At 37.9% G+C, this 71,833-nt stretch overlaps 3 protein-coding genes, 2 long non-coding RNA genes and 2 pseudogenes across 5 annotated transcripts; 3 read left to right on the top strand and 4 right to left on the bottom strand.

Moving 5' to 3' along the window:
• Positions 1–1,179: 1,179 nt before the first annotated feature.
• Positions 1,180–3,926, top strand: LOC126733157 (uncharacterized). Its single transcript, XR_007659640.1, has 2 exons — positions 1,180–1,289; positions 1,399–3,926. It is a non-coding gene; the product is annotated as an uncharacterized LOC126733157 (long non-coding RNA).
• Positions 3,927–8,480: 4,554 nt separating this feature from the next.
• Positions 8,481–11,371, top strand: LOC126689964 (uncharacterized). The gene is made up of 3 exons (XM_050385111.1): positions 8,481–9,083; positions 9,291–10,615; positions 11,077–11,371. The coding sequence occupies exons 1-3, from the start codon at positions 8,481–8,483 to the stop codon at positions 11,369–11,371; spliced, it is 2,223 nt and encodes a 740-aa protein (XP_050241068.1).
• An 8,288-nt stretch (positions 11,372–19,659) lies between these two features.
• On the bottom strand, positions 19,660–22,871 carry LOC126689962 (ethylene-responsive transcription factor 3-like; annotated as a pseudogene).
• Positions 22,872–25,681: 2,810 nt separating this feature from the next.
• On the bottom strand, positions 25,682–35,075 carry LOC126733156 (uncharacterized). The gene is made up of 4 exons (XR_007659639.1): positions 34,873–35,075; positions 31,673–31,855; positions 26,390–26,466; positions 25,682–26,205 (listed from the first exon to the last, which is right to left on the bottom strand). It is a non-coding gene; the product is annotated as an uncharacterized LOC126733156 (long non-coding RNA).
• On the bottom strand, positions 32,117–34,879 carry LOC126733155 (pentatricopeptide repeat-containing protein At1g79540-like; annotated as a pseudogene).
• Positions 35,076–51,771: 16,696 nt separating the features above from the next.
• LOC126689961 (uncharacterized) lies at positions 51,772–58,565 on the top strand. Its single transcript, XM_050385110.1, has 4 exons — positions 51,772–52,228; positions 54,270–54,375; positions 54,700–54,790; positions 54,987–58,565. Exons 1-4 carry the CDS (start codon positions 51,772–51,774, stop codon positions 58,563–58,565), a joined length of 4,233 nt encoding a protein of 1,410 aa, XP_050241067.1.
• An 8,254-nt stretch (positions 58,566–66,819) lies between these two features.
• Positions 66,820–68,482, bottom strand: LOC126733154 (GATA transcription factor 5-like). Its single transcript, XM_050436346.1, has 3 exons — positions 68,264–68,482; positions 67,843–68,157; positions 66,820–67,740 (listed from the first exon to the last, which is right to left on the bottom strand). The coding sequence occupies exons 1-3, from the start codon at positions 68,402–68,404 to the stop codon at positions 67,066–67,068; spliced, it is 1,131 nt and encodes a 376-aa protein (XP_050292303.1). The 5' UTR covers positions 68,405–68,482; the 3' UTR covers positions 66,820–67,065.
• Positions 68,483–71,833: the final 3,351 nt, after the last annotated feature.

Genomic DNA, 71,833 nt, shown 5'->3' with positions numbered 1-71,833 from the left:
GCTCCTATTGTTACCCACCCACATCATAAGACAATTCCTTTTTTGTTTTTAATTTTTAATTTTTTTGGAAGAAGATTGAGTTTTCAGTCTAATTAAATATCTATCCCAAGTCCCAACAACTGGTTTTTCAACTTCATAACCAATCCAGTTTTCCAGCTTCTTTTCTTAGTAAATACATCTTTGATACAAACTTGCACGGAAAAATATTACAAAAAAGAAGATATTAGTTTTAACCACTTTTGAGCTTACTCATGCCGGTGAGTATAGGCTATCGTGTTTGACTTTCTCTGATCAAACTATTAGCGGTTTTTGACTACTCCATCTCCATAACTAGAGACATCAAGCTCTTTTTTTAGGGTCTAGCAGGAAGCATTACGATCACACAGTGCATGCAACATCCATCACTTGATTCATGTAACTAGCCACTTTCCAATCCATTTAGTCCCTCTAGAATTAATTTTTTGTACAAGTAAAGAAAAAAATTGGTTAGCCGTTGACATCATTGATGACTTAATTCAATTTTATAAGCCTAATTTTGCCACGAGACAGTGGCACTGTCACTTGTATATCAATATCTGACTGGTATGTAATGACAACGACACCGTCCAATTAGATTTTTTTATTACCGACATTAAAACAGACTAACCCGGTGACCAAGAATTATCAGGGAAAAGTTAATTAACGCCTTGAATTAGTCATAAAATATTAAAGTCCAATTAAAAATCTAGAAGAAGCTCGTATATATATATATATATATATATAACAGCCAAAGCTTCTTACTTCATGTATTGTCACTCTGACCTCACCATGAATATTTCGCATAAGCGGATGTCAACCGTAGCTAGCTTATTAAATAATTGCATAATGCTCTCATCATCATTGATGGTTCCATTAGCTCGTGTTGGTGCTAAAAGTGGATTCGTTTGAATTTTCTATGCCTTTTCACTTTCAGTGATGGAGGTTGTGCACTAATGGTGGGACGAATATGTCACACCGGATAATGTTGTTGAAAGATTTCTCTTTGTACCTTACAAATTACCAATTCCCATCTTTGTCTAGAGCTCACTATATCATCTAAAAGACTTTTTTTTTTTTTTTTTTTAATAAATTTAATAGTTGGGCAAATGAGATTTGAATTATAAATACCTCTGTTAGAAACATTGGAAACTGTCAAGTGAACAAAAAAATCATTTACTAAAATTTATTGGAGAAATGAATTCTCGTTTCACATTGGAGTTTCAAAAAAGAGGGAGTTGAAGAAGTTTATTGTCGTCACTGGAAATGGAAAGGTATGAAAAAAGGCTAGAATTTGCAAGCGTTAGAGGTCTAAGTCTAACTGTTAGCTCATAATTGTAAATTGTCAACTTTATTCTAGCTTTAAAGTCTTTGGATGGACAGGTTTCAGAAGATAAGAGCAGCACCGACCCGTTTATTAATCCAAGATCATGCCACATTGTCATGTGCCTGCAGACATGTGCATAACGTGGAATTGAATGGTTTCACGCACCATAAGTCGACTCATTGGGCCACTAACACATTAGGCAGTTTCACCAAAGTAAAGAGTAGACTAGACTTCCATAATAGGGTATGTCTTCTCCTCTCTAGACACAATATTCATGAATATTAGTGGCGGTGACAAGCATTAACAAGTTAAGGTCCACCACCATAATTCCAAATTTCCCATTTGAAATGGTCTTGGGTACTTCATATACCTTCAACTAGATCCAAATCCAGTTTGTTGTATGTCTTCCAATCCTACTTTTAAGTCTTTAACCACCCATCATACACCAAGAAAAATCTATAAGTACAGAAAATTTGATACACAAATTGTTAGTAATAAATAAAAGGATAATGTTAATGGTTAGTCCAAATGAGAATTAGTATAAGTTTCCTAACTCAATTGATGTCAAAAATATTTCAATTGTTTAGTGTATCTTACTCTTATAGACCATAATCAAAAAATCACATTACAAAAATTGAAAAGATAAGAAAACAAAACAACAACATTTGTATTTTTTTCCTTCTTTTTTTTTTTTTGTTTTTTTTTTTTTTTTTTGGTAAGGGAGGAAGGGGCTTGGGAAAATTAAGAACAATATCCCGTAGCAATCTGATGATCTACTCAATTGTTGACTTTGAGGATTCTAAGGACTAATGCGTTCTCGTAGCGTTGCCGTTGGTATACGTAATTACTAAACACCAAAGACTTGAACTGGATTTGGAAATTATTGCTCAAAAAAAGAAAAGTATTGCTCAAAGCCACATGAATATTCGTCATCTTCTTGGTGTTGGAGCAAATAGACTTATACGTATTTGGTCATAGAAGGCTGTGCAGTGTGGCAATGGTACAGTTGGGTTCAGTTTCCCCTCTGGTCCGGTGGCTCTATTTTTTGTGGAGCAATTAGAGAAAGAGAGAGTGAGAGACAAAGAAAAAGATAAAAGGGAAACAGAAAGCAATATAATGAAATTTATTAAAAACAAATGGTAAATTCATACATACTTAATTGAGTTTTGAAAGATTTTTTAAAGTATTTGCTTGTTATTGGGAATATAAAGTAAGTGGAACTTTTTTATAAAAAAAAATTTGAGAAGGAAGTTAGTGAAAACTTGGGGAGTAAATAATTAGATATGTTCAAGTTTGTTCAAGAGAACAAATATTAAAAAAAACAAAACAAAAAGTAACTTTCTTTAATAGAAAAACCATTTGTTAGTAAATAGCTTTTTAAATTTATCTAATATTTAAGAGTTTTAAAATTAATAATTTTATATGTCTAATCCTATTATTTTGTGTTTGGGCTTCCTTGTATATTACAACATGAGAGAACTCATCTAAGATTTTTTTTTTTTTGGTATAGGACTGGTCTATAATATTTTGAGCATTTATATTGGTGGAGGCAAATAAGTAAAATACTAAATTTAGCAGCTAAATATAACAAAAGTGGAACAAAAGGCTAATGCATCAATGGAGCAAAAGCCATACTTTTTTGGCTGTTGAGCTATAGTGCACAACCAAAGATGGCTATGCATTGTTGCTAAAATGGTAAAAAAATATATTATTTTATTGTATTGGTAGTGGTGGTGGTGATTATTGTTTATTGTAGTAGATATATTATCTTATTATGTTGTTTATATTATTTTATTATGTTAAATGCTAAAATAAAATTACTTATGATGGGTGTATGTTTTGAAAAGTGGGGTAATAAAATAGATAAAATAAGATGCTAAATTGTTAAAGTTTTAGCACCATCGATGCTAACGCTCTTAGAGTGTCTGAGATACAGACAAGCCAAGCCTGTTCAACAATTGTACATTTTCACACGCTCTATACACCAATACTAGTATATACTGTTTTCCCGAATCCGTTAGCAATGATACAACAGCTGAGACAGAAAGGCTGCAACATGAAAATGCAGCTTATTACCATTTTCAAAAATGCAAAGCCTAACATTCTGGACTTTTCGTTCCCAAACACAGGGCCCAATGGGTTTGTAGATTGTAAAATAAAAAGGCCCTAATGACATGGGAGGATTTTTAAATCCAGGCCTTCCAAGTCGGCTTATTTGGATATTTAGGTTGACAACTCTTATTGGAAAAAATTGTTATGTCTACATCGGTGGAATTGGTGGAGATACTTGCTGCTAGGAGGGCTGTCCAGTTACAGTAGAACTCGGCTATCAGCAAGCCATATTCGAAGGGGACTCGGGACTGGTCTTCAAAGCTCTTTCAGAGGGGGTCCAATCTCTCTTGCCTCTTGGACATCTTGTTGACTTCATGTCTATTGCAGGCTTATTAAGAGCCTATTTCTTCTCTCACACTAGGAGGCAGGGCAATTGTGTTGCTCATGTCAATTTTGTTCATAATTGACACATTAGTTTGTTAGTTTTTTTGGGTAAGATTAATAATATCTTTAACATTTCCAACTTAATAAAGATTGGTGGGCTGATCAAACAAAACTAAAAATATGAGTTTTTGTGTTTGAGACTTTTCTTAGTGTTGAGTTAAGATAGTTTCACCCCGGTTAATTAATTCAATTACCCAAATTGATTAATTAGGTTCAATTGCATGCAAAATGTGAAGGCACTAACAAATCACCAAGAATAATAAGTGTAGCGGAAAATAAATTGAACACGGTGATTTGTTGACAAATAAGGAAAACCTCACAAGGCAAAAACCTCACCGAGTGATTTTAAGGTCACAACTCCTAAGAATCCACTAATCAACAATTAAGCAGTTACAAGTATAAAGAATCTTACTAACTACTCTGGCCTATCCCGAAATACTAATTTACAGTTGAACCTTTGCTCCAATACCCAATTGGACTTGATATTATAGTAGCCTTCTTTTCTTTGATGCACAAACCTCCAATTTGTAACTAACCCTTTGCATAGATCCCAGTACGTGACTAACTCCAGCAACTTGAACAAATGTTGTTGGCTGCAAAGTTCTTCACTTCATCAACAATGAAAATCAGGAAGCACTCGGTTACAAAACCTTATGAAGTATGTTGAGGTCCAAAAAATCACAACACTCAAGCCCAAAGAAATAAGCACAAGGAGCTATGGAAAATGAAAAGAAATGGTAAGCCCAAAAGGCTTGAAGCCCAAAAACATAAAGAAAAAAGACAAGCCCGGAAGTTTATGAGAAAAGAAGAAAGAAAAAGAAAAGAAGCCCAGATCATAAGATTGAAGAATTACCAGCTGAGTCGGGATCCTCAGAGGCTGCCAAAAGGCTCGGGATTCCCGAGGCGTGTAGCACAGTCAAGAAAGGATTAAGACAGCTCAAAGGAAAAAGACAAAAGAACACAAGAAACAGAGGATGGGCACGTCCTTCTCAGGTACTAGAGATCCAATAAGAAAAGAAGAAAACCTGGAGTGAATTCTCATAGCGCAAGTGGACGGTACCCCGGGGAACCAGAATGAAGGGGTATAAAAAAGGGAGTAGCGGCAAAGGACTTTCGAACCGGCAAAGTAGGATTCTGCCCATTTGAGAAAAAAGATAAAGAAGAAGGATGGCCAAAAGCTGAACCGTGAAGAACGTGACCTCAGCGCACTCCGAAATAGGTAGTCAGCCATGGACTTTCGAAGAAACAACACTAAAAGGAAGAAAAGAATGAAGAACAGAGAAAACTGAACCTTTTGGGTAATGGGCATAACACAGGCTCTGGTACCCAGGGGGCAAAACAGGGGAATCAATAGTTTCCCGGGACTCCAGAATAACACTATAAAAAGGGGGGAAAGATTGCGAAGAAGGTATAGAAAAAAATTTACAACAGAATCATTGAGAAAGTTCTGTCGAGAAGAAAACTCAGAGAAATTAGTAAATTATCTCCCAGTATCCCAGAAATAGCCACAATAGCATATACTCGGATTCAAAAAGAATCAAACTTTGCAAGTCTTAGAGGCTTGAATAGCCATCTAAGACTGTAATTTTTGAGCTTACTTGAACCTTGTATTATGTCTTAGTGAGCACACTGTAATCATAATAAAGAAAATTCAATGAAGCATTACTTATTGATTTGATGATCCCTAACCATTACTTTGTACATTTACTGTTTGTTTTTACATTATTTTTGCTGTTTTGATTGTTGTTCAATACAAATATCCTCGTTTGCTAGTTTATGTGTATTGTAGGAAGTATGCCCTGTGCACCACTTGATTCTTAAACAGCCCTTTAGCTGCGGTGAATTAAAGCCCAGTCCACCAAACTACAACTATTTGGCCCAGGATCCTTGGGCTTGAATGCTAGAGAAAAAGCACTCTCACATTTTGGCAACTTCACTGGGGACTGGGTAAAGAAGAGGGAAGAAGCAATCCCTTCGCAGAGCATGCCTCCAAGACAAAGGAACAGCAAAGGTACTAATACGCCACCTGCAGCCTCCAAGCCCGTGGGAGAAAACGAGGTAGCTTCTAGACAAAGAGGCGAGGTACCTTTGGTAGAGCAGGAGGTCGTGTCAGGACAAAGGCACGCAAGACAGAAACTAGACCCCATGGCTCGAATGACAGCGATGTTGAAGGATCTTGAGCAAGAAGTTCGCCTTCTCAAAGAAGGCAGGCCATAGGAAATCAGAGACAATGTTCCCCCTGTTGGTAACCAAGACAGAACTCAACCAAAAGGAGGGTCAGCAGTGGGAGGGAGAACCAACCCCTAGTACTTAACACTGGCAGATGTCAGTGCCCTCCTGGAGTAAGAAAGGGACAAGCTTTTGAGGATCCCCAAGCAATTCTCTTGGGATCCCCCTTTCCTTCCAAAACTTCTTGGCAAGCCATACCCCAAGGGGTATGAACCCCCAAAGTTCCATCTTTTTGACGAAAGAAATGGAAGCGCTATGGAACACGTGAGTAGGTTCATTCACATTATAGGCCCCTACGCATGAGATAGAGAACTATGTCTAAGAGAATTTGCTAAATCCTTAGTGGATAGGGCATACACTTGGTACACCACGCTGAGACCTGGGTCCATTAAAACCTGGGATGAAATGATGGAGAGATTCTATTCTAAGTATTACCCCGGTGAGGACAAGATGACTTTCCAAAACCTCTAGATGGTAAGGCAGAGGCCTGGGGAGGATTCCGTCCAGTTTATTAAAAGGTTTGAAGATGTGTCCCTCGATTGCTATGGGGATCATGAAGAAAAAGAACTTGTAGAAACTTGTATATCCAATATGCTTTTCGATTACAAACTTAATCTCAAAAATCTATGCATCGCACAGTTTGCTGACTTGTTACAGAGAACTAGAAGGACAGCACAAACTATGAGGACAAAAAGGATGCCAGTATCCCAAGCCATGACAGCATCAGTGGGAGAGAAAAGGAAGAGGCCTGACTGTAGGTGTTCGAGGAACCACCAGTGATCCCATGTACAGCTGAGAAGTTAAACCATGTCCGGGACAAATGGATTGGAGATGGAGTTTTTAGGCCATTTACTGTGTCCAGGTCGCCAACTGAAGAAGAAAGAAAGAACCCTTTGTTTTGCAGTATCCATAATTATGTCAAGCATTCCACCAAGGATTGCTGGACCTTCCATAGACTCTTCTACAAAAAGTTAAGAGAAGGAACCCTGTAGCCCACTCAAAAGGAGCCAGAAGTGCAGAAGAACCCCTTGCCTAATCACAAAGGGAAAGGGATGGTAGCGATAGTGATCCATGGGAACCCGGTAGAAGTAGGAGAATCTGAAGGATCCTTCCACCCAAGCACAGTTAGGACCCTCTAGAAGAATCCCAAGTTCAGGTCATTATTCAACCAATTGGGATTTGGACCAGAAGCAAGAAGGGTGACCACAGAGTCTCTCATGAGTATAGCAGCAGATTTGGGAATGGAATGTTTCACAGCAGAGTCACATGCTAGTCGAGCTTTCCTGGAGACAACCAATGCAATAACTTTCACCGATGAGGACATGGAGGTTGAGCATCCAGACCACTATAGGCCTCTTTATCTAATGGCCACCATAAATGGTGTCCAAATCAAAAGAGCATTGGTGGACACAAGGGCATCACTTAACCTCATAGCCTTGAGTACCCTGGAAGCTGTGGGCCTGGTCGACAGAAGGATCCTGGGGGCTCCCATGGAGATAACAGGATTTGGAGAATCGGTGGAATCAACTGAAGGGTATGTGCAGTTGGCCTTGAGAGTAGAACCAATAGTGGCCCTGACAAGGTTTCATGTAATTAATGCAGAGGTATCCTACCATGTATTGTTGGGATGCCCATGGCTCCATAAACACCGCCTTATTCCGTCTACGTACCATCAGTGCATTAAAGGGAGATTGAACGGGAGGCCCGTGAGGATCCCTACTAACCGTAACCCTTTCAGCCAGGGAGAAATGAACTTTGCATAAACAATGTTTTACGATTAGTTAAAGCCAGATGATGAGAGCCCCATGCCAGGTACTCTAGGGGCACCTATCTTGGAAGAAGAAGAAGAAGGAGGAAAGGGCACTCGTGACCTGAGAAACCTTCTGGAAAGAAAAAGGCAAAAGAAGGAGCTCAGCTCTTCAGGATCCCGAGAATGTGTGGTGATGCGAGAACCTGGAGGAAGGTTAATTTATCGTCTGTGAAGGTGCGCGGAACCTGAATGCATCACGTATAAAGGTCCTGGACCACCAAGTTGCATGATGGCCTAAGAAAAAATCCCAGAGGAACCAGTCAAGGAAGCCCAGATTCAGCCTAACGAAGAATTAAAGGAAATAAATTTGGGATACAAGCTGGGACCCCTAAAGCCTGCCTTTATTAGCAGTCAGCTGATGGCACAAGAAAGCGAACAATTGGTGACCTTACTCCAGAAGTACAGAGGTGTGTTTGCATGGACCTGTGATGAAATACCTGGTTTAGACCCGGGATTGGTAGTTCATTCTCTTAACGTGGACCCAGGAATATGACCAGTAGTCCAGCCGGCTAGGGTCTTTCACACTAAGGTAGAAGCTCAGATAATTCAAGAAGTCAAAAAGCTGCTAACAGCTGGTTTTATCAAACTTATCCAACACCCCAAATGGCTTTCCAACATAGTACCTGTGAAAAAAAAAATGGTCAAATCCGTTATTGTGTGGACTTTCGCAACCTGAATAAGGCATGCCCAAAAGATGAGTTCCCCTTGCCCAATATCAACCTCCTTGTAGATTCAACTGCAGGAAGCTCTATGTTCTCGTTTATGGATGGGTACAGTGAGTACAATCAAATTTGCATGACTGCTAAAGATGCAGAGAAAACAGCTTTCACAACTCCAATCGGAAACTTTTATTACACTGTAATGCCTTTTGGCCTAAAAAATGCGGGGGCTACGTACCAGCGAACCATGACAGCTATCTTTCATGACATGATGCATGAGGAGATGGAGGATTACGTAGATGATATTGTGGTCAAATCAAAAACTAGAACAAGACACCTTCGGGTACTTGAACAAGTTTTTGAAAGATGCAGGAAGTACAAACTACGCACGAACCCTATGAAATGTGCCTTCAGGGTGTTTACTGGAAAGTTCCTTGGGTTTCTAGTACATCACAAAGGCATAAGTGTAGATCCAGCCAAAGCCACAACCATCGCCACAATGAAAAGACCGACAACGGCGAGGGAGCTCAAAAGCTTCCTGGGAAGGGTCTCCTATATTTGGAGATTTATGCTTGGGTTAGCTTCAGTAACGACAGGTTTATCCAAACTGTTGAAAAAAAAAACTGAGTTCACCCGGGGAACGGAACAACAGGAGGCCTTCTAAAGGATTCAGCAGATCATGAATCATTTACCTACCCTCCAAGCGCCAGTGCGTGGGCGACCTCTGTTACTGTACTTAGCATCAAACTTCCAGGCAATAGGAGCCTTGCTAACACAGGAAGATGACTATGGGAACGAGCAACCTATTTATTACGTAAGCAGGACACTTAAAGACGCCGAGACCAGGTACCCCAGAATAGAGAAAGCCTGCCTAGTAATTATCTACGCATCCCAAAGGCTAAAAAGGTATTTCTCAGCTCACCAGATCCTTTTGGTGACTAAGTCCCACCCCATAAAGGCACTCTTACACCAGCCCCTTCTCACGGGATGGATAACACAATGGCTAGTCCTACTCTCTCAATATGACATAAGCATCAGAACCCCCAAGGCTGTCAAAAGCCAAGCCATAGTAGATCTGCTGGCTCAGTTCCCAAGAAAGGAAGAAAGCCCACTGAGTGAAGAAATCCTGGGTGAGGTGGCAGTGACAGAGATCCCAAGAAAGAAATGGACAATGAGATTCTATGGGTCAGCTACAACAACTTCAAATAGGGTAGGAGTCGTACTAAGCTATGAGAATGGGGACACCATACCCTTGTCTTTCAAGCTTGGGTTCTCATGCTCTAATAACACAACTGAATATGAGGCGTACTTGACCGAGCTGACTCTAGCGCTCAGTATAGGAGTAAAGCATATGAGAGTATTGGGAGACTTCAATCTTGTAGTTTCCCAGGTGAAAGGTAACTTTGCGCCAAGAGAACAAAGTTTAGCAGCCTACAGGACTTGGGTGCAAAGGCTGGAGCTGGAATTCCAGACCTTTAGCATAGAGTACACTCAAAGAAGTGAAAATAGGTTTACTGATGCGCTCGCCACCTTGGGATCCCAAATACCATTCAAAGGAAGGGACACGCTGGTAAGGATAGGGAAGCAAGAACATTCTATCATAAGGATCCTCCAAGAGATGTACCCTGAAGAGTCCAAGCAGTGGGACTGGAGGAGCGAAGTCAAAGAAAAAATGAAAAACGCAGGATCTAGAGGGAACATCAAAGAACTGAAGGATTACACTCTAATAGAAGGGGAATTGTACAGAAGGCTGCTTGGAGGAATCTTATCCAGGTGTATCAATAAGATGGAAGGAAATTTGAAGCTAGAAGAACTACATACCCAAGCCTGTGGGATCACAGAAAAGATTAGCCTATATAGAAGAATGCAACGTTTGGGATACTACTGGCCGAATATGAACAAAGAGGCAGCAACCATACAGGAAAAATGTCAAGAGTGTCGGCTTGCGATAGATAAGGAAGAAAGCTATGCTGTGTTTGTTGCAGAAGATTGGAGAATTTCCTTCATAGAATACTTGGCTCAAGGGATCCTACCAACTGATAGGACACTAGCCCACCAGCTCAAGAAACTTGCAGACAGGTACTTCTTACAAAACGGGATCCTATTCAAAAGGGGATACAGTGGGGATCCCTTAAGATGCTTGCGGCCAAGAGAAGTTAGAGAAGTAGTCAGGGAAGTCCATTTCGGTGATTGTGGGAGTCACCCGAGAAAAAGAAGGCTCTATAAACAGTTATTACTGTTGGGATATTGTTGGTCAACGATGAAAAGGACTCCGAGGAGTTAGTCAAAACCTACCACGCCTGTCAAGTCCTTGGAGATGCGATCCATACTCACCCAAATATGTTGTAGGATATGACAACACCATGGCCTTTTCACACTTGGGGGCTCAATCTCATAGGGCCTATAAACCCTCCATCCAATGCTTACATATGGATCTTAGTAGCCACAAAGTACTTTACAAAGTGGGTAGAAGCCATCCCTTTGAAAAAAGCCACTAGATCAGCCGTAGCAAACTTCATTTGAGAACATATCATTACAAGGTTCGGGATCCCCAAGAGATTGATCAATGACAACGAGACCCCGTTCATAAATAAAGACATGAAGGGGTTGACTGAGGCATATTACATCAAGCATAGAAGGTCTACCCCATACTACTCACAAGGAAACGGCCAAGCTGAGGCCACTAATAAGGTGATATTGAAGATCCTTAAAAAGATGAAGCACGAGTATGGAGGGAAATGGAGTGACTATTTGGCATATGTACTTTGGGCATGCAAGAGCTCTGTAAAAACAACCACGGGATTTTCGCCATTTTCTCTAGTCTATGGAATATAAGCTATCAGCCTTGTGGAATTAGTTGTTCCTACACCAAGAGTGGTCCTTGAAGAAAGCCAAGAAGAAACCGAGGACGCAAACAATGGAAGGAGATTGGCAAATCTAGAAGGGGTAGAAGAAGAAAGAGAGCTAGCCAAAAGGAGAAGCCAGAGGTACCAGTAAAGAATGGCTAAAGCATATGCACAAGTAGTATGCCCAAGAACTTTCACTGAAGGGCAGTTGGTACTAAGGATGGCAGAACACGTAAGGAGGAACCTTCTGGGACCCTCCAAATTCGCCCCAAAATGGGAAGGACCCTACATCATCAGGACAACTCATGAAAGTGGGCATTACTACCTTACAAAAGAAGATGGGACAGTCTTGACAGAACCCATAAATGGGAAATGGCTGAAACAGTACTATACATAAGAAAGAAGGGGTCTCAGCATGCTAGGATCCTTTTGCCAACTTCACAACTCGCTAAGTGTTTTTCTTTTATCATTTCTTCGCTTTTGTTATGAATTCTTGTCTAAATGATTTTGTTCAGGAACCTATGATAGAATGACACTCTGTGGTCCGTACTATCTTTAATGACTTTTCCTATGTTCCTTAAATAATGACCATATTTTAATGAAGTTTTCTTTTTTCCTTCAGCCTTTGAGTCTTAAATATTGCAAAGTCCAAGTTTGGACAGAATTGAGGAAGGATATCTGGGTCAAGACAAAAAAAATATAAATACATTTTGACACATGACCCAGGATCCACCTCACAGATGATTTCAAATACCCCACAAATAGTTTCAAGTGCATGGTCTAGGATCACGGGCGAAAGTAAGTGCCCAGGATACCTAGCCCAGCACTTGACAAAAAGGGAACCTGTCAAGTTCATGAACTGTGACCATATCTAATATATATATATATATATATATATACAAAAAAAAATGGGATACCCAGTGTACTCAGTTCAGTACTTGCGCAACAAAGTAACCATCGGGTACCTGATCCAGGACCTACAGTAAGGCTTGTAGGAACCATGGCCCAGGACTCAGTAAGAAAAAGAGAAAAGAGGGGAAAGAAAAGCAATGTATCAAAAGGAAACAAGCAAATCCACATGCTATTAAGAGAAATTAGAAGCAGTCTTGAAACACAAACACTGAGAAACAGTTTTAAAATGCAAAGAAGTAGCCTCGAAACACAAACACAAATCTATTCAAAAAAAAAAAAAAAAATAGAAACTTATACAACCCCAAATTGTTTATACGCATCTAAAAAGGGAGAGGGGAAAAGCTAGGAAATGAGGCCGGCCAACAGGGAGCCATCTGGAGAAATAGCAGGCACAGCTGAAGAAGAAAGAACTCTCTGCCTTTTGACCTTCAAATCTTGCAAAGCCTTGTGAGCACGAGCCAGAGCTTCCTCAACAACAGCAATCTCAACATCTATACTCTTGGAAGCCTGCCTCTGGAACAGCACGTGGGCCAGTAGGCGCAAATGATCCAGCAAGAAGGACAGGTTGAACTTAGCCTCTAGAAGGTCCTGAACCACTCCCTTCCACTCCAAAAGCTTTTCTTCAGATAAGGAGTCTACAAAAGAATCTCTCAAAGAAATCAGCATAGCACACAGCAATTCCATCAAGATATTACCCAGAAAAACACCTCCCCTAAAACCGCTGGTGAAGTCTCCATGACTCTTGAGCAAACTTTCTAGCAACGGCAAACCCTCCATAGGCACGGAGAAACGCAGGAAGCTGCCATAAGAAGACCCAAAGGAATAGAAGTGGCTAGCAAGAAGGCTGTTGAACTCCATAAGATCAAAACGAGCTAAGAATGTGGAAAGCCTTGAATCAAGATCTAAAGAAGCCATTCCTAGAACGTCTCCCATCACTGTATCCCCACTTGCAGGAACTGGAGAACCTTCAGCCTTTTGGTTTGTTTGAAGATCAGTAATCTGAACGGATCCCACAACTCCCTCAGGAACAACAAACTTAGAATCCCTAACACCTGTATCAACACTCACAAAAAGGGGAAAAATAGACTTAGTTCAAAAAAAAAAAAAAAAGGGGAGCGGCAAAAAGAAAGAGAGAAGGAAAAAGAGCAAACCAGTATCAGCCTCCTAAGGTGGAACTTCCTCCTCCTGCTCATCTGGTTTCTTGGAAGATTCTAGGAAAGGACACAGAGCAAGTTAAAGAAAGGGTGAGGAAACTGTGGCAAAACAACTAAAAGAAGGTAGAGATACAGGCGGCTTCGCCATAGAAGAAAAAGGCGGGGAAAAGGTGTAGAAAAAGAAAGAAAGAAAAGGAAACACAGTAAGAACGATTTACACTCACCTTCAGAATCCTCTGATTCCAAAGAAGAGGCAACACTAGGAACAGATCTCACACTGGCTTGACCTAAAAGGAGAAAGGAAAGAAGGAACTCAAAAAAGGGAAGGAGAGAAAAAGGGGACAAAAGAGAAATAGAGTTAAACAATATTATAAAGGGAAATATGGCTCACCTGTTTGTTTAGATAGAGGCGTGCCTTCCAAAGTTTCTTTACTTAACACTATCTGAGGAAACACAGTTTTGATGGGACTGGGAGTCCGCTCAAGCTGAGGACTTTGGGATGCAGGGAGTTGGGAAGCTTCAGGATCCTGAGTAGATTGGACACCCTGCATTGGCTGCCCGGTCTCCTCAGCCATGCCACCACTAGGGGGCTCCTCCTCCATACCTGGAAACGCAACAGAAAGGGCTGTAACCGTCTCTTCCTCCAGAACCCTACCAGCCATGGGAGGAGACACCTCCACCTAAAAAAAAAGGGAAGACAAGCAATAATAAGTGAAGACAACAGGGTGTCACAAACACACAGTACCAGAGAAATGAATAAGAGCAAACAGAGAGGTGTGAATAAGGAAAGGCCATACCACATCATCACTGGACGACTGACTTCTACCTTTCTTGAAGTCCGATTTGCGTTTGGACTGCAAAGGAAACAACCACTGATTAGCTAAAAGGAGGAAGTGACTGCAACAATAGTGACAAATATAAAAGAGAGAAGAAGGAAAGAGGTCTTGCCCTTCTCTCTCTCTCTAAAGATTCTTTGAGGGTCTTTTGTTTACTACGAGTACGCCCAGAGGGTCCTAAGGGGGGCTGAGATACAAAATCAGAGAATCTCAAAGGACCATGGACTGAAGAAGTCACAGGAATCTAGGAAAAGAAGACTCTACCTTAGTCTTCTTCCGGGTCCTTGTAGCCAAAGGTTGCCCGACTTCCTTTCCCTCCAGAGTCACCAGTTGTTTCTGGGATTTCTTAGTCTTTCTCTTTTTTGCCTTAGGACCAGCCTTCATGCCCTCTGTACTTTCTTCAACATTAACTGCTTTTAATTTTTCCGGCCTAATCCCTTTCTCCTTGCCTTTACCTGCGGGAGTAGCAACGCCTATTGTCTCTATTGCACCTTTCTTAATGGGTACCCCGGAAGAAGTACCAATAATAAGACCACAGCCCGACCAAGTTGCTGGAAAATCCTGTGCATATGTTACCCAGCCTCCCCTGGAGGCATGCCATTCCGCGAACCCCGTCTTACTACTTACAGCAGTAGAAACAATTCCAGCAGTAGGCAAGGATAAGTGTTTATTGGATGTTGGAGCAGAGGAAATACTAAGATTAGGGATTTCCCTAATTATGCCAGAACCAATGTAATCAACAAAAGATTTTTGTATTCTCCTCCAGTAGCCAGTATAGCCATTGGAGGCAAAAACTCCTCTCTGGGAATTAGGCATTGCAAACTGAGGGCTCCTCTGCGACCAATAGGAGAAGGGCTGCAGTCTTAAAAAAGGATCCAAAGAGGGGAAAGACGGTACTATATCTTTAAAAACTAGGAGAATATCCTGATCGAAACCGAACTACCGAAATAACCGGTGTGCCGAGTAATGAGTATACCTTGGGCTACTCGAAGAAGGCACAGGAAGCCAAGAGGGACTAATGCAAGCCAGGTAGGCTAAACTACCCTCATTACCGCGGCGCAAATCAAAAGTATTTCCTATAGAAGTTAGAAAAGAAGACAACACAGAGTCGCAAGCAAAGCCAGGACCAAACTCCTGGGGAGATCTCCAGTGTAAATTTCTTGCTTGATCAAACAACTCAACCAGGTTGAGACAACCACCTTTCAGACTAATCCAACGAAAGATGATGGGAAAAGTATCAGTCGAATTACCACAAAGACCCTTAATTATATCGGGAGATCCTTGGAATTTTTCCTTCACAAAACTTCAAATTCCTGCACTTAGCCAAAGTGGCTAAAGAACGATCCCACATAAATATCTGGAGAATGGCACAGTGAAGAGGTGAAGTGATCACATAGCAAGAATCACCTTCGGCTTCATCTTCGTGAAGCTGATCTAATTAGGAATAGACATGGCCCAAGAACAAGGGGGCTAAAGGGTACTAAACGCCTCAAGCCAACTTAATTGCTAACGGAAAGAAAGTAGACTTAACCCCGTACCTCGGGAACTCACTAAACAGAAATTTACTAAGCCAATATGCTAGGAAACCAGCTCGTCTGACTTCCTTATCTTTCTCACGAGAAAGGGTCATAACCCATCTCCCCCATCCTGGCCGGCTTACCACCAGGAGAAGCAGTGCGACCACCAAAATGACTAAACAACTTGTTTTCTACCTCGAGATCCTCTTCAGAAAGACTAATGTCAAAAAGATTCTCATCCGCAAACACCGGGAGAAGGAAGTTGTTGACCACATCCTCCAGGGTAATTGTCAACTTACCAACAGAAAAGAAAAAGGTATGAAGAGAAGGGCACCAATGGCGTACCAAATGCCTGAGACCCTTAGCGTCTCTGAAACCCTCAAGATTCCTGGAAATTGCCACCGCTTTCAGGATCCCAGCACGCTCCAGGCGACCCACAAACTCCTCATCAGATAGTTCCTTATCCACCCAGATGGGCCAACCTTGGATTTTCCCCTGAACGAAATCAAAGAAGATAGGCACCGCCTCTCGAAGTCCCTGCCTGATCTGAAGATCAAAAATTTCTCTAGGGTCTGGAACCTAAGCGGAACCAGCGAAACCCGCTTACCCAGAAAATACCCAAGCATGAGGGGATGGAGGAGCCTCACCATGAGACACCTGAGGGAAAGATAGACTGGGAGAGTACCAGGGTCCCATAAAGGAAAAGCCGGGGGCTCAGTGACCTCATGAGACTCGCTCTGAGCAGAACCAGAAGAGCCTTCACCCTTAGAAGGGCTAAGAGTACGCTTTCTTCTTTTTCTAGAAGAAGAAGAAGCCATTAAAGTAATGGGAATGATGAGAAAAAGGGAGGATTGAAAGAATGGAAAAGGGAAACGGGAATAGCAGACTGGTTGAAAAAAGAGAAAAGAGACCTAAGAATGAAAGACTCAGGGAAGCAAAGAGATAATGTGAAACGCCCGCAATAAAGGCACAAAGAGCAGTTGGAGAAGACAGTGTATAGAAAGACGCGCTAGTTGCCAAAATATTTAATTTTGAAGAAGAGATTAATTAGCAGTTATTAATGGAAGTTACGGGGAACGAAAAAGGTGGGTAAAGGAAGTTTTACTCGAAATACTCAACTGCCACGTCCCATGTAAAGGAGAAATTACAAAATAAAGAAACACGACACGCAGAAAAGACCAAGACATCCAAAAAGCAGCAAGAAAGGCCTGGATCCTGAAGAAGGAAGAAGGGAACCCAAGGATAATTAAAAGGAAATCCTAGGAATCTAAGAAACCTTGAATTACTCACGCGTGGGCTTCAGGCAACCCACAAGCTCGGGGGGCTAAATGTTGAGGTCCAAAAAATCATAGCACCCAAGCCCAAAGAAATAAGCACAAGGGGCCATGGAAAATGAAAAGAAATGGTAAGCCCAAAAGGCTTGAAGCCCAAAAACATAAAGAAAAAAGACAAGCCCGGAAGTTTATGAGAAAAGAAGAAAGAAAAAGAAAAGAAGCCCAGATCAAAAGATTGAAGAATTACCAGTTGAGTCGGGATCCTCAGAGGCTGCCAAAAGGCTTGGGATCCCCGTGGCGTGTAGCACAGTCAAGAAAGGATTAAGACAGCTCAAAGGAAAAAGCCAAAAGGACACAAGAGACAGAAGATGGGCACGTCCTTCTCAGGTACCAGAGATCCAGCAAGAAAAGAAGAAAACCTAGAGTGACTTCTCATAGCACAAGTGAACGGTGCCTCGGGGAACCAGAATGAAGGGGTATAAAAAAGAGAGTAGCAGCAAAGGACTTTCGAACCGGCAGAGTAGGATTTCGCCTATTTGAGAAAAAAGATAAAGAAGAAGGACGGCTAAAAGCTGAACCGTGAAGAACGTGACCTCAGCGCACTCCGAAATAGGTAGTCAGCCATGGACTTTCGAAGAAACAACACTAAAAAGAAGAAAAGAATGAAGAACAAGGAAAACTGAACCTTCTAGGCGATGGTCACAACACAGGCTCTGGTACCCAGGGGGCGAAACAGGGGAATCAATAGTTTCCCGGAACTCCAGAATAACACTATAAAAAGGGGGGAAGGATTGCGAAGAAGGCATAGAGAAAAATTTACAACAAAATCATTGAGAAAGTTCTGTCGAGAAGAAAACTCAGAGAAATTAGTAAATTATCTCTCAATATCCCAAAAACAGCCACTATAGCACATACTTGGATTAAAAAAGAATCAAACTTTGCAAGTCTTAAAGGCTTGAATAGCCATCTAAGACTGTAATTTTTGAGCTTACTTGAATCTTGTATCACGTCTTAGTGAGCACACTGTAATCATAATAAAGAAAATTTAATGAAGCATTTCTTATTGATTTGAGGATCCCTAACCATTACTTTGTACATTTACTGTTTGTTTTTGCATTACTTTTGCTGTTTTGATTATTATTCAATACAAATATCCTCGTTTGCTAGTTTATGTGTATTGTAGGAAGTATGCCCTGTGCACCATTTGATTCTTAAACAGCCCTTTAGCTGCGGTGAATCAAAGTCCAGTTCACCAAACTATAACTATTTGGCCCAGGATCCTTGGGCCTGAGTGCTAGAGAAAAAGCACTCTCACAAAGTACAAACGTAGTAGCTTCACACAGAGCAAATAAGTCTCTTTGTCTTTGTCTTCATGTGTGACGGCTCTTAAAATAAGTCTTATAAATATCTAGGGTTATGAGAAAAGAAACCCTAAATAAATACACAAGACTAGGCCTAATTTTAGATTTGGAAATTCTAAAATTGTAATTCTCAATAGATTGAGTTACTATCGAGCAATCTATCGAGCTTCACTTTAAGTCTCGATAGCAGACATCTATCGAGCTATCTCTCAAGACTTAATGAACAACTTTTCTTCACTTGTTTCTTGGACCAATTTTCACGTCTTTAATACTTAACTTGAACAACATGTTTCTTGAAGTACTAAACACATCTTAGATCTATCCAATTACAAGTAAAGTGTATTTTGTCAAAGGACCGGTCAATTACAATAAATTATGACCCTAACACTTAGAAATAGTATGCCATAGAAGAAATTCATGATACTTGTGATTTTTCACAACTATTAAAACTCAAATTTTCCATATCATAGCACCGTTTAAAGTTTAAATTAAATTGATATTAATCTTAAGGTAGTGTTTCCCATATTTTAAAATGAAATTAGGGGGAAAATAGTTAGAGCATTCTCATCAATCTCAACAAACTAGTCTAAGGTTAAAAATATAGCCAAAAACCCACAAAAACCTACACATTAGTCTCAACAAACTAGCAAAAAATTTTGACATTCACATGGACCTCGCTACATCTAGCGATACGCTATGCTCACCACCACTAACAAAATATTTTAGGCGGAAAGGACATTTTAGTCCGTATATTTTCAAGCTATTCTCATTTTAGTCTTTACATTTTATTTTTACCGCTTTTAATCCCTATCTTGAAAAACACTTCCTGTTTTGGTCCCTGCCATTACATGAGAAACGGAGAAAGCTGACGTGACAAACGGCATGAATAAATAATACTAAATTAATATCCACATGGCCTAAATTAATAATAAAAAATGCCACGTCAGTCTAAATTAAAAAAAAAATTAATTTTTTAATTTTAACAAAATAAAAAAAATTAAAAACAAAAAATCATATGAATTGAGATCTTAGTGTGTCTTGAACAATAACAACAAAAACTCAAACCTAAATCCAAGAACACAAACTCAGAAATTAAAATTTAAAAAAAAAAAACCAGTAAATCTTTGCCGCTGAGAAAGAGAGAGACAAAAAGAAAAAAAAAATTCAAACAAAGAGAGACTCTCAAAAGTCAGATCTCATACACTGCTATGTAATAGATCTAATTATCTTCAACAATACAGAGACAAAATAATTCATAGCCCATGAAAGTTGAAGAAACTCCAAGATCGCGTACCAACTCAAATACCCTACTATTCTACACCATAGGAGTTATAATCTAACACAGAGAAGGATTTAAAACAAAAGAAAAACAAAAAAACCAATTTCTCTTCAACGTTCAACCACTGGAACGATTTTCTTTTTTAATCATTTTCCCGAGAAAATAAGATAGAAAAAACTGAAAGTAAAAAAAAAAAAAAAAAGTTGACCATTAGATCCACAATCAAAGACACAAAGCGGTGGCTTGAAGATCATCAACGATGCCGAAATCTTCATCCATCGAAGGAGGTAGATTCAGATCAAACGGCTAGATCTTACGAAACAAGGAGGTGAGAACACAGTAGTCATTGTTGTCATCATCAACCACCGAAGACGACGAGTCGCAGTCGCTACGGCAATCATTAGGTGCAACAGGGTTCACGATCTTGACCCTTGAGATCGGATTCGAAACGACCCTGGGGCCACTAAACGACTCGACCATACTGCTCATACTACTTGTCGTTGGCCTGTTGGGTTGAATCGGATTGAACTTAGTATTGGCAGAAGAGGAAAATCTGGGTTGTTCGTCTCTGATTGCTAGAAGAGTTGCTAGCTGAGGAGCGGTGAAAGGGAAATTAATCTTCGCTTTTGGACCACGCAACGACAAAGCTGCGGTGTCGTAGGCACGAGCAACATCCTCCGCGGAATCGAAGGTGCTGAGCCACACACATCTCTTCTTCCATGGATCTCGGATCTCGGCCAACAAACGACCCACGGTCGTTTCCTTACACCTCTGTATTTAACGTTGTTGTTGTTGTTGTTATCGGTCGATGTTCCTTACACAAACCAGTAAATTTCTGGGTTTGTGTTCTTGGTCTTCTTGTTCTAGACACACTTAGATCTCAATTCATATGATTTTTAATTTTAATTATATTTTTAATTTTTTTTATTTAGTTAAAATTAATTTTTTTTTTAATTTAGATACTAACATGGCATTTTTTAATGCCAAAAAACATTTTTATTATTAATTTAGGTCACGTGAACATTAATTTAGTATTATTTATTCCTGCCGTTTGTCATGTCAGCTTTCTCTATTTCTAATGTAATGGCAAGGACTAAAACTAGAAGTGTTTTTAGGATAGGGACTAAAAGCGGTAAAAATAAAATGTAAGGACTAAAATGGGAATAGCCTGAAAATGTAGGGACTAAAATGTGCTTTCTGCCAATATTTTTTATATTCTCTCTCTCTCTCTCTCTCTCTCTCTCTCTCTCTCTCTCTCTCTCATGAACCAATTAGCATCAATCGATGGTTGGCTATTGTTTTGGGGTTTAGATCGGAGTTTATGGTGGTTGCATGAGGTTTTGGGGTTTTGTAGGGTGCTTGCTAGGAAGTGCTTGCTGGGTCCTGGCCGGTGATTACTGGGTTGGTGCTTGAAGGTGGGTTTTGCCGGTGATTGGTGGGTGGCGCTCGGAGGTGCAAGATTGAAGGTGGCTTTGGCCGGTCACCAGTGGTGGGTTTGGCTTTGGTGGTGTTTAATTTGTGGTTGGTAGCTTTGATTTTGGTAGTTGCTAGTGATTGGTTGTGCGAGTGGCATGGGTTTGTGCTTTGTTTGCTATGATTGATGGTGCTTGGTGGTGATTGGTGGTGGTGGTGGTGGTGGTGGTCTTGTTAAAGGTAGATGTGATGGTGTTGCCATGTTGTTGATGGTGTTGTTGTGGGATGTGAGAAGGAAAAAAATTATTTATTCTTTAGGGAGAGAAATAATAAATTTAAATAGTTTGAAGAAATAAATATTGAGACTAATGTATTTGACTCTTTGTTGAAGTAGTAAAAGTGGAGTTTTAGGGGTTAATTTAGCTAAAATTCTAGAGAGACTGATGTAAATGCTCTTATATCTTAGTTTACAACAATAAATCTCTAATGCATTTATCTTTGTACTAATCTTTTGATTCTTTTTCCCCCTCAATCTCTTGATTATTTCACGGTTTTAAACTACAAAATTTTATTATAAGCTTAAATTTTAAATAATTAAAAGAATAAAGAAAGAAATTTGAATTCTACTTAATTTTTATTAAAAAAAAAAACCAAACAACTTTTTAAGTATATTTCTATACTTTTAACAGTTTTATATTGATTTATTTTGAGTCATCAAATTGCATGCGTGTTTAAATTTTATGCGTGTTTAAACTTTATGTATTTATATCAGACCCAAAAAAAAAAAAAAAACTTTATGTATTTATATTAAATTTCTTGAGTCAATTGTTAGAAGCTATAAATTGATTATTTTTTATATTAGATATGAATTTAGCAATCAAAACATATTACATTTTGTATGAAAATAATATTATTATGTAATTGTAGATTTTTTATTTATTAAAATGATTAATATAAATTTGAAAATAATTTTGCTTCTAATTTATTTTTTTAATCTTTCCCTCTAATCTAAAATCTTGATTCCGGCATAGGCTTCTTCCACTGTGAATGAATTTGTAATGGTATCTATGTTAGAAATTTTGCACTAATTGTAAGTGTTTACAAGTTCACTTCCCTCCCCCCACCCCCAAGGTTTTTTTAGGACTCATGAAAGTTTCTCTAGCTTGATATGGCATGACGTAATTGTTCGCAATTGTGTGTACATTTGAGAGAGAGAGAGTAATTCTTAGATGCTCCCGTGGTACGAAGAATGGTACTCATTTCTCTCATATTCATGATAGAGCTCACCATGAATATGAGAGGAGGAAGTATCATTTCACTATACTTCAGGACTACTTAAGAATTTTCCAAAAAAGAGAGAAGATGGCTACTGATCCCACCGTCCACTGCAGAGCCAGATAAGCAACAGCTTAAAGAAATGGAGATTTCCTCACATGTAGAAATGATGACATGAACAAACAGCCTTTGTTTAAACGTATTATGTTGGAATCTATACGGACCTTATCTGGAGTGCACTAAGGCCTAAAAACATGTAACAAAAACACAACCACCAACAATCTCCACCAACATATTCTCAACTTTATTGGTGAAAAATATTGTCTCTTTCATGATCTTGATCACATGGCCAGCAATCGCCTATTTCCTCAATTCTCATCCGTCAAGCAAAGGCATCCTCACATGAGCACTAAAGCATATAAGATACTGGGACTGCCCTACAGGCAGGTGATTTGCAGTACTTGCCATGTTATCCAAATAAAGTAAGCATGTACAAAATAATTGGCATGGTTTATGATCCAAGCATTCCCATGATGAAAGCACCCACAAGGGTCCAAAAAAGAAATGCCTACAATCCATCATATTTGTGTGTGTCAGTCTTTTGTGATTACAGGACTGAAATGACCATCTCATGTACAAGTGACTTTATAATGCCAATATAAAATTACATGTAAAAGTGGAAGTTGTGAATGCGATTCTATATTAAGGATAAGCGGGGTGATGATAACGAAAGAACAGAGAAAAATCTATGAGCTGCTTTTGATTAAGTTGGCATAGACATAGTGGACAATTGGATCGAGGTGATGAGTGTGGCCATATTGCGCTCTCCAATAGTGTTATAGTCACGGAAATTGGAAGTGGGGACAAATTGCGCCTCTAGGCATTATCACTTTGTCCCTCTATTGCAGCCTTAATGATGAATAGTTTTGGGTTCGCGTAGCAGGTAGCATTGTGTTTGTTCCAATTGGGACTGCTTCTAGTAAGCTGTCGATTGCCATTGAAGTACATTGTAAAAAGATCGATTATAAAAGCACAAGACTAGTAGTGCCTTTGCATTATATTCTCAAGTTGAGGCAAAATATGTACATTGCAGGAGTCTCTCGAGCAATGTTGCTTCTCGCACTTTTGCTCAGCCTAGGTTTGGTGAATGGACTGAGTGGTCATGAGGCGAAAGATGGCATTTCTCAGGTGAACACTTCATCTTCCATTCCCAAGATTCCACGTGGAAACCATGGTCTAGCTGAAGATGTACAAGCAAGAAACACCACTTCATTTGATAAACAGTTAGTCCAAAGTAACACTAGTGGAAATAGTGGTGGAGGAGGAGGAGGAGGAGGAGGTGGAGGTGGCGGAGGTGGAGGGGGAGGTGGTAAAGGTGGGGGAAGTGGTTCGGGTGGTGGAGGTAGTGGGCAAGGAGGAAAAGATAAAGGACATAGAAAGCGAAATGGTGGGGGAAGAGGCAGTGGTGGTGGTGGTGGCGGTGGCGGAGGAGGAGGTGGTGGTGGCGGTGGCGGAGGAGGAGGAGGAGGAGGAGGAAATGGTAAAGGTTATGGATGGGGTGGAGGAAGTGGTGGTGGGGGTGGTGGAGGCGGTGGTAATGGAGGTGGAGGAGGTGGAGGTGGTGGCAGTGGTGGTGGGGGTGGAGGTGGTGGAGCAGGAGGTGGAGGTTGGGGATGGGGAGGAGGCAGTGGGGGAGGCAGTGGCAAGAGTGGTTGTTGGGCTTGGGGATGTGGAGGCCGAGAAAAATCGAGTGTTCCAAAGACTGATAACAATGGTAAGACTTAAAAAGAGTGCACTTAGCATGGACAAGGGCGTGTGATTTGTGAGGATGCTTGCATGATGATGATATTGAAGCACCCACAAGCATCAATGCTGCTGCCTTATCTCTCTGTCTTTTTTTTTTTTTTTTTTTTTTTTTTGCTCATGTCTTGGCATTACTTACAGTAAATAATCTATTGCGTCAGTTAATGTCAAATATTCGAAATTCTGGGATGCCTGTTAGGCTGTTATAGAAGATAATGCTTGATATATATATATATATATATATATATATATATGCAACCACACTATTGTGTGGTAAAGTATAGAATAAAAATCTCCTATGTTTTGAATGCTTTTGAGGGTATGTTTGTTAAGTTATTATTCATTTTTTGTTATATTGTAATAAACATTTGTGTTCGCTTATAAACAATGAACTGATGAACTACAAACTAGAACATTGTTGTAATTGTGTTGGGCTGTTCTGATCGATGCTTCAGGCCCAAAGACCATTTAGCACGAACCTCTGGCTGGCCTTAGAAATGTCCATAACCTGCTCATATAAGTAATAAAATTTTATTCTTTTTTACGTAGTCTCTCTTTAATTTTAGGTTTTTTTTTTTTTTTTTTTTAACTTTTTTCCTATTATATAAAGTAATAAAATTTTATTAAAGAAAAGGAATTACCTCTTGTATACAAGATGTATACACAAGATAGTCTAATGAATTGCATAATGTGTATTACTGTTATAAGAGAGAATCTACGATGTCTAAAACACGAGATAAGATTAAGATCCAATATATGTGACCACACATCATTCTCGAAAGGTCAGGATAGTAGACAGGATCTAAATTATGATCTAGCAAGTGCTTATCACAATATACGTAAAACTCCAAATAGATTTAAGAATTCTGTATACTACAGTTTGGGAAAGTTGAGGAAGTGAATAATGATCTTACCAAAGTGATGGTGAGAAGGATTTTACATTCTCCGAGAACTTACAAACAGATTTAAGAGTTCTTTTATTAGATTTTGGAACAGTTGATGAAAAGAATAATGATTTCATCATGATTATGAAGAATGTTTTGAAGAACAAGTTCCTTGCACGTAAAGCAATTGAACCCAAACTAAAGGTTTCAAGTGGAAAGGCAGGTTGATGGTTAAAAGGTCAACCAAGTTAACCATTTAGGCCAACAGAATATCACATAAATGAGAAGAGGGAAAAACACATAAGAAAAATGTTATCAACTCACTCATGATTTAAAAAAATAAAAAATCATATGGTCATACGACTCATGCCCCAAAAAAACTTTCTTTCAATATCTTAAAAGCAATTAGGTTTCTCAATGTCTCATAAAAAAAATAAAAATTCTATTGAAAATAAAATTAGGATTCTCAATGAAATCAAGCTTCTAATAACCTAAATAAATGAGCACTAAGTATGGTAAAATGACTTGTTCAGGTATCCTGCCCTGCCCCACCCATACTGGGACATGAATAAGAATGCTTGAAAACAGAGCTGTCTTCAATTTATATCTCATTTCTAAATTTACAATAACCAAGTTGCTGCATAAGATTATTGTCAAGTGGGAGAGAGAATATCTTATTTGAATAGTGTGAGATCATAAAAAGGCACCTTCAATTGTCCTATCCTAGCACTTCTTTTTCGGGACAAGTATCCTAGAACAAAGCCAGTAGCACATCAACTGTAAGCAACTGCTTTTACTTTTGCTGCCTAATAACAGATTTTTTTTATTTTGTTTTTATTGACAGAGATATTAATCTTTTGCATATTACAATCTATAAATTTTCAATCTAACAAGCCTAATGGCAAGAAACCATAAAAACCCTGAGGAACCACCTTGTGCAAACATAAAAGGATATTAGGGTCAAACCTTGCATGGTTAGATGATGAAGGGCTGAATTGTAGCCGTTACATGCTTCTTTGCAAACTCCAACATTTTAATGTCATGGCATATTTCCCGAACCTTCATTTCACTTTGTTCAGCTTTGCTTTTATTTCTTGGATCTTATACATGAGTTCCTGCTTGAAAGAAGACAAAACAATGATCTAAAAATTGAAAACATAGAGAGCCCCAAGCAAAGGCAAGAAATGCCAAATACAGAATTACAAACCTTAATCATGCAAATAAACCACTGTGCTTAACTTAGACAAACGTTCATCAGTGCAACAAATTTTGCTGAAAATTTGAGTACACATTTAATACCTCAAATCTAAAGACAAGACCTCCACCGCACGCATACCAGAAGCAATTTCTTCCTTGGATTTGGTTCCTGAATTACTCTGAAGCCATAGAAACTGAGCCAAAAAAAACCAAAAAACAAAAACAAAACACCAAAAATAAAGGTATAAAGCATATTTTTTAAATGCATGAACATTTTGCAGGTATATTAGAGTGGTTGCAAGTGTAAGTTTTAAAGCCCTACTGATTTCATTATCCTAGTTGAATGATTATTCAAATTCCTTTATATCTTACTTCAGAAGTTTGGAATTCTATAGAAATGTGAGTGTAACTAAAGCCTCAGCTCTGTGATAGAATGGCAAATCCCAATCAAAGAGTGTGATCCAGTGCAAATACTTTTAATAATTGATAGATTAAGGCATCAAAAGACAAATTGGCAAGGATACATGACCTTTTGACAAACAGCTGCCAATATTCCAGCATCCACTATGAATCTCACTGTGTTTCTTTTGCATGAGTGGCATAACACCAGATAAAGATGCGACCCACACAATTGATCAGGCCCTAAAACTCTATAACTTTTGTAGTTTCTATATAATGTTTAGTCCTTACTCTTATGTTTTTTAGGGATAGGCATAGTGTTCTTAAAAATTATTTCATGTTGGGAAATAATTTTTTTTTATTGGTAAGTTATGCATGCATTCATTTTCGAGTAACATTTGCAGGCCATTAATCATGAAAACCTGAACCAACCCAGCATACACAAGCCAACTCAAGGGCAAGTAGGGGTAGAAGTACAGCCTGGGCTGGCTTAGGGCCAAGTTTTTACCTTGGATTGAACCGGAGATAAGCATAGCCTGCCCTAGTTTTATCCCTACCACAAACATAAATAATTATCTAAAATTACATGCCAAAATAGATTTGGATGTTTCAAGGAGGAAAACTGCCCTTTTCAGCATAAGCATAGAGTATCTTTTAAGCTGTTCATCAACACTTTATAAGGCATATAGAATACTAAAAGCAACTAACAATCAAAGCCCCCAAGAGGCAATTGATCTTAATATTCGTGGTCTCATAATAGCAAAAATAAGGGGATCCACTGCAGTAGCACCATTTCTAAAATTTGCGAAGCAATCATATACACCTACAAACTATAATGATCTGTCTCAAAATTGGTAATAACTGCTACTGGTGTACATAAAACTGTACCAGATCCCCAACATATAATTACATCCAAAGCCACATTATAGTGGCTTCAACTTACAAGGACCAAAGAGACGGTGAACTTACATTACACCCTAAAAAGAGTATATCTGTTTCTGAATTTATATGCACACAGCACAGCACACTTTCATGTAGATAAAAGAAATTACTGGTGGTACTCCAGCCTGATGAGAGAGCTCAGCTGTTGCTAAAGCTATGAAGGGCGTAAGTTCAGAGGATTTTGGGATGCCACATAAAAGTGTGGGATAAGCCTGATACTAGTGAGGCATACAACAGGGGATTTTGAAAATGTTATTAATTCATTAAAGTCATCAGCTCCTAAAACACTATAAAGTATATGCACCAGAGGATATTAGACTGTATGATCCTAAATTAAGCACATGTTCCGAGAAATCATATACAAGGGAAAATTCCACATTGTAAGTGCACCAACAATACCTACAGGCTGCAAAATAAAACTTACAAGAGACCACATATAAAATTGTCTTAGATAAGATATCATATATAACAATTACCATTAGGACATCTGTTAAAGGATATCAAGAAATCTCCATAAAAGATATATGTCAAAATCGTCAGCCAAAAGGTCATCTTTCCAGACCACCACCAGTAGTAGAACACAATTCAAAGCGATAGTTCAGGAAAAGGACGCTAACACCAACACCCTCCCCCTCCCCCCCCCCCCCCCCCCCCCCCCAAAACACCTTTGAATGCTAGCAATTGCTCTGTCAGCAATAGGTGGAGGGATTTGTAAAGACTTGAACATCTCATCATGTGTTTGCTTTCAAGGCTTTAGAAGGCAGGTAAAATTTCAATATTGGGATTCCTTACTATCCTAAGAGGTCCTAGAGAATGCAAGGGCTGCGCAAGGAATACCAAAAGCACACCAACTGGATCGTAAACACAGACACTACCCCATGGACTCTCAAGCAGTCATGCATAGAAGTTTCAATCTTGCATCTACATTAGACCTGCATCCTTAACATAGTCATGTCACATTTTGCTTTTTTTTTTCAATCTTCTAGATGTTTCTCTTTAACCACTCATATTTATGTTGAGATTAAGACCGCCTTCACATTACACAATTAAGACACTCAAAACAAGCAAGGGCTATGCAGAGCTGTATGATCAAAGCTACACATTGATTATTCATTTATGAACAAGCCTGGATGAACGCATGCAGCATCAGCAATTAAGCAGTTGGCTGCAACAGTTGGAAGCAGCCTTAACCAACATTCTGTAGATGACTTTGCTTCTAACAGGGTCCTATACATTTAGTGGATTGGAATATAGTGTGTTCCCCAATTGCCAATGGGGGTTTGGGGTGGACAGGAACCTTTAACCAAACTCTATTGGGCAAGTGGATATGGCATTTTTGGGAGGAAGAAACCCACTTGTGGAGATGGGTAGTAGCAATAAAGGAGATAGGGTTGATTCAATTAACTCATTCTTAGAGATGGGTAGTGTTTGGATGCTTCAATTAACTCATTCTTAGTGTGCGTTTGGATACCAATGAAAAATTAAAATTATTTTACCATTTAGCTTATTTTTGCTATTATTTATGGGTCCTACTACACTTTTTGGTACTATTCATGGGTCTCGCTGTACTATTTCAACTAATTTTTATCTTTATCTACTGTACTTTCAACAATAAATTTTCAGTTTCAACAAAATAAGCGATATCCAAACAGACCCTTAGAGTGTCGAAATGAAAGCAATGTAAAATATTCGAATGTTAGGTTTGATAGACATTTTAATGATTGTGGAGTCGATTGATTCTATGCTCAAACTATAATACTCCAATGTACCAAGAAGATGGGGTTCTTATTAAAATGTGATGGCAATTGATTGGAAATGGAGTTTTGATGTTTTTTTTAATACTAAGCTATTTTGCAAGCCCCAAGAGACATTTATTTTCTAGGGAATAGCATTTGCTGTGCCAAGGCTCCAAAGCAGGTTGCATTCTTTACGTGGACAACAGCTTGAAAGAAGATTTTAAGTGTTGATAATTTCATTAAGAATGATATCGTGATTGATTTTTAAAGTGGAGGTGCAATGGGGAGATTATGGATCATTTGTTGCTTCATTGTGATCTTGCACATGCTTGGTGGAGCTTTTGTGTGTGATTAGGTTCTGATGGATGATTCCAAAAAGGTTATCGATCTACTGTTTGGTTGGAGGAATGAAATCATGCTTTGTGGAGCATAGGGAGACTATGGATCATTTGTTACTTCATTGTGATCTGCATATGCCATTGTACTATTTCAACTAACTTTTATCTTTATCTACTGTACTTTCAGCAATAAGTTTTCAGTTCCAACAAAATAAGCAGTATCCAAACAAACCCTTAGAGTGTCGAAATGAAGGCAATGTAAAATATCAAATGTTAGGTATAATAGACATTTCAATGATTGTGGAGTCGATTGATTCTATGCTCAAACTATAATACTCCAATGTACCCAAGAGATGGGGTTCTTATTAAAATGTGATGGCAATTGATTGGAAATGGAATTTTGATGTTTTTTTTCATACTAAGCTATTTTGCAAGCCCCAAGTGACATTTATTTTCTAGGGATTAGCATTTGTTGTGCCAAGGCTCCAAAGCAGGTTGCATTCTTTATGTGGACAATAGCTTGAAAGAAGATTTTGAGTGTTGATAATTTCATTAAGAATGAAATCGTGCTAGTAGATTGAATTTTAAAGTGGAGGTGCAATGGGGAGACTATGGATCATTTGTTGCTTCATTGTGATCCTGCACATGTTTGGTGGAGCTTTTGTGTGTGATTAGGTTCTAATGGATGATTCCAAAAAGGTTATTGATCTACTGTTTGGTTGGAGGAATGAAATCATGCTTTGTGGAGCATGGGAAGACTATGGATCATTTGTTGCTTCATTGTGATCTGCACATGCTCTGTGGAGCTTTTGTGTGTGCATTGGTTCAATGGAGGAATTAGTTTTGATAATTGCTCTTCCACTATTTAGAATTTAACCCCCTTATGCCTAATGTGAATATTGTGAAGGGAAGTAGGGAATGGGATTATCACAATTTTGAAGATGTGGAAGCTCTAGTGATGTTAGTGATGTTAATGAAGACATCTTTTATTAGATCATAACTTGAGTGGTCCATTGTGTTGGATCTTAGTGAAATTAGTTCCATTGTAGAGTTCATTGAGTCTCCTTCCTTTGCTTGTAGTTCTTTAGGCTATCTCATGCATTTGCAATGTACATAAGGTAGTTTTTTTCTTCAATATATTATATTACTAATAAAAAAAATGTTTAATTTGTGATCAATTAGAAATACCCTCATAATGATAAGCCTATTAAATGTTATGAGTGGCATTCTTTCAACTTATCTCTCCATTTATAAGTTGTTTCCTTCCCTCTTTTGATTGAAATAACCTTTTCTGTTTATTTCCTTTCCCTTCCTATATTACTTATCTTATGTTGAGTCATTTGTGATGTATCGTTTACTCTCTCTTTATCATTGTCTTAAATATCTCTTCCATTATCTTCCTCTGGTGTTTATTGCAGGATTAATTTCTTTTTGATTCATTGTTGCATTGCTGGAGGGATAGAGAGAATTAAGGTGGACAGAATAGGAAGACCAGAAGGTTAAGTTAAAAATAAATAAAAAAAAAAGGAGAAAATGGAAGATTGATAGGTTGTGGGGACCTTATTTATAATCTTCATTCTTCAATATGAATTTCTGACCTTAAAGCAAATTTTTTTGTCTTTTGTTTAAATTTCTTACACTCCTTCATCCTCAAAGGACTTAGAATTGGATCACTGTAATAGCTTCTCTCAGTGTATGGCATTTGGTGCCCACATGGGATATGCTCCAGCTTGAATCATAGCCAAAGGCAGAAATAAGTTTACCATTACTAGAAAATTTGCTTGAGTAAATGAGTATTTACCAAAGAAATATATACACTAGAACACAAAACTTTATGTACGTATAAAAATGTGAAAAATAACATACACATAGATTCAGATATTTTTTGCTATATCCAGAGTCATATATATTCAAATCTCAAAAACAAAAACATAAATATTAATTAGGGACCATTGAGGTGAGACACGAACCTTGTTTACTTCATTGCCTATGGAATATGGCAATAAACACAAACAGCAGCTTGGGAGGCAACAGAGAGAGAGTTCCAAAATTCTGTATCCTTGGAGAAAAGCAAATAGTAAGAGATGTCTGAGTACATGTTGCTCTTGTGAGAATACAAGTAGTTCATCCATACAGTTACAACAGCAGCAGTGCTGAAGGAAAAACAAGCCAAATATATAACACTGCCTCAAGAAGAAACTATATACCACATAGAATATACCAACTTACAATCATCACAGATTAAGCAAAAATTGTAGAAAATTTTAAATTGTTTCTTGAGCAGAATTTACATCGATCATACAATCACACAACTGATACTTTTCATCAGAGTTTTAGGGATTACAATGTTGAATAAAAATATACTATAGAACATTAAAACAACTTTTAATTCATGATAAAAATGAATTTATGGTGTTATTTCAAGTCGACAATGTTACATTCACCAAAACAAAACAAAAAAACAGTGTTACAAAAAGTTCAGGTATGCATTACAAAAATTTTCAGATGCATATGAACTGGTCCATGCCATCAACTTCATCAGTGGTATTAACACTTTTATTTCTCACACTAACTAGAACAAATCAATTCTGCTCCCCAGGTACCTACACCAGAGGGCTAAGGCGGAGTAAAAAATAAAGATCTCAGAAATAGGGTTGGTTGTCAATATCTAATTAAGACTATTGTTATACAAAAGCTGTCCTGATGAGGACAATATGTTAAAAGAATCGTTCCAAAAGAATCCATTACTGACTGTAATTCCTCTGCCATAGCCAATTATCACCCAGGGACTGCATTTTCTATCTTCTGCATGTTCCAGTGACCATATAGGAGAAATTTTGTACTTTGGTAAAGAAAAGCATCCAAATCATATCCAAAAGACTTCATTTTACTTACAAGGTCCAGGACATACTCATTCTTTTCTTGGGAACAAAGTACATACTTAAGCAGCTGGTTGCAAATTCATGGTGTCAACATGAAACTTTTCTCCAAAGTATAAAGGAACACATTTATCACCAAGTCCAGGTTCCCTTCTTGAGAGACAACAAATCAATTTAATACTACTTGGGGGAGTGACAACGACCTTGTACTCCTCAAGAACAGAAAATATTGTCCTAGCTTTGTTTACTCTTCTTGCATGACACAAGTCAATGAGCAAAATGGTATATGACCCTAAATCAAAATCTTTCTTTTAAAAATCCTTTTCAAGTAAGCCTCAAATAGCCTTTTCCACTTCTCCTTTCTCAAAATGTTCCTCTACAGCTTTTATGGCTTCCTCTTCACTGCCAGGAAGGTTCCTCAGATACATTAACCAAAGACTAAAGGCTAATGAAACCTTATTTTTCCTGCATAAACAGGTCATAAGTGATTTATAAACTGCAAAGCTAGGCATACACCCATTCCTCTCCATTTGATCAAAGACCCCAAATGCATCCGCTTCTCTGTCAAACCTTTGAAGCCCATTTATAAGTGTTCCATATGTAACAGAATCTGGAGAGAGCACTTTAAGTTGCAGGTCCTTGAAGAGCTTGAAAGCACCATTTATATTCTCAGCCTTGCAAAAGCCATTGATCAGAATGTTGTAGGTTGTTCTGCAGGTACAACTCCACTATCAGCAAGCTGCTTGAGAAGCCTGTAGGCCTTAAGAATCAATCCTGAATCGCACAATTGCTCCACCATGGTTTGGAGGCTGGCTTTATCAAGAACCTGATTGGCACCTTGAGAAAGCCGAAGAAATAAGGAAGGACTATCAGGTTCTTGATAAAGCCGAAGAAATAAGGAAGGACTTCTCCCTATCTCCATTTTGTAGAACAAAAGATGAGCTTCCTCAAGCTCACCAGCCTTACAAAGGCCATCAATAAGAGCATTGAAGGTTACGATAAAAGGAACATAACCAACCTTCTCCAATCTCCATCTCCTTGAATATCTGTTTTTCCTCACCAACTAGCCCATTCCTACACATACCACAAATGAGAATGGAGTAAGTGCAGGCATCAGGGAAGCAACCATTCTTTGAAATCTCAAGTCGGAGAGACTGAGCCTTATCCAAAAGACCCAAATCACAAAACCCTTTAATCAAAGCATTGTAACAATAAGTATCCAGAACCAAATTCCTCTTGGTCATCTCATAAAACAACTTCAACGCCTCCTTAACCCTGCCCGCATCTGACAACCCCCGAATTATTATAATGTACAAAACAACATCCAGCTCAAGCTCTTGCTCCATCATTTTTCTAAACCACACCATTGCTTCAGCATATCTCTTGGCTCTAAACGAACCATCAATCAAACAACTATACCCATGGAGCCCAAGATCGTATACGTCCTTCTCAAAGGTTTCTAAAAGTCCATAAGCCTCATCAACCCTACCAAACTTACAGAACCCATTAAGCAAAGCATTGTAAGTAATGACATCAGGACACTGCCCACGCTCTTTCATCGAATTCAACAATTTAAGTGCCTCATCGAGCCTCTCCCCTGACACAACCCAGCAAGAATAATAGTATAAGTAATTTCATTAGGCAAAATACCCCTGCGAGTCATCTCATCAGACAACTGGAATGCATCCTTAGTGTTACCATTTTTACACAACCCTTCAATCAAAATGCTATAAGTAGTGACATTGGAATGACAATTTAACTTCAACATCTGATTATAAACAGCTAAAGCTAACAACAACACCTGCTTTTGAACCATAACATGAAAAGCAGAGTTGTAAATGAAAACATCAGACTTACAGTCAAAATCTTTCTTAGTAGAAAAGACTTCCACGGCCTTTTCAGCAATACACATTTGAGCATACCCTGAAATCAAGACCTAAAAGCATCGGGAAATGGAAATGCAGACTCTTTTTTGAGGTCTTGGAGAGTGTTTCAGTACAAGTCAAAGGAATGAAGATGGTCTCAGAGAAAGTGCTACGGAGGTGTTTAGTTCGGGAAGCCCAGATGAAGAAGCCGAAACCCAGTTCAGGATTTGGGTTTTGTTGGATGACAGAAGCGACAATGTGGGACGAGATATGAGTGAGTAAGCGTTCCAAGGCGGGTTGTTTGTTGAGGATGGAGATGACTAGATTGGAAATAGTAGTAGTGATGGGATGGTCGGACCATGGTGGTTTCTCGGTTTGGAGGAAGAGAGTTGAGAGTTTCATCTTCGCCGCCGTGAACATACTCACCTCTTTTCTTTCGGATTAGTATCTTCGCCCACCGCCGCCGCGACGTACTTCTCCCGAACGCGCGCTCCTCTCCTGGCCCGACCCGGCTCCGGAGGTTGTGGATGGGCCGAGCCCAGAGTAGCCGTAGGCAGAGTGTATGTATTGAAATTATGGTAGAGAAAAAGAGAGATGAAAAGTGAGGTAGGTCGGTTTGGGTATTTTTTTTGAAAGTAATTGCAAGTGAAAAAGTGTATAAAAATATATGTATTGTTGTTTAAATTTTGAAAACTATTGTTTAAACAACAATAACAAACGAACTTTAGATTTTGACTAAATTGTCTTTTTTTAAAATTAATTTTTAAAATTTTTTAGTTTATGAGATTCTGAAAATCCTAAAACTGTGTCATTTTTGGTGGATATGTGGGAACTAGCATAATAAGGGTAGTCAATATAGTAAGTTAACACACGTTTCAAACGTTTTAGCAAGCTAGCATTTCGAGTTCTATATAAAACTCAACTTTCAAAGACTCGCTTTGTACTGGATGACTTGGACAGTAAAATGCCACATAGATCTTGAGTCTTAAAGACTCGCTTTCTATAAATAAAAATCAAGTCTTAAAGACTCAATTTTCTTAGGGAAAAACGATAACACATAGATCTCGAGTCTATAAGACTTGAAATTTAATTAAAATTTACTTATATCTCGAGTCTTATAGACTCGAGTTTTGCTGGGCAAAAATTTTATAAACACAAATACGCATCAGTCACTAACTCAACCCTCACTCTCTCACCCATAACACTCAACCTCACACTCCTCAACTCACTACCTCACTCAACCATAACTCTCACACTTCTCACACCACATTGCCTCTCACTCTCACTCACCACATTGCCTCTCTCACTGCTCCTCCCTCTCAATAAATTCATGTCTCAGGTAAGGGTTTTTCTTATTTGATTGTCATTGTAGTTGGGTGTGGGTTAAAGAGTTTGACTATTTATTTTGTCGATAGTTAATATAACTTAGTTAAGATACCAATATTGTGAATTATAGAACTTTGTTTTGTTAGTGTTAATTTTTTGTGTATTTATTTGCATGGTTTTTGTTATCAAAATTTATTCATCATTTCTAGGCTCTTATTTTTATCATGATCTTACAAGGTTTTTTACTTTATTCATCATTGTTTTGGGTACGAAATGGATAGTGAATGAATTGTAATGAAATGGGTATGTAATTCATGCCCTTTGAATGGGTATGTAATGAAATGAGTGACTTACTCATGCCCTTCAAATGAATTGTAATGAAATGACTTTTTTGTATTGGGTATGTAATTAGATAAAATGTTGTATACTTTTACAACTTGGCTTTTTTATTTATTTTTTTGTATTGGGTATGAAATGGGTAGTCTTAGCATAATGGAAAAAGGATTTGGGTATGAAATGTGACAAATGTGTAATGAAATTCATGCCCTTTGAATAATTTGGAATTTGTACTTTGTGTAGTTTAACTAGATAAAATGTTTTTTAACTAACATTGTAACTTGACTCTAATAGATTCACAATGACTGTAATTGATATAATGCTATACTACGGTGGTCCGCTTAAGAATGCCAATGCGAACAAGGGATTGCCATTTGAAGGGCTAGGTATAAAGTGCTATTATACCCAAATTGATCATAGGTTGAAGACCCTTGATGAATTAAAGATGATAGTTATGGAAGAATTGTGTGTAAATCCTGCTATGCACAACATACAAATTACTTATCGTATGCCACATGAAGTCTTGAAGCACCTGATTAATTACAAGTATATGGCGATAGAAGCAGACAAACATGTAAAGATCATGTTTGACAAGTTGGAGAGAATACTCGAAGTGCCATCTCCTTAGAGCAACCATGGCACTGAAGTGGGCCCGGGTCCTGCAAAATCAATAAAAATTATAGTTGTTGTTAGAACTAAATATACAACTTTGAAAGAACTTGCTAAAAGTCAAACTCGCTTTGTAAAAATTAAAGCGGTTGTTAGAACTAGATATTTCACCTCACCATTCCAAATGTCAGTTGATCGATGATTTATTTGTTGCGTCAGCAATGAAGTATTTTCTGGACCAGGGCACACGATCTCTGGCTCCTCATCGATCCAAGGCTCCATACTGCAAAGAGTGCTACTGTGAGATCAATAATAGTGTCGGGGCAAATAACTTGTTGTCATTATGTAACACTAGTCATAGACTAAAAAATAAATAAAATAAATAAAAAAACTTGGCTTTATGTTTTCTGGAAAAAACTTGGCTTTATATGTACACATAATACTGTACATATACAGGAGTACCTACCAAATGCAAACTTTTGAGTTCTAGCAAGAAGAAAAATAATAATAACAACAACAACAACAATAAATACCAAAATAGAGGAAATTTAGGGATCAGGACAAGCCAAATTCATTACATACAAGGAAAAAAAAAACGAGCACAATATATAAGTCATTGTAGGAAATAGGAATAATAATAGACACTAATTGAGAATCATAAGCAAGCTTCAATCACAACAAACCCAAATATAAATGAAAGCATGAAACATTTAAAGCTGCCAACACATGTGAGACCCAATATAGATCCAACTTTTATTCGATTGTGGGATCCGGGCGGTCTGTGGTGGACCACGATGGCTCCTCTCGTCTCAAGAATCCATACATCCCTTGTCAATATATAGACAACTATCTTTCAAGCATTGGTTTAGGTTTGGCCTCAATGGGAAAATAAAACGAAGCACCTAACAATGTATCTTCATAGACCAAAAACTACCCAAAAAATATATATATATATATATATATATATATTTATTTATTTATTTATTTATATATTTATATATATATATATATATATATCAACAAGGAACCTAATATGACAAATATAAAAGAGAGAAGAAGGAAAGAGGTCTTGCCCTTCTCTCTCTCTCTAAAGATTCTTTGAGGGTCTTTTGTTTACTACGAGTACGCCCAGAGGGTCCTAAGGGGGGCTGAGATACAAAATCAGAGAATCTCAAAGGACCATGGACTGAAGAAGTCACAGGAATCTAGGAAAAGAAGACTCTACCTTAGTCTTCTTCCGGGTCCTTGTAGCCAAAGGTTGCCCGACTTCCTTTCCCTCCAGAGTCACCAGTTGTTTCTGGGATTTCTTAGTCTTTCTCTTTTTTGCCTTAGGACCAGCCTTCATGCCCTCTGTACTTTCTTCAACATTAACTGCTTTTAATTTTTCCGGCCTAATCCCTTTCTCCTTGCCTTTACCTGCGGGAGTAGCAACGCCTATTGTCTCTATTGCACCTTTCTTAATGGGTACCCCGGAAGAAGTACCAATAATAAGACCACAGCCCGACCAAGTTGCTGGAAAATCCTGTGCATATGTTACCCAGCCTCCCCTGGAGGCATGCCATTCCGCGAACCCCGTCTTACTACTTACAGCAGTAGAAACAATTCCAGCAGTAGGCAAGGATAAGTGTTTATTGGATGTTGGAGCAGAGGAAATACTAAGATTAGGGATTTCCCTAATTATGCCAGAACCAATGTAATCAACAAAAGATTTTTGTATTCTCCTCCAGTAGCCAGTATAGCCATTGGAGGCAAAAACTCCTCTCTGGGAATTAGGCATTGCAAACTGAGGGCTCCTCTGCGACCAATAGGAGAAGGGCTGCAGTCTTAAAAAAGGATCCAAAGAGGGGAAAGACGGTACTATATCTTTAAAAACTAGGAGAATATCCTGATCGAAACCGAACTACCGAAATAACCGGTGTGCCGAGTAATGAGTATACCTTGGGCTACTCGAAGAAGGCACAGGAAGCCAAGAGGGACTAATGCAAGCCAGGTAGGCTAAACTACCCTCATTACCGCGGCGCAAATCAAAAGTATTTCCTATAGAAGTTAGAAAAGAAGACAACACAGAGTCGCAAGCAAAGCCAGGACCAAACTCCTGGGGAGATCTCCAGTGTAAATTTCTTGCTTGATCAAACAACTCAACCAGGTTGAGACAACCACCTTTCAGACTAATCCAACGAAAGATGATGGGAAAAGTATCAGTCGAATTACCACAAAGACCCTTAATTATATCGGGAGATCCTTGGAATTTTTCCTTCACAAAACTTCAAATTCCTGCACTTAGCCAAAGTGGCTAAAGAACGATCCCACATAAATATCTGGAGAATGGCACAGTGAAGAGGTGAAGTGATCACATAGCAAGAATCACCTTCGGCTTCATCTTCGTGAAGCTGATCTAATTAGGAATAGACATGGCCCAAGAACAAGGGGGCTAAAGGGTACTAAACGCCTCAAGCCAACTTAATTGCTAACGGAAAGAAAGTAGACTTAACCCCGTACCTCGGGAACTCACTAAACAGAAATTTACTAAGCCAATATGCTAGGAAACCAGCTCGTCTGACTTCCTTATCTTTCTCACGAGAAAGGGTCATAACCCATCTCCCCCATCCTGGCCGGCTTACCACCAGGAGAAGCAGTGCGACCACCAAAATGACTAAACAACTTGTTTTCTACCTCGAGATCCTCTTCAGAAAGACTAATGTCAAAAAGATTCTCATCCGCAAACACCGGGAGAAGGAAGTTGTTGACCACATCCTCCAGGGTAATTGTCAACTTACCAACAGAAAAGAAAAAGGTATGAAGAGAAGGGCACCAATGGCGTACCAAATGCCTGAGACCCTTAGCGTCTCTGAAACCCTCAAGATTCCTGGAAATTGCCACCGCTTTCAGGATCCCAGCACGCTCCAGGCGACCCACAAACTCCTCATCAGATAGTTCCTTATCCACCCAGATGGGCCAACCTTGGATTTTCCCCTGAACGAAATCAAAGAAGATAGGCACCGCCTCTCGAAGTCCCTGCCTGATCTGAAGATCAAAAATTTCTCTAGGGTCTGGAACCTAAGCGGAACCAGCGAAACCCGCTTACCCAGAAAATACCCAAGCATGAGGGGATGGAGGAGCCTCACCATGAGACACCTGAGGGAAAGATAGACTGGGAGAGTACCAGGGTCCCATAAAGGAAAAGCCGGGGGCTCAGTGACCTCATGAGACTCGCTCTGAGCAGAACCAGAAGAGCCTTCACCCTTAGAAGGGCTAAGAGTACGCTTTCTTCTTTTTCTAGAAGAAGAAGAAGCCATTAAAGTAATGGGAATGATGAGAAAAAGGGAGGATTGAAAGAATGGAAAAGGGAAACGGGAATAGCAGACTGGTTGAAAAAAGAGAAAAGAGACCTAAGAATGAAAGACTCAGGGAAGCAAAGAGATAATGTGAAACGCCCGCAATAAAGGCACAAAGAGCAGTTGGAGAAGACAGTGTATAGAAAGACGCGCTAGTTGCCAAAATATTTAATTTTGAAGAAGAGATTAATTAGCAGTTATTAATGGAAGTTACGGGGAACGAAAAAGGTGGGTAAAGGAAGTTTTACTCGAAATACTCAACTGCCACGTCCCATGTAAAGGAGAAATTACAAAATAAAGAAACACGACACGCAGAAAAGACCAAGACATCCAAAAAGCAGCAAGAAAGGCCTGGATCCTGAAGAAGGAAGAAGGGAACCCAAGGATAATTAAAAGGAAATCCTAGGAATCTAAGAAACCTTGAATTACTCACGCGTGGGCTTCAGGCAACCCACAAGCTCGGGGGGCTAAATGTTGAGGTCCAAAAAATCATAGCACCCAAGCCCAAAGAAATAAGCACAAGGGGCCATGGAAAATGAAAAGAAATGGTAAGCCCAAAAGGCTTGAAGCCCAAAAACATAAAGAAAAAAGACAAGCCCGGAAGTTTATGAGAAAAGAAGAAAGAAAAAGAAAAGAAGCCCAGATCAAAAGATTGAAGAATTACCAGTTGAGTCGGGATCCTCAGAGGCTGCCAAAAGGCTTGGGATCCCCGTGGCGTGTAGCACAGTCAAGAAAGGATTAAGACAGCTCAAAGGAAAAAGCCAAAAGGACACAAGAGACAGAAGATGGGCACGTCCTTCTCAGGTACCAGAGATCCAGCAAGAAAAGAAGAAAACCTAGAGTGACTTCTCATAGCACAAGTGAACGGTGCCTCGGGGAACCAGAATGAAGGGGTATAAAAAAGAGAGTAGCAGCAAAGGACTTTCGAACCGGCAGAGTAGGATTTCGCCTATTTGAGAAAAAAGATAAAGAAGAAGGACGGCTAAAAGCTGAACCGTGAAGAACGTGACCTCAGCGCACTCCGAAATAGGTAGTCAGCCATGGACTTTCGAAGAAACAACACTAAAAAGAAGAAAAGAATGAAGAACAAGGAAAACTGAACCTTCTAGGCGATGGTCACAACACAGGCTCTGGTACCCAGGGGGCGAAACAGGGGAATCAATAGTTTCCCGGAACTCCAGAATAACACTATAAAAAGGGGGGAAGGATTGCGAAGAAGGCATAGAGAAAAATTTACAACAAAATCATTGAGAAAGTTCTGTCGAGAAGAAAACTCAGAGAAATTAGTAAATTATCTCTCAATATCCCAAAAACAGCCACTATAGCACATACTTGGATTAAAAAAGAATCAAACTTTGCAAGTCTTAAAGGCTTGAATAGCCATCTAAGACTGTAATTTTTGAGCTTACTTGAATCTTGTATCACGTCTTAGTGAGCACACTGTAATCATAATAAGTCATTGTAGGAAATAGGAATAATAATAGACACTAATTGAGAATCATAAGCAAGCTTCAATCACAACAAACCCAAATATAAATGAAAGCATGAAACATTTAAAGCTGCCAACACATGTGAGACCCAATATAGATCTAACTTTTATTCGATTGTGGGATCCGGGCGGTCTGTGGTGGACCACGATGGCTCCTCTCGTCTCAAGAATCCATACCTCCCTTGTCAATATATAGACAACTATCTTTCAAGCATTGGTTTAGGTTTGGCCTCAATGGGAAAATAAAACGGAGCACCTAACAATGTATCTTCATAGACCAAAAACTACCCAAAAAAAAAAAAAAAAATATATATATATATATATATCAACAAGGAACCTAATATGACACGTGTTAAAGGAATCAAGTTTACACTTTAGGCAAAGTCAATAGAGGAGAGAAATGCAAAAACAAGGCCAACTACTCCTCCCATCATAATCTTAGAAATTAATTTCTATGAATAACCTAGCTAGGAAATTGTTAATCTATTAACTAACTAAAGGTTTAGCATGCACCATGTGTGAGCACCATGACTCACAAAAATTTCTTTATTGAATTTATTTGAGTTGCAAATTCCCTTCTCCACAATTTTTGGTCCTAACAAGATCCCACTGCCAAACAAATCTTGGAAAGTGGGAGATATAAATAACTTTAAATAATAAAAATCTAAATCCAAAGTATTGTCTATTCAACTATATCCTCAAAAGTTGAGATGAAATAGACTTCTACTATCTTCCATTAATTTCAGCTCAAGACAATAATAAGTGACACATGCCAAACAAATAAAACCCGAATCTCCTTCACAATGAATCTAAGGATTTGTCCCTTTTGTCCAATTTCTTCTTCTAATACCTAATTATACAAACCCGGATGGAAATTAATTTAGCACATAATGTTTGTAAATATGCAGGCTGCAATATCAATAAAATAACACAAAAAAAAAAAAATGCAAACTTTACGTATTAAAATCACCACATTCCTTAATGGATTCTTATTTAAACCTACATATGAATGCTTGCAAACCCAGATTTGCAAATTAAGTGAAATGTTGTCATCTTTAAGGAACAAATAAGGTCTTTACACAAATTCACCACTGTAGCTACAAAGATCCTCAAAATTACAAACAAACTTAAATTCAATGATTCTTGTTCTTTTAATTATATATGAAAATTTTTAATACATTACAAAAATATTTCAGCTAAAATTACAAAATTTATTGCAAAAAGAACAAATTAAATAAAAGAAAAAGGAAAGATTTTCAAAAATGAAAAAAAAAAAAAAAAAATCTGAAACTACCCAGCTAAAAATGTAGGAAACAGTCATTAATTCCAGTGCAGATTCCTCATATCAAAAGCTACAATCTCACAAAATAAACCAAAAAAGGCCAAATTTTGTAGGAAAAAAAAAAAAAAAAAAAAAAACCTAGATGGAATAATTATTTAGAAAGCTCAAATTTTTATAAGAAAAAGTAACTTTACCACATCACAAATTATTTCTCATTTCTCAATTCTCTATAAATGAACATACAAATGAGAAAAACATACCTTCAAACTTCAAAAATTCTGAACTTTCGTTGGTAGGGACAAAAGGGATTTTGAAGGTATGGGTGAGGGGATCGTCTGAAACCGATTGTGAGGAAAAAGGAGAGTGTTTGAGGGTGAGGGTGAGTTTTGTTGCACGCTGAGGGGTTAAGGGTGACTGATTTGGGTGTTTGAGTGAGAGTGTTTGAACTTTGAGAGAGTATTTGAGAGACTGAGAGTGTTTGAGTGAGGCGTTTGAAAGTGGTTGAGGGTGTATAGTGTGCAGATTTCGAGTCTTATAAACTCGATTTCTACGTGGCTAAATTTGGTCCACGTGGAAAATTTGTCCACGTAAGGGTATGACAAACACCAAAAATCGAGTTTTTAAAACTCGAGTTGTAACTGGATCTTGAGATGTTAGTTTCCAACATTATTTTGAAACCTAACAACTAACAAAAATGTTTGATATTTAAGGCCATTTGGAAAAAAAATTCGTCGTTTTGGGGTCCCTTACTCCCTTTGGAGCTTTTATTTATAAAGATTAACTGGATGTCTTCTCAATTGAATAAATTTTAAAATTTTAAAGAACTCCATTAAATGAAAGAAAGTGAGGTTAGAAGATTGAATTGAATTGAATTTTGGTAAAAATTAGAGACTTTTGTAATATAGCCTTTTTTTTTTCTTTTTTTCTTTTTTAATTGAGTGCTAGGTTAGTTAATAGCCCTTGTAAACTACTCTAATAAGGGTGCTCCTATCTCTAGTTTAGGATTTGTTAATTCTCACATTGAAGCTGGAAAAGGAATTGTTTCAAAAGGAAAACAAAGAACAACCATCCACGGGTTCAAAATGAGGACATTTACATTTCAAACGCAGTGCATGTTTAAGAATTTAGTGACAGATCTAGGAGGGGGCCCAACCCATATATATATATATATATATATATTTTTTTTTTTTTAAATATTAGGATTAGGTATATTAGCCCCTCCTCTTATGATTATCAACCTAGTCAACCAACTCCAACCCAAAAAAACTAAAACCCAACAACCATTACTAGCATGACTAATATTTAAGGGAAGCTCAAATTTTTTTATGTTAGACTTATACCCTCATTACAAAACACGCGGGTTATAGTCGCAATTTTTTTAGCCGCATTTGTAAAAATGCGGCTATAGGAGGGCTATAGCCGCGCTTTAAGTAAACGTGGCTTAAAGTATTGAACAATAGCCGCGTGTTTAAAACGCGGCTATAGAATACGTCTACAGCCGCGTTTTTAGGTGTTTATAGCCACATGATTCTTTGACTTGCATTGTGGTAGACAAGCATTCTTTGGCTTTCATTTGGACTCATCATCTTTGTAGACAGGCATTTGCCATTTGGCCAAAAAAAAAAAAAAAACTATAGCCGTGTTTTTAAAATGCAGTTATAGTGAAATTCTAAAAAAAAAAAAAAAAAACAAAAGGGCTATAGCCGCGTTTTAAAAATGCGGCTATAGCTATCCACTATAGCCGCTTTTGAAAAATGCGGCCATTGGTCCTGGCCTATAGCAACATTTGTAAAAATGTGGCTATAAACCCCTTAGGCCTATAGTTACAAGTTTTAGGCCACGGCTGAAAACGTAGCTATAGGCCGAATTGTCTTATAACCAAGTTTTTAAGAGCTATAGCCGCGTTTTAAAAATGCAGCTATAGAACTTTTTTTTTTTGTAGTGCCCCCTCTACTCCACTACACATTATCACCTAGTTTTTTAAATTTAAAAATAATTAGTTTATGCCTTTTTCCTCTTTCATTATATAGATGCATTTTAATCATATTGAATTCTGAAAAATTAATTGTTAATTTGATAATATTTGTATTAAATATATATTTTAGGCTTAAAGATTGACATACTGAAATATGGACTAAGAGTTTTAAGATCCTTAATAATTTATATGGGTTTTAATCAATATCATATATATATATATATATATATATTCCGTTCTAATGGACAAACAGAACGGTATTCATAACATTGCTCATAATGCTATAACTAATATTTTTTAAATTAGATAAATTTATAATAGAAAACTAGTAAATCCCACATTGTCCACATTGTTAACTCATAAGACCAAAAAAAAAAAAAAAATTTGCTTATACTCTAACCCCCCTAACTTAAAATCTTGGGTCTGTCACTATTATTAAACCTGTTAGGACATATGTGATTAAATATTAGGAACATATGTCACTATTTTATGTAATTGGCTAATCCTTTGACAAAACGCACTTTACTTGTAATTGGGTAGATTTAGAATGTGTTTAATGCTTCAAGAAACAAAGTTTCAAGTTCAAGTATTAAAGCTATGCACATCTGTCCAAGAATCAAGTCAGAAAGTGCAGAATTTTAAAACTCGACAGCTAGCATCTATCGAGGTTTAAAAGTTGTTGAAGCCCGTGGCTCAACAGCTAGCCCGATAGATGGCTATCTATCGAGGTTTATGAAATTAAGATTTTCTATTCTGTTTTTCATCCAATCCGTGGTTATATGTTTGGGCTTTCTTTTCTCACAACCCTAAACATATATAAGGATTATTTTAAGGGTCGTGAAAGGTGAGACAAGTTGCATAAGAGCACAATTGCACAAGTGTGAAGAAAAGTGTAACCTGAAACCTAGTTTGCCCTAGTTCTTCATTCTTTTCAAGAAACTGCAGTGTTTTGTACACCATAGGGTTTTGTGACCAAGTAACTTCGTGATCTTCATCATGGGATGAATTGAAGAACTTTGTAGCCAGCATCCTTCTCAAGTTGGTGATCAAGTTGCATATTGGGATCCGTGCAATTGGTTAGTCACCTACTGAGAGTTGTGCATTGAAAGGAGAAATTGTCAATACAGAACAAGTCCAATTGGGTATTGGGGTAAGGGTTCAACTGTAAGTTGGTATAAGGTACTGGGATTCCTTTACTTGTAACTCATTGTTTTGATAATAGTAAATTCTCGGAAGTGATGACCTTAAAATCACCCGGTAGGGTTTTTGCCATGTATTTTTTCCCCATTTGTAAACAAATCACCGTGTCAATTTATTTTCCACTGCATACTTAGTTTAATTGGTGATTTGTTTGTGATATGACGCACTTTGCATGTTAATTTGATTAATTAATAAACTTGGCTAATTAATCAGTTAATTTATTACAAGGGTTCAATATGTTTTTGGCCTATCAAAACCTTATCTACAAATCATTCATTCTTAGTTATTCATAATTTATACAGATATAGAATATAATTTCAAGTATATATCCCCAAAGAAGTACCAACTAAGGCAATACCCTTATTTTGGACAATATTTCCTACAAGTAAATAAATAAAAAGAACAATGGCTCCCCAGAGCTCTCAAGAACGTTCAAGAGAAGAGGAAGCGGAACTTAGTAGAAGAACTAAAAAAGTTAAAGAATCTCACTGCAATGATTCTCAGCAACGCCCCTTCAATGGAATCAATCCAAATGCTATGGGTTCTTCTCAGCTACCCCAAGCCCAACAATGTCAAGAAGTCCTTTAAGTATAAACTAATAGGAGAAATACCAGGTGCCTATGCTCAAGCCTTTGATTTCTCCGAGTATATTGATAATGGCATGGAATCGGAATCGGACTCCAAGGTGGACAGCCTGAGGCAAGGCGTTGCTGCGGTCAGTTTGTCTAAGGCAACTATCCAACGTATTCGAGCCCCTTGGTCTAGTGCCCTCATTATTAAGGTCTTTGGTAGATCAATGGGTTATAACTTCTTGCTATCTAAACTTCATGCTTTATGGAAGCCTAAGGGCAAAACAGATTGTGTGGATTTGGAATGTGATTATTATCTTATAAGGTTCTCTCTCAAAGAGGATCATGATACAGTTCTTATCAAGGGTCCCTGGTTCATCGAGGAACATTTTCTCTTTATTAGACCTTAGGAGGCCAACTTCAGGCCTGAGGAAGACAACATTGCATCGGTAGCAGTCTGGGTTAGGCTTTCACGCCTCCCCATTGAGTACTACGACGTCGAAGCGCTCAAGGAGATTGGCCAAGTGATTGGTACAGTGCTTCGGATAGACACTCACACAGCAACCGAAGCTCGGGGCAAATATGCTAGGTTGTGTGTTCAGATTGATATCAATAAACCATTGATTTATACAGTATTGATTGGCAGGTTCCAGCAATCGGTGGTCTATGAGGGAATAGGAAAGCTATGTTTCTCATATGGTCGCGTTGGTCATCGATGAGAAAACTGTTGCTACACTATCAACCCTTAACCACCGAGCAATCCTGACCAAGCAGAAAATTCACGCTCTTTGGATAGGGAGGTTCGTACTCATGAGCCCACAACTGACACTAAGCGAGAACGAGAAGTACCTGCCCCTGCAAACACCATTCCCACCACTGATACTGGTACGTTGCTCGTACCTGACCATTTGCAAGCAGACAATTATGGCCTGTGGCTTGTAGTTACATGCAAGAAGCATGCTAACAGAATTCCCAAGCATTCCAGTGGCAATACGTCTCCTAAAGCTGCTCCTCTGGTTTCGACCCAACCCCATTATCTTGCTGGCAATAGTCTAGAGGGTGCCCATTCTAAAGATGATAAAAGGAAGTCCTCTAGGCTTGAATCTCCTCCAAAAATTCTGCCTTTCTCTTTTAGGCCTTCTAAACTTTCTCTCCAAGGGCCCAACCTGAAGCTCAAATGCAACCACAAGGGTAAGATGGACATTTCTAGTGCTGGGATTTTGCCTTTACCCAAGTTTGATGTTCCTTCAGATCAGTCTCCATCTCCAAAGTTCTCTGCAACTCGTCCTTGCACTTCTAGCTCTACTGCTCCTTTTGATGGTTCTTTCAAGTCCAAGTGTGATACTCCAAGGGATGATAGTGGTGTTCAACGATTGGTTCATGATGGGAAGCTCATGGTGGTTTCTCGTTCTAATCAACCAAGAGTGCCGGAAAGTGAAAGTCACACGGTGGAAGAGTGTGCCGCAGCTATCTCCAATGCCGTTCTTATGCAAATTAGACCCAAGGCCGGAGCTGATGGAGAGGAGGTTTCCAAGATGCCTACTGATCTTGAGCTTCACCAAGATCGTCCAGGTCTCCCATCCAACCGTATGGACTTTGAGGAAGGAGGTGAGGCTCACACCCCTTCCAGATGATTTCTTTCCCTCCTCTAAATCAGTTATTATGAATATAGTTATCTGGAACTGCAGGGGGGCATTGAAGCCTTCCTTTCAAAACCATGTTAGAGATTTGGCTGCTCAGCATGATCCGGCAATTTTTGTTGTGATGGAAACCCACATTGGAGGTGATAGAGCCAAAGAAATTACTGAGAGACTTCCCTTTCAAGGAGCTATCCATACTGATACCATAGGTTTTGCTGGTGGCCTGTGGCTTCTTTGGGACCCTGACAGGGTGGAGATCACCAACCTGGCTAGCACTGAGCAAGAAATTCACGTTCTTGTTAAGGTGAGATCTTCTAATCTTAGTTGGTTTTTTACGGCTATTTATGTTAGTCCTAGATTTAGAGAAAGACATCTTCTCTGGAATAATTTATCTGCTGTAGCAAATACCCATAATTTGCCTTGGTTAATGGCTAGTGACTTTAATGAGTTACTCTCTACTAATGATAAGTTGGGTGGTAGACCCCTTATCCCCTCTAGGGCCAGTGCCTTTAAAGAATGTCTTGATTTCTGCAACATGGCTGATCTCGGCTTTCACGGCCCGAGATTTACATGGACTAATAAAAATGATTTAAGCTCTCTCATTTAGGAAAGACTGGACAGGTTTTTCGCCAACCCTAATTGGTGTTTGATGTATCCAGAGGCCCAAGTTTCGCATCTTGCTAGGTGCCTCTCGGATCAATGCCCAATTCTTCTTGAGCTTCAACCCCAGAACACCTTCAGGTTGGCCAGACCTTTTTGATTCCAGAGTTTCTAGCTTTCGGATTCCTCCTTTCCGAATGTTGTTCGTAATGCTTAGGCAAATCAGTCCAATCTTGATCAAGCAACTACAACCTTTGTTAAAGAAGCCCAAGTCTGGAACAAGGAGCACTTTGGAAATATTCTTGTTAAGAAGAAAAGGTTGCTGGCTAGGTTATTGGGCATTCAGAAAGCTTTGGCAATTAGCCCAAATTTGTTTCTTGTCAATCTGGACAAACAGCTTCAAGGAGAGCTTAACAAGGTGTTGAATAATGAAGAAGAATTATGGGCGATGAAATCTCGCATCAATTGGATGATCCAAGATGATCGGAACACTTCCTTCTACCATATGTCCACCCTTATTAGAAGAAAGCACAATAAAATCCTTAGTATCAAAGACAACCAAGGAGAGTGGATTTTTGAGCAATCAGCAGTTATGGATTTTATTCAGAATCACTTCCGGAATCTTTTCTCTTCGGAAATGCTTTTTTCTTCCAGGCAGGCTTCTTTCACTCATGCTGATGCTCCTCGCCTCTCTAATTTAGATGTCCAAACTTTATCTCTCCCGGTTCTGGACGATGAAATTAAAAATGCCCTCTGGTCTCTTAAACCCTTCAAATCCCCCGAGCCTGATGGCATTCATGCTGGTTTCTACGAGAGATTTTGGCTGCTTGTCAAGGATTCAATAACAAATGAAATTAAGAAAGTTTTTAGGGAGAGGAAAGTTCCTGCCTATCTGAACCAGACTCATATCGCCCTTATCCCAAAGATTAAAGGTCCTGAAACCATCGGAAACTACCGCTCTATATCCCTTTGTAACTTAGTTTATAAGATCATCTCCAAAATTATTGTTACAAGGATTAGACCGCACTTGGACAAGCTAGTGTCTCCTTTTCAAACAATCTTCGTCCCTGGGCGTAAGGGCATTGATAATGCCATTATTGCGCAGGAGATTATTCATACTATTGGAAGGAAAAGTGGGAAAGTGGGGAACATGGTCATCAAAATTGACCTTGAGAAAGCTTATGATAAACTCGAATGGTCTTTTATTCGGGATGTTCTCCTTGCAGCCAACTTCCCCTCAGAGATGATTCAGTTGATTATGAGCTATGTTTCATTATCCACAGATTCCATCTTAGTCAATGGTGGAGCCCTTGACCCTTTTCTCCCCTCAAGAGGAATCCTCCAGGGCGATCCTCTGTCTCCTTATCTTTTCATCCTTTGTATGGAAGTTTTAGGCAGAATTATTGAGGAAAAATGTTCTCAGAAGGTTTGGACCCCTCTTAAAGCCTCTTCTAGTGGTCCAACTTTTTCTCACTTGTTCTTTACTGATGATTTGCTTCTTTTTGCGAGAGCTAATGAGGAAAATTGTGGTAGTGTGAGAGAGGCTATTGAGGAATTTTGTTCACTGTCTTGGCAGAAAGTTAATTTCTCTAAATCCAAAGTTTTCTTCTCCCCCAATGTTGACCAGGAGCAGAGAGATCGTCTTAGCAATAATCTTGGTATTCGCTCCACTTCTAATCTTGGTAGTTATTTGGGGTTTCCCCTCAGACATGCGGGATCTTCGAACCAAGATCTGAATTTCATTTTGAGCCGTGTTAAACAGAAGCTAGCTGGGTGGAAGTCTAACCTTTTGTCTTTTGCTAGTCGTCAGGTTCTTATCCAAGCTTCCATTAGCTTGATCCCTTCTTATATCATGCAATCTATTCTGCTCCCTTCCAGAATCCTTGACAAATTGGATAAATCTAGTCGGAATTTCCTTTGGGGCTCCTCGGACTCAAAGACGAAAATGCACTAGGTGGGGTGGGATAAAGTTACTAAATCTAAAGCTGAAGGTGGCCTTGGTCTTCAAACGACAAAGGGTAGGAATATGGCCTATCTCTCCAAGTTGAACTGGAGATTTCATGAGGAGAAAAATGCTCTCTGGTCCCAAGTCCTAAGAAAGAAATATTTAACTCGTAGAAGACTCTCCTCTAGTAATGTGAATTCCCTTCCTAGCTCTCGTACCTGGAAGGCTTTTTATAAAGGCAGTGATATCTTCAAGGAAGGAACTAGATGGAGTTTGGGTTGGGACAGTAACATCAGCTTCTGGTTTGACAGGTGGACCTCTAAAGGTCCAATAAGGAGTCTTATCCATGGTCCTGTCACTAGGGAAGAGGAGGAGCTGAGAGTTAGAGATATAGCGTCGGAATTTGGATGGAATTGGTGCAAAATTTCTATGGAGCTTCCTACAAAGACCTATATGGAAATCAAGGCCATGCCTCATTCTCGTGTATTAGAAGAGAAGGATAAACTCATATGGGCTGCTACCTCTAATGGGGAATTTAACCTTGCCAGTGCTTACAAGATTGCTTCAAATCAGGTGGATTTTGTCCTGCTTTTAATGGATGTTGGATTTGGAAATTAAAAATTCTACCAAAAATCCAGTCTTTCATCTGGATGTGCTTACACAAAAGTATTGCAACTCGGGAATGTTTTGACTAAAGGTGCATTCCAATTAACCCTTCCTACCCCCTTTGCCACCAATCTTCAAAATCAATCCTTCATCTTCTTCGGGATTGCCCTACGATTTCTATTGTTTGGCATAATCTAAGTCCTCTTGGCCTCGCTTCTACCTTCTTCTCTCAAGACTTACACACTTAGCTTGAATCCAACTGTAGAACCGGGAATAAGGTTTGCTCCTTCTCTATTCGGTGGCATATCCTTTTTTCTTTTGGAATTTGGTCTATTTGGAATCACCGAAACAAGGTTGTCTTCCAAAACCGTACTCCCTCTTCTTCCCTTCATCAGGAAGTCATCCAAAGGGCAATGGAATTTTTCTTTTGTGCCCAAGGCAGCAGCCTTCATAAGCCGAAGTTGATCAAGATGATTAGATGGGAAAGACCCTATAGGGGTTGGTATAAGTTGAACACGGACGGATCTGCAGCTAGGAATCCTGGGGTTGCTGGGGGAGGCGGCGTGCTTAGGGATGATGCAAGTGTGTGGATTAAAGGCTTTGCTAGACAAATTAGTCATACTACCAGCTTTTTAGCAGAGCTTTGGGCTCTTAGGGATGGCCTTATTATGTGTTCAGAGCTGCATATTAATGCTCTAGAAATAGACTTGGATGCCAAAGTCATCGCTGATCTGATGAATAACTCAGGGTCTTCCACTACTTCTAATTCCTCTATAGTGGCTGATTGCAGGCTCTTGATTTCCCGTTTTCCTCAAGTTAAAGTGAAGCACTGCTATCAAAAATCAAACTCCGTTGTAGATGCTCTTGCCTGTCAAGGATCCAAGCTTCCCTCTGATTTTTTGTATTTCTCTTCCCCTCCCCCCTAGTTGTTTAACGTTTATGTTTCGGACCTCTATGGTCTCTATCATTCCAGGCTTTGCCCTGGCCCAGTTGTATCTTCACCTCTTTTTTAGTTTAATGCATTCTCCAGTTTACAAAAAAAAAAAAATATATATATATATATATATATATTTGCATTATTGTACACAATTGACAAAGGTGGTATCCTTTCTTTTCCTCCTTTTTTTTTTTTTTTTTTTTTTTTTTTTTTTTTTTTTTTTTGTGGCAGATACAAAATATGCATAAAAGTATAAAAGTGGAAACATGCCAAAGGTAAGACTGATCATGGTATAGTACACTTAGTCTCGCTATGACATTATGCACCAAGATTTTGGCCAAGAAAGTCATGACGTCTCTATATATATATTGTTCCATCAGGAGGCGTCCGATCAGCCTGGTGTAGTCTTATTTGACAATGATTTCTCCTTAATTCTCTCTCTCTCTCTCTCTCTCTCTCTCTCTCTCTCTCTCTCTTAGAAGGCATCTGATTTGAACTTCAGAGTGCTTACCATTGCCTAACATGGACCACGACAATGCTCTCCCTATGTGCAGGACCCATGTGGTGCTATGTTACAATAGAGCTCCATCTCGAACCCACATCAATCCTCATTTCTTGGACCTCGGATGCATGGTCTTCATTCATAAGGGAAGTGAAATTCTAGTACCAGACTCGGCACATGCACAACTGAATTCCTCAGCATACCAATTATGGATTTCATAATGTTATCACTGAATCATCCTCCCTAAAGTCCTAGCACTTACATTTTCTCAGCAACAGAAAAAAGTGCTAATAATCAAATTAATAAAGACCCAAAATTTTGAGTAGTCCTTTATAATTTTCTTCTCTTAATCAAACCAAACAAGTTTATTTTTGTTCATTTCCTTGATTTATATCCAAAGAGAACTCAGTCAGAAGTTACATCAACAGTTTCCGTACAAAAAAAAAAATTGAAATCTGACCATACAACAAAGAATCACAAAATTGAGAAAGATTCTAAATATATTTGTTTAGAAGAAAAAATAAAAACTGAGCTTTAAAAAAAAAATCTTATTTTTGTCTTCTGAAGAGGTTCCATTCACTACCCAAAAAAAAAAAAAAAACTGTTGCAACAACATTTTTAGTTGCAATAAAGTCAAAGTCATTGCAATAACATTTTATTGCAACAAAAAAAATTGTTGTGCATTATTGAATAAAATTTATGGCAATAGGTAATTGCAACAAAAATATATAATTAGAATTATCACGTAGCCCCACTACCCAATTTTTCGTTTTTCTTTTGAATCTCACAAAATCTATAAAAACTAATTTAAATTCCCCTTTTTTTAATAATAACTCTCAATCTAAATTCCTATTAGAAATTACAAGCATTTTGGGAGATCCAAAAGTTAGGGTCCACAATTGGATAGGTCCTTAATACTGTGATAATGATGTAAATAGTGTTCAAACAATATCTAAATTTAGGATTTTTTTAAAGGAAAGAGTTAACAAATGCCCTAAGAGCATTTGTTAATGAACTATTTTTAAAAAATTTGTATGGGAAAAGAAAAAAAAAATCAATTAATGTTTTAACAGCCTTTTCAATTTCCAATAAAAGTGATATAAAAATTTTTCTTAAATAGTTTATTATTCATTGCCCTAAGGGCACCCATTAATTGTTAAAATGACCCTTTTTTAAATTAGTAACTTTACTTCTTCTCTATTATTTAAAGTTTTAAAACATGAGAAATTGAGGGCATTTTGGGAGATCCAAAAGTTAAGGTCCACAATTGGATAGGTCCTAAAAGAATAGTGAGTATAATATTATGGTGTCAAAGTCCTAGATAACAAGAGAGAGCTTTAATTTTTTTTTTTTTTTTTTTTTGAGAGAAAAGGAGAGAGAGCCTTAGAACAAGATGTCGATCCTATTTACTAATATAAACTCATATATTTAGGTATTATTATTGCAATGCTTGTATTTGGGTGTGGAAATAGTATTCAAAGTTGCTCTAAACTATTGCCTGAGCATTTTTGTGCTCGATGCCTATGAACAAGTGGTGGCTATTTTGGTCATTGCACCTTTTGCAATGAATATTGACAGGTAAACAGTAAACTTCTCTTCTTTCTCTTTCCTTGAACATTATATATACACTACTACAGTCTACACATACGATGATTAATAGTTTTTCTTTTTATCAAAATGTATTTTATTAACAAATTTGTCCAAATCTTACAGAATTAGAAGGGTATAATTCATGACATGTTCAATTTTTGTTAAACTAGTTGTGCTCACTTTACTAGAGTAAGTATTCTTCAAGCTGATATGGACCATACCACATCATCAGACTAACATCTTATACCCAACACATCGCTTCCTTTATTAACATATAAGACTAAAACATCTTAAATGTTATTGACTTGGCAGGCCAATATTTGGCATGAACATATATGTGCTAGGAATGAAGTATACAACAGCCATGGTTGCAGCCACATTGAGCAATACTCTTCCTGTCATGGTGTTCCTATTAACTACTTTCATCTATTTTACAGGATAATTGGTGCAGTGACAATAATTGTGGGGATATATGTTCTCGTCTAGAGGAAAAGCAAAGAGGAATCAACAAATGAGAATAGTGTAACTGTTTAACAAACTCTCACTTGTTAAAACCTAATATGTATTTTAAATAACAACTGTTACCTTTATCTAAGCAGGACTTCACCACCTTCATCCAAGAGAGGTTGGATAGGTACTTTGCAAATCCTGACTGGTGCGTCATATACCCAGAAGCACAAGTCACCCATCTTCCAAGATGTTCCTCAGACCATTGCCCTGTGCTATTAGAGCTTCAGCCTCACTCCAATATCAGGCTTAGGAGGCCATTCAGGTTTCAAAGGTTCTGGTTGTCTGATGACTCCATCTCTAATGTTGTTCGTAGTGCTTGGTCAGATCATTCGGATTTAAATGAATCCATATTAAGATTTACAAGAGAGGTCACAACTTGGAACAGGACCCACTTTGGCAATATTTTTGCTAAAAAGAGAAGGATATTGGCGCGCTTGAATGGCATTCAAAAAGCCATGGTGGATAGGCCTTCCAGTTTTCTTATCGATCTCGAAAAGAAGCTCCAGATAGATCTCTTGCTAATTCTCAACCAAGAAGAGCAGCTTTGGGCCATGAAATCTCGTATCAACTGGATGGTTCAAGGTGATCGCAACACCTCCTTCTACCATGTCTCTACTCTCATCAGAAGAAAGCATAACAAAATCCTAAACTTGAAAAATTCCCAAGGTGAGTGGATCAATGATCTCCCCGATGTCATGGGATTTGTTCGTATCAGCTTCCTGAAGCTTTTTACTACTGAACTGGATATCTCTTCTCTCTCAGTTCCTAGCTATGACTTGGATAACCCTCATTTATCCATTGAGGAGGCCCATCTCATCAATCTTCCGGTGACAAATGAGGAAATCCACCATGCTTTATGGTCTCTAAAGGCTTTCAAGGCTCCAGGGCCCGATGGCCTTCACGCGGGTTTTTTCCAAAAATTTTGGCCTCTGGTGGGCAGTTCTGTTTCAAACAAGATCAAGAATATTTTTATAGAGAAAAGAGTTCCATCTCCCCTCAACCAAACTTACATTTCCCTCATTCCGAAGATTAAGGGTCCAGAAACCATTGGGAACTACAGACCCATCAGCCTCTGCAATACAGTGTATAAAATCATAACGAAGATTATAGTGGCTAGGATTAGACCTTACTTGGATAAGCTTGTTTCTCCGTTCCAAATAGCTTTTGTCCCAGGTAGGAAGGGAGTGGATAATGCCATTATTGCCCAGGAAATTATTCACTCTATCAGTAGGAAAAAAGGAAATGCTGCCTACATGGTTATTAAAATTGACTTAGAAAAAGCCTACGATAGATTGGAATGGTCCTTTATAAGAAATGTCCTGATTGCAGCAAATTTTCCTTCAGAGTTGATCCAACTCATTATGAGCTGTGTTTCTTCGACTTCTACATCTATCCTTTTCAATGGTGGTACCCTTGACCCCTTCCTCCCTTCAAGGGGTATTAGGCAAGGAGACCCACTCTCTCCTTATCTTTTCATACTGTGCATGGAGGTGTTGGGTAGAATTATTGAGGAAAAATGCTCCAAGAAAGTTTGGAAACCAGTGAAAGCCTCGATTAGTGGCCCGGCTTTCTCCCATTTATTTTTTGCTGATGACCTTCTCCTTTTTGCTAAGGCAGATACAATCAACTATACCAATATTAGAGAAGCTCTTGATGAATTTTGCATGATTTCAGGGCAAAAGATAAATTCCACCAAATCCAAAGTACTTTTCTCGCCTAATGTAGATAGAGATCATAGAGAAGCTCTTTGTGAAATTCTTGGGTTCCATTCAACTCCAAACTTGGGCACTTACTTGGGTTTTCCAATGAGGCATGCTGGGTCTTCTAATCAAGACTTAAACTTTGTGCTGGATCGTGTTAACCAAAAGCTTGCTGGTTGGAAGGCAAACCTCCTCTCCTTTGCTGGTAGAAGAGTCCTTATTCAAGCCTCTACTAGTGCCATTCCATCCTATGTCATTCAAACTACTCTCCTTCCTACAAGAATTCTTGATAGTTTGGATAGATTGAACAGAAATTTCCTTTGGGGATCTGATGGTAAAAGGAGGAAGATGCATTGGGTGGGCTGGAACAAAGTGACTCGGCCTGTGGTGGAGGGTGGTCTTGGTTTACAAACTGCCAAAGGCAGGAACCTGGCTTATCTAGCTAAGTTGAATTGGAGACTTTATACTGAAAAAGATGCCCTATGGTCTAAAGTTATGAGGAGCAAGTACTTGTCTCCTAGAAGGGCTGCTTCCAATAATGAGAATGCTCTCCCAAGTTCTCGTATTTGGAAAGGAATGAAGAAAGGAATGGAAGTCTTTAAGGAGGGCACTAGATGGAGCCTTGGTAGGGACAGCAATTTAAGATTTTGGTTGGACAATTGGACCTCTTATGGCCCATTGCAACAGCTTATCCAAGGGCCTCTTAACAGAGGGGAAGAAGAGATGAGAGTTGGGGATATTGCTGCAGTGAATGGTTGGGATTGGGGGAAAATTTCTATGGTGATTCCATCAGCGATTGAATTAGAGATTCAAGCCATGCCTCGTGCCTGTGTTGCTGATGAGGAGGATAGACTTATTTGGGCTGCCACTTCTAATGGGGTTTTTAATCTAAATAGTGCCTATCTCTTGGCAAGCAATCAGATTGATCATCAAATCGAATTTAATGGTAAATGGATTTGGAAGCTCAAGGTGCTGCCAAGGATGCAATCTTTCATTTGGCTGTGTTCCCATAACAGCTTAGCCACTCGGGAGTGTCTTGCTTCGAGAGGTATCCCTATCTCTACAATCTGTCCAATATGTCAGCTAGATTCTGAATCAATCCTTCACCTCCTTAGGGATTGTGACTTTGCCTCCAATCGTTGGCAGAATTTAGGAATGGGAGATCTCAGCTCAGATTTTTTCTCTCTAAATACTAGTGCATGGTTGGAAAAAAATTGCAAATTAGAGAAAAGGACTGGATACTTTCAAATCCCTTGGAACATTTTATTTGCCTTTGGAATATGGATATTATGGCAGCACCGAAACAGGGTGGTTTTCAAAAATCTACCCACTGGTCAAGCAATCCACAAAGAAATCACCCAAAGAGCAGTTGAGTTTGTTTTCTGTGCTCAAAACGTGGCTGCCTGCAAGCTTCGAGTTGAAAAGCTCATCAGATGGGAGAGACCTCAAAGGGGATGGTTTAAACTTAACACTGATGGTTCTTCACTAGGTAATCCTGGTATGTCAGGTGGTGGTGGTATTCTCCGAAACGATGCAGGTTTATGGGTTCATGCTTTTTCTAGGCATATTGGAACCACAACAAGTTTCCTAGCTGAACTTTGGACCTTGAGGGATGGGCTGATCATGTGTCAAAATCTTCAAATCAATGCTCTAGAAATTGAGTTGGATGCTAAAATTATTGCTAATTTGATGAATGATTCTAGCAATACTAACGGTGTAAATTCTGCTATGGTGGCTGACTGCAGGCTCCTAATTTCCCAAGTTCCGCAAGTTAAAGTGATGCATTGCTACCGGGAAACAAACCGTTGTGCTGATGGTCTTGCTAGAGTAGGAAACAAACAGCTTGATGCTGATATAATGTATTACAATGCCCCCCCTCCCTGTTTGCGTGACTGTTATCTTTCAGATTTGTATGGTCTGTACCATGTTAGGATTTGTCCTAACTCTGATGTTGCTGTGCTTCTTTAGTTGAATGAAATTCCCTTTTAACCAAAAAAAAAAAAAAAACTGTTACCTTTATCCATGTAGTTGGGGTAGAAGATGGGTATGAAAAATCGGAGGATATTGATGTTGGTAGTTAAACTTAATTTATATTATGAAATTTTAGTCTATATATTTATGAGAGTTAGGGTGTTCGATCTGAACATAGGTGACCCAACTAATTCTTGCAATCATTGCAAGAAATATAAAATAGTATTGCAACAAAAATTTTCTAGCAAGAATTTATCGTAATGACATTGTTTGTAATTGCTATAAGATGTTAAAATAATTTTTTTCGTTGCAATAAGTTACTACAACAACGATTTGCATTGCAATATATCATTTTGATGACTTGATTCATTGCACTAAGATATGACAACAACAACAATTTTTATTGCAGCGAGGTATTGTAATGATAGATTTCGTTGCAATAATTTATTGCTTACAGTTTTTCTCAGCAATTAATTCTCTATATTATTTTAGGTTTGGCTTACTGCGGCAACATGTTTACTTATGATAGAGGTACATATTGCTTCAATAATTAATTTCATTATAGTTTATTGCAAAATAAATAAATAAATAAAAATAGAAGTCATTGCAACGATAAAATATTGATATAAAAAATTAGCATTTTTTAATTTATTATTGCAACAAAAATGAACCTAAGGATGCAATAGATATTTATTGCTATTTTATTTTTCTTTTGTTTGCAATAGGTATTATAGTAATAGACATTTTTCCTTGTAATGATTCCATCCCGATCTCCTTCACTCACCTCGCCAAACTCACCCTCAAAACCAAACCAAGCCGCTGGACTCCTTCACTCGCCTCGCCAAATTACCAAGCAGTTGGTTTCATTCCCTACGGCTTATTGCCATGCCCTTTATTTAAAATTTATTTAGGAGTTTTTTTGTGCATTTTTTTAAAAACAGTATCATGTATTTTGGATTTTGGATTTTGATGGGTTTTACTTTATTCAAAGCATAGTGCAACACCCTAGATCAATATATATCACCGGCCCAACCTTCCCTTTTTGTAGGTATTTCCAATCAGAACTCATCAAACCATCCAAATAGTAAGACCAAAAGAAACTGCAGATATCAATCCAAAATGGATGTATCACTGACTAAACATAAAAACACACACCACTACCACTACCAAGAACAAGAACAAGAACAAGTCATTGAGTTAACGTAGAGCCAAGGGAAGATGATTAAACATCATGTTGAAAAAGGTCAGGTTAGGTGGACTGTGGACACAATCACTGCTCACTAACATATTGTAGATAACAGAGAGAGAGGCAGTGGGAATAGAAGTGGGAGAGAGCTTTTTGCCATTGGATTTTCCAAGTTGATAGCACACGAGAAAAATCACCCACTTCATTTCTTTAAGTGAAGGGGCCGGCCCAAAATTCTGACCCTCTTTGTTATTTTATTTTTATATATCTCTTAATACTCATCCCCCATCGATATTGTTATCACTATCCTCACAAACCATCATCATTGTTTGATAGTATTTCTACGAAAAATATGCCTTTTTAACTTTTAAGACTCTGAAACGTGTTCTTTTCGCAAAGTTCTTCAGCACCAATACCTTAATAAGCATTCTATCTAGCAGTCTATAGGTCATTTTTGTTTTCCTATCACCTATATACTATATTATTAAAGTGGGAGTGCAATAAAAGATTCAATTTTTTTTTTTTTTGGGTACTATATACTATTGTGTCAAAGGGTCATTATTCTAATTAGATCTCAAATCCTCTAATCTCCTGTTAGATTTTTCCAATTTCGTAGTGTAGAAGCTCTAATTAGTACCTTCTCATAAAAAAATTTAAAAAAAAAAAAAAAAAGAAAGAAAGAAAAAGAAGCTCTAATTAGTAATGACAACAAGACATGATTAGAAAGAGATAGAAGTCTAATTATGTTTCCAAACCTTATTAAATTATAAGAATTTTTTTTAATATTTAAAAAAAAAAATCAAACTTGCTATATTTATAAATAGTTATGAACTTGTATAATGTAGATGAAAAAAAATTATATATAACACATAGAATTTTTTTTTTTTTAATCGTTATATTTATATAGGTAGTTATGAACTCGTATAATGTAGATGAAAAAAATTATATATGATATATACAATTTAATTAATAAATAAAATATTAAATTATAAATTTTGGACAAATAAAAAATGACAAATGTTATTCTATAATAATTTAATCATTACTTTTTTCCAGTAAAAAATTAATATTGTTAATAGGTTTATATTCACATATAACAATTATTAATTATTATGATATTTTTTATTTGAAGACAGTTACGATATATTGCTAACTCTCAAACAATTTCCTCTCAACAACTAAAATTTTGTATTTTGATTTTTTTTTTTTAATGATTAAAGGCTTTCAAAGCTCACAATACATGTGAAGCATAATAATAGTAATTATATTTTATTATGAGAAATGATATGTTTACAACATTTTTACAACAAATCCTAAGTGGTAAGTTGTTACTAGTTGTAATTGTCGAGGCAAAAAAGTAATCTTAGCGTTAGTTTGAAATTTGAACCAATAACAACTAACCACTTGTGATTTGTTGTAAAAATGTTATAGACGTAGCATCTCTCTTTTATTATTATACTGTTAGAATTCTTTCATAACGCTTCAAAGTTATCCAACAATCATAAAAGTAAAACCGTTGATGTGTAATAATGAAACGGAAACCCAGCTATACCTAAGCGAACCCGTCACATGCAGACACAAACGTCAAACAATAAAATTGTCCATACTCTATAATCTATATATAGTATACTGCCCTACTTTTAAATGTTGCACTATAATAGACGTTAGGTTGTGGTTGGAACGGGTGGGAGATGAACATCATGTGATTGCCACGCAACAATTGTCGGGGGGTCAGTGTTACAAATATGCCACATAAGTAATTTGATAACGGAAAATCCTATTACATACTTTTTAACTGCACACCCCGTATTTACTTGCTTTTGAAATCGTATTTTTAAAACACAATTTTAATAAAAATTATAAAATTGTGAAATCGTATTTTATAAATACAATTTCAGTCCATGCAACTGGTGTGCATCGATAAGCATGTACTAAAAAATGTATTTTTATTGGTTTTAAATAATTTTATTTTAGTTGAGAGTCGCAACCTAATTTCATAGCGGTGAAAAAAAGCACGTGTAGAGTGAAACATCCCTACAGTAAACACTTGCTTATTGTATATGATATTTTAAGACCCATTATAAATAATTTCTCCTAGTATATTTGTGTAATTTGTTGAGGTAATTACCTTCTTCTTCTTTTCTTTTCTTTTCTTTTCCATTTTTTTTTTTTTTTTCTTGAGAAGGTGTTGAGGTAACTACTTATGAAGCCATTCAGCCAGAAATGAAATTATTATAAAACCATAATAAGAAAGAGAAATGACTGATCAGCTTTCCTTACTCTCACTGAGATTGCATTTCTATAATAATAATATTATTATGACGTTGCGACTTCAACTAGGATTGTATAAACCATTGTAAAATTTTTAAATCACGCTTGATGGCTGATGCATATCCTTGGATAGAGTGGATAGACCCATTATTTTCGGTTTGACTTTGAATGCAAACTTAAGTCACAATGTCACATGAATATAAGGGTGTTGACAAAAGCAAAAGCTACTCCCTTAAAAAAAAAAAAAAAAAAAAAAAAAAAAAAAAAAAAAAAAAAGAGAAGCAAAAGCTACTCTTTTGCATAATATAAAAATGAGAAATGTTAATTGGTCCCCTAAAAGTATTTGTTAGTGAACTACTTTAGAAAAAAATTATAGGAAGAAAAAAAAAACAAGTAATAATTTGATAGTTTTTTTACTTTCCATAAAAATAGTGTCAAAATTTTCCTCAAATAGGTTGTTAACAATTACCCTAAAAGCACCTATTAACATAAACTATACAAAATAAAACCATTTAAGAATCCTCTAGACTCTAGAGTTGTTAGGAATTGTAGATACTAGGGGTATGTTTGGTAACTGTTTTTTTTTTTTCCTTATTTTATATTTTCAAAAACAATATTTTATTTTTGAGACTAAAAAACTTATTTGACAACTCAAAATAGACAGAAAGCAAAATCTGTTCTCAAAACTCAATTTGTGAAGGAAATTGAAACATGCAAAAGACTGTTTTCAGTTTTTAATTTTTAAAAGTCCATGAAAACACGCATTTAATTTAATGAATCTGTCTCATTTACTGAGTTAGCATTAGAGTTCAAATCCTAGTAACAACATATTTTAGTATTTTCTATTTTTTTCTTCAAAAAAACTATATTTTTAATTTTAGCTAACCAAAAATGTTTTTTATTTCAAAAATACAAGAAAATTTTTTTTTCTTTATATTCCCAAAAAAAGTTTTTGAAATAGAAAACAAAAACTGTTACCAAATATAACCTAGATAACTCTATCTTAGATTTCTTAAAATCCAATCCATTTGTTTGGAAAGGAATTGATTTAATTTTATCATAATATCAACAATTAAACAAACATTGACTATCTCTATTTTGGTATCTACTTATGTTATTAATGGTATGGAAAAATCTAATCCATTTATTTCAAATTGGATGAGTTGAATTTTAGGAAAATCTAGAGCTAAACTGATTTTTTTTTTTAATAGAAAGAAAATCTAAAATATCTTAATTAAGCTTTGAATGTCAGTATTCCAAGTGTTTTATTGCAACTTAAAAAAAGTTAAAATTAAATATTTCAAATGTAAAAAATAATATAATATTGTCCTAATCTATTTTAGTCCAAAATTTTAAAATATAATAAAGGGGGAAATCAGATTAAAATTTAGAAAGTGCAATTTATAATTTATTCTATAACGTACCCTCAAATTATTGTATTTGCGAACATATAGGAATCGTTCATGGACATTTTGAAGCATTAATGGTTATTTAGCTTTTGTAACATATTACAAATTCAAACTTTAAAGCATTAGAGGCAAACCCTGCCTTTATAAATGCTTCACTAATCCCAACACAAATGTCCATAGAGCATTTTTCAATCTTCATTTCTTAACTTAGATCAAAATTAAAGTGATAATGTGAGGTGTACATGGGTAAGGTTGGAGGGTTTTTTAATCGAACCCAAGCTTATCAAGTTTTTAACCTAACACATGCCATAATGTGGGTAGAAAACTACCCACATAGATTTGGTTAGGTTGAATTGGGTTGGGTCAGTGACTTATGCGTTACATGTTTGATGTGCCTTAAAAAATTTGGTCTTTCACTAACTATTTGTTGATACCCATTCACGACACATTTTCTATGAGCCCGATTCAACAAAGCCCTACTTCCTTGTGGGTTCAATTCATGTATTATATTATATTTTATTATTTTAAGCATGACCCAAGCCCATGCAACTTACTGGAGAAAATTGAGGAAGTGCGGTTTGGAGGGTATGGGTCGGTTCTTTTCGGACATTTTGCATGAGCTGAGCCTATGCGTGCTACCAAGTGGGCAGGGGACACTGGTAGCACCTCTGGCTTATAGAGGAAGTCTTGTACACAAAATTTTCATCCCAAAAGAGCTTTTATGCTCTAGATGACTGTGGCACAACTTTTCTGCTCTACCATTTTTTGCCTAAAACACATAGCTAACCCTAAGTGGCTGGCCTTGTTTGCTGCAACAACCAAATGCAATCTCCAAGGACTTGCCATGTCTAGAAAACATCAACCGATGAATTTAAGCTACTTTATTTCCCAAATTATGTGAAAAGCAAGGCATCTCTCTTACCCAATTAAATCAAATCTAACCATAACTTCTTTAATTAATACCTTGAGGTTCAAAACCTCTTTTATTGACCAAAAATAGTCACTTAGAGCACCCCAAGTTCAATACAAAAGGCCCCAATCATATTCAAAAGGAACGAATCGCATTTTCCCTATAGAGTTGAAACTTGAAAGCAAAAATCCACTGAACTATGAAACATTCTCATAATTCTGAACCTTAAGGATGGAAATATGGGTACAAGACAACCTTCCCTCTCTTTCTCACAACCTCTCTCAATTTCCTCTTCTCGTTGACTGTGGATCAAAGTTTTAGACTTGTTATGTTTTTATGTTTTTTTTTTTTTTGCACTTTTGTTATGCTCATTCAGCTAGTTAACATTCTCGCAATTCTGAAGCATAGGGGTGGAAATATGGAGGAGAACCTTCCCTCTCTTCCTCACAACCTCTCTCAATTTCCTCTTCTCGTTGACTGTGGGTCAAAATTTCAGACCTGTTATATTTTTATGCTTTTTCTACACTTTTGTTATTAGCATTTTGATTCTCTCTTGTCAAAACACCATTAGCCTTTTGTTCATTATACATTTGAAATGTTGGGCTTAATTCTCCACAATAAACACATTTAAAGAACCCAAGGGGAGATTTGGGCAATTCTCGCATTTTTGGCCCTTATTGCAAAAACGTCCCTGACACTATTTAATTACATTTTTTTAGTAAATTATTACAATTCACATAATATATCGAAATTATATTGCAAATTTTCGAACTCATCAAAACTAATTCTTAAAATACCAAAATAAATCAAAGTAAAATTTTAAAATAAGAGTAATAAAATAAACTTAAATATATGGTGTCTCAAATTGGATTAGATAAAGTGGGGAGAAAGAAATTATCAACTCGAATCCAATCTAAACTAAGACTCAAAATAAAATTCCCCACTCACTAATTCAACGAAACCAACCTTGTTGAATTAATGGGTTGGATGCACACTCCTAACCCTAACAACAATAGTTAGAAGTTATCATTGTCTTTTGAGTAATTACTCCTTGAATATGTCTTTTCAAATGTCCATACTTTGGATGGGTGAAGTGCAAATGCCTAAAGCAATCTACTGCTAGAAGTTATCATTGTCTTTTGAGTAACTACTCCTTGAATGTGTCTTTTCAAATGTCCATATTTTGGATGGGTGAATTGCAAATGCCTAAAGCAGATACTAATTAGGACTTGACCTTGATACTTAGCCCAAAAATAAAGAAACCATGATACAAGTAACTAGTGTCCTAGGTCATTAAATTAAGGGGATTTTTCCTTATATAATAAGTTAATGTATATTTAATAATCTATTAAAAGATTTTTATTTTGTCAAACTATATACATATATTAAGAAACTACATCTAATTACCATGAATTTGTACGTGCAAAACAGTAAATTATTAATAACTTTTTTGTTTGTGGGTAACCTATATCCTCAAAGTAACATTATCCAAAAGTACCATAAATACGTACTCCATTCTTTTATATAAATGATAGGTCCTACTAATTAAATTTATTATGAGACTCATCATTCATGTGAAAGAAGAAAATACGCATTTATGATACTCCGAAATTACCTAATAAATTTTCTAAAACAAAAATATATCAAATGGAATGCAAAGAGTTTGGTGCGGTGCCCTTATGAGTTATGACCTTCCTAACTTTAACTAATAAATGAACATTGATTTAGAGCACCCACCCTCTCATCCTTCTTTTATAAATGAAAATGCGGATTACATTTTTTGGACCTCAAAGTTAGTTCAAACACCAAAACAACAACCCCACCCCCCCACCCCAAAGAAACTATTCAAAATGAAACAAAAAATTTCAAATTCTTAAACACTTGATTTGACTACTTTCCACTTTTGTCAAAAAAAAAAAAGAAAGGAGGATGGGTCCAAAACAGCATCAAAACCAATTTTGACGTTAGAATCGAAGGCACAGTGTGCATAGTGAAGCACTTCACAGAGTTCTATTAGAGTTTTGGAAGCATTTGATTTGCTCTATTTGAAGCAGAAAGAGAGAAAGACCCCCATACAATACTCCCAAGTAACACTCCCACCTCTCTCTCGAATCTCTCTCTTTTTCTTTCTCTCTCTCTTTTTTGTTTTTTACAATAAAAAGAAGGAATGAATAAAAAATATCTCGGTTTGGGTTACTTCGAAAATTGGATTCTAGAGAGAGCGTAGACCCTACGCCACACGTTTCCTATAGCCCCATTCATAATTTTCTTGCTTTCCAACGGCCAACCAAGTTAAGATTTTTGAACTGTTTCAAAATCATTCAAAAATCAAAACCCCCCAAGTCCTATCCCCCAAACCCAAATATCTCTCCCCCGCGCACTATCACAAGTCACAAATGAGTCAAATTGCCCACCATTATAGTTCTAACTTTGAATTTTTTTAATAAAAAAAAAAAACACTAAAATAGAGGGAAATAAATAGAAAAATACTAAGTAATAATTAAAAAAAAAAATACATATTAAAGTCTTCCTAATCACTTACATGCCTAATCAACCTACCTCACCCACCATGGAAAAAAATGTACACTAAACTAGGGGCCCGTTCGAACCGGGTTCACTCATCAATGTCTCCGGTTCTTTTCCTATCTTCTCTGTTCCCTATTTTTAATCTAACTAGATTAATTTTTTTTTTTTTTTTTTAAGAAAAAAATATAATATTACTCAAAAACTGGGCACAACCGCAGGAGCCAAACTGGACTGAGTCGTCACGTCCGGCACTTCCTTCTTCCGCCGCATCTCCAGCACTTTACGGTGGTGGTTGGAGTGCAACTCGTTCGAGAAAGTCGGGCTACAAGCGGGTCTGTATTCGGGTAAGAGCCGACCCGACTTGAACCGAACACCGCAAGCGTTACAAAGAGTTTTGGCTCCTAGTGGACCGGTTCTCCACTGTGGTGTCTTCTGCACACCGCAATGGCTGCACCGCCTCGGAGTCTGGGTTCCACCCACAGTTTCCTTGGGTTTTTTCTTCTGCTTCTTCACCGGCGGTTGTGCTTCAGCGTAAACCGGCTCGAGGTTCTGCCCTGGATTAACGTAGATGAACCAAGGGCTTGAAGGAGACGAAGATGAGGACGAAGAGGTGGTTGTTGAACTCGAAGAAGACTCTGTAAGCGAAGGGGACCCAAGAGACCAAACTCGACCGCCGGTTCGAGTGCGTTTGCTTCTAGCCTTGGCCGGAACCGGAGTCTTGAAACACGGCTTTTCCGGTTCAGGTTCAGGTTCTGGCTCAGGCACTTTGGGCTTGTCGGTTAAAATAACGGTCGGATAAGGCTCAGAGAATTCCGAGAAAGAATCCTCAACAAAATGGGATAGCCATTCTAAGTCCGCTAATTCATCCGCCTGTTATAAAAAAAAAAAAAAGACGGTGACTTTGGTCAATAACTACCGACCTAAACCTTAAAAGAAACCGCTTTTTTTTAAGAGAGAAAAAAAAAATAGTACCGGAACGCCGAGTTCGCTTGTGGGTACGGAGCCAAACTCGTCTTTGCTGGCAGTGAAAGTAGTGGTTTTGGTGTTGGAATTTTCGTGGTCAGAGACAAAGCTTTTATCTTTTACCTCTTCTTCTTCTTTCACAAACCCATCTTCGTTAGACAAGTCAAGGAGTTCATCTACAAAAAAATCGTCACAAGCCAAGCCATTTTGCTCCTTCACTGCCCACAACTCTTCAGAAGCCGCCTGTGGGGTTGGTTTCAAGGCCATTTCTTTCCTAAAACTGGTTTTCAAAGCCGCTTCCACGCATTCCATTTCCGTTTTGCACTACAAAAACAAACAAAACCCAAATTTTAAAAGACAGAAAAACTTCGTAAAAAAAAAAAAAACCCAAAATTTGTTCCATGTTTTTCACAGCCCAAAAAGGTGTTACCTGAACAGAACGATAAGTTTGAAAAGGAAGAGAAGGGAGAGACGTAGTGATGGTGGTAGTGGTGGGTGCAGAAGAGGGTGGGTTGGAAGAAGTAAAGGTGTGGAATTGGAAGAAAAAGGGGTGGTGAGTTCGGTAAAGCATTGAATAAGAAAGGAAAGCGTCCGTGGCTCTTACTAAAGTACCCGTTTTTGTCTCTCTCTCTCTCTCAATTTAATTTTCTACCCTTTTAATTTTTATCTCTCTATATTTGTGTGTATATATTTATACTTTTGATAAATAAATATACGTTGCTATACACATCTAACGGAACTGATCAATAAATACGCAAAATTATTATAAAAAAATTGTTCACGGGGGCTGCCCCTGTGAAAGGGTACCCGGGTACAATATAGAAAGGTTGTGTCAAGGCTGAGTGGGACTCATATGATATGTCTATCTATAGGCTGCTACCAAATTTATGAATCTTCCTTCCGTTTAAAACATTTCAAATTTTTGAAAGAGATGTAAAAACTAAAAACTAAATAGGATATGGTGTTGTCTGTTCTAGGAAAAAAAATAAAAAATAAAACTAGGTTCGTGAGGACCTAGGAAATCGCCACCTTTCTGTGTTTTTTTCTTCTCCTTCTCCTTTTTTTTTACTTTTCTTTTAAGAAAAGAATTTGGCACATCTCTTTTGACTAATTTACGTTACTAGCCTACCGCGTTGATCGCCACTCATTTGGGCTGTTTATACCATTTTCATGCTTTCCTTTTATTTCCCTCTTATAGTTTTCCAACTTTGATATATGGGAATAGTAATATTATCCTAAAAAGGCAAAGCACAGGTTCACAGTCATAGATTCATTACAGACAGCTAATTCTTGATTTTCTTTATCTTATTCTTTTTCTTCTTTTTTTTATTTTACTTTCCTTATTCTGTTTGACGGTTGAGATTCGGGTTTTGAGATTGTGCAATATTGTCGAGGATAAAGGATAATTGGCTTTGTTTAAGGATGACAATGTTCAATAGAGTTTTGGTGAAAAATAATTAAAGTATCCATTATTTTATTGTTTCAGATAATAAATTGCGAGTCCTTGAACGTTGCTTTGATATTGTCTCATTGTTCAGTTCTCCTTGTGTCAGTGGTAATTTTTAAACCGGCCATCTACCAATTTAAATGAACACGTCAATGCTGGTCATTGGGTATTCATTGTCCGCAACAGTTAAAAATGCTGGTCATTGAATAGATAAAGGAAAAAAATGAAATGGTAGAATCTAAGGCTTGTCGTTACTACTGATAGGAAGTAAATCCAGTTGCTAAAAACTATATATATATATATATATATGTGTGGTAAGTGGAGGAAGGGAAATCGGATTATGGACATCTCCATTGTAAAATGCTTGAAAATACCTGTAAGGACTCGATTTGTAATGATCCCAAACTGGTATTGAGTTCGTACGTTGAAGGCCCAAACAATAAAATTTGTAGAGCGTGGATGTCCGAGAACTAGGTTAACTCTAAAAGAAAAACAATTAAACCTCACGTTTATAGATAGATTAGCACAGATATAACGATCAATTTTTTCTTGAAACAAGTTCAGTTCTTTGGTTCATAAAGTTTTCTTCTGAGTATTCTCTGTTTTTTGATGTTCCGATCCCCTTCCCTCAATGCCTTCTTTCATGTTATATACTGTCCTCTTGATATCATCTTCACCACATACGTGTAGGTTGGGTTCGGGAGATTTCTTTCTATCCCATCTAACACCTTCTGGAACCTCCAACCAATAGCTGTAAGGCTGCTCCATCACTGTTCAGGCATCGCCTCCACATTAATGCGGCCAGAGAGTTGGTTGAGAGGCAATTAATGCGGAGGCAGCTGCTGTCATAGATATTTGTTTCCCTTTTCTTTCTTACCCTTGGCCCCATATCCCACTTTTAGTAGTAACGTAGCTCCGAAGTATGTTTATAACAAGGTGGCGTTCAGGTCGTCCTCGGACTTATATTGCCGAGAAGGATTTTGTCCTCGGACAAATACTGAACTCACCTTACGTGATATCTACTCTTCCTTTCGTTTGGTTACCCTTACAACCTGATTTGGGCCTCCTCGGACAGTTTTACCTCCTCGGATGGGCCACAGGCCAAATTTACACAACTTTAATAATTTATTGATTAGCCGAACTCCACAATAGCCCCTCAAAATCTTGTTTTTCGACTCCTCGGGAGAAAAGATGGATTTTGATGTCATAAGCCCATACCCTTTTATGTTTTGGGGCATGCTTCTGACGCTTCAGCATCCTGAGCGTGGCAGCATTAAATTTTGGTGACGCCCCTGTCTCCCACGTTCAACGGTAAGATGTAAATCGAACGGTAGGAGGTCTATCTCGTTTCGTGAGCGGGAACTTTACTGCTCATAATTTCTACACGACTATAAAGGCGTTCTCAAATCAATTCTCTGTCTTACCTTCAGTGATCACATAGTTCTAGAGCTCATACACTGAACTTGTCTTTCTCCTTTTTCGTCGTTTTCCTGGCGTCTACAAATATTCAAATCTTGTCTGAGGTCCCTCTTTCAAACCTGTAAGTTTTCTCAAAACCTTTACCGCTTTCATCTTAAACTCGTTAATATCTCTACTAAATCCTTTAGAAAAATGGGGAAAAAGAAGAGTACGTTTCGATGTCTAGTTGAGTCCGAGGAAGGTATGAGAAATTTCCATTCTAAGTATAGGATCCCCTCTACGGTGGGTATGAGGTACGCAGCCCAAGGGGAATGGGCCGACACTAGACAAACAAGGGAAGTGGTTATTCCCATGATTGCCTTCATAAAAGGCGGGATGACCATCCCGATGGGTAGTATTACTAGGAGCTACCTTAGGTTTTTTAGGTTATCACCAACTCAGTGTGCCCCAAATATGTTTAGGGTCCTGGGAAGTATAGAGGCTTTGAACGAGAGGATGGATCTAAAACTGACCCATCATAACGTGAACTGGGTGTACAATCTCCACCACTTGAAGGGGCAAGGGTACTATCTCAACTCGAGATATCCCGAGGTGAGGCTGATTTAGTGCCTTCCCACTTCGAACAAGAACCTAAAGGAGGACTTCCTTATCTTCTCTAAGGAATGGCACGATGGTTTGCCATGCCCCGTGGAGGAAGGAGTACCAGGTGGGGGTGTAGTCATAGATTCATAACATTTGGTTTACACATACATGTTTTTTTTCTTTTTCTTTTTTTTTTTCTTTTTCTCTTCTTTCTGTTTTGAGTCTTGGTATTCATATCTCTAATGACGCTTCACTTCAATTCAATGGTTTTGCAAATAGACGTTACACAAAACCCAACCTTAGGTTAGTCAATAAGGCGAGCTTGGATAAGGTATTGAAAGCCAAGATATACGTGAACGAAGCTGACGGCCAACTCTGGGCAGCACATTTAATCCTCGGCTATACCCCCCTCTCGTTTGCTTTCCAGGCGCCGAAATACGTGATTAGAGCCCGCGATCCTCGGCTTCACCGTATCAGTGTTGCCTTCAAGGGGTTCATTATTCCAGAAGGTATTCCTCTTCCTGAGACCGAAACCTGCACCAAGCCCCTTTT

Source organism: Quercus robur, chromosome 6 (genome assembly GCF_932294415.1).
Source record: "Quercus robur chromosome 6, dhQueRobu3.1, whole genome shotgun sequence".
NCBI classification, from domain to species: domain Eukaryota; kingdom Viridiplantae; phylum Streptophyta; class Magnoliopsida; order Fagales; family Fagaceae; genus Quercus; species Quercus robur.
This window is presented reverse-complemented; position numbering and strand designations above follow the sequence as displayed.

What these genes read in the sequence shown, in the direction of transcription:
- LOC126689961 (XM_050385110.1), top strand. Translation starts at nt 51,772, where the DNA reads ATGGAATTTTTCTTTTGTGCCCAAGGCAGCAGCCTTCATAAGCCGAAG. An exon ending in CGTTGTAGATGCTCTTGCCT is followed by an intron (nt 52,229 to 54,269) that starts GTCAAGGATCCA and finishes GTGTGGAAATAG; the next exon opens with TATTCAAAGTTGCTCTAAAC. An exon ending in TTTGCAATGAATATTGACAG is followed by an intron (nt 54,376 to 54,699) that starts GTAAACAGTAAA and finishes TTGACTTGGCAG; the next exon opens with GCCAATATTTGGCATGAACA.
- LOC126733154 (XM_050436346.1), bottom strand. Translation starts at nt 68,404, where the DNA reads ATGCTTTACCGAACTCACCACCCCTTTTTCTTCCAATTCCACACCTTT. An exon ending in AAACTTATCGTTCTGTTCAG is followed by an intron (nt 68,158 to 68,263) that starts GTAACACCTTTT and finishes TTGTTTTTGTAG; the next exon opens with TGCAAAACGGAAATGGAATG. An exon ending in CAAGCGAACTCGGCGTTCCG is followed by an intron (nt 67,741 to 67,842) that starts GTACTATTTTTT and finishes TTTTTATAACAG; the next exon opens with GCGGATGAATTAGCGGACTT.
- LOC126689964 (XM_050385111.1), top strand. Translation starts at nt 8,481, where the DNA reads ATGGCTTTCCAACATAGTACCTGTGAAAAAAAAAATGGTCAAATCCGT. An exon ending in TCAAAAGCTTCCTGGGAAGG is followed by an intron (nt 9,084 to 9,290) that starts GTCTCCTATATT and finishes TCAAACTTCCAG; the next exon opens with GCAATAGGAGCCTTGCTAAC. An exon ending in CTCAAGAAACTTGCAGACAG is followed by an intron (nt 10,616 to 11,076) that starts GTACTTCTTACA and finishes TATCATTACAAG; the next exon opens with GTTCGGGATCCCCAAGAGAT.